Consider the following 72,089-nt stretch of genomic DNA (forward strand, 5'->3'; position numbering starts at 1 on the left):
CCATAAGACCTATCTGTGTCGGTGGGACGTAAAAGACATTGAAATAAAAAGAAGATTTCACAGACATGGCCAGGGGCGTAGCCAGCGGGGGGTGGGTCGCTTGGGGTTATAACACCCCCTTCCACCATGGACATTTTGCAAAAAGAGAATAAACAGAAACTGACAAGAACTAAATAAACATTCTGAGACATCATTGTAGAACCAACAGATCTGTTGATTCTATTTTCTAAGAAGCCTCAAAAAATGGATTTTAGATTGTGAACTGAACATACCATTCACTGTAAAACTATTGACATTGATCGTATTGTTCTTATTCTGTATTTTAATGTAATATTTTGTCGTGTACTGCAATATCAACATGTAGTAAGAATATAAAGGAGAGGCATGTAAGTCTCTGGTAAGACCCCAACTAGAGTATGGTTCCAGTGTATGCGACCCTCACCAGGATTACTTGATTCGAGAACTGGAAAAAATCCAAAGAAAAGCATCTCGATTTGTTCTGGGTGATTTCCGACAAAAGTGTAGCGTTACGAAAGTGTCGCGAAGTTTGGGCTGGCAAAACTTTGTGGAGGAAGGAGACGAGTTGCTCGACTAAATGGTATGTTCCGAGGTGTCAGTGGAGAGATGTTGTGGAATGATATTAGTAGACGAATAAGTTTGAGTTGTGTCTTTACAAGTAGGAAAGATCACAATATGAAGATAAAGTTGGAATTCAAGAGGACAAATTGGTTCAAATATTCCTTTATAGGAAGAGGAATTAGGAATTGGAGTAACTTATCGAGGGAGATGTTCAATAAATTTCTAATTTCTTTGCAATCATTTAAGAAAAGGCTATCTGCCACGTGGACGACTGCCCTAAATGCAGATCAGTAGTGATTGATGTCCGGCTCCTTGGCTAAATGGTTAGCGTGCTGGCCTTTGGTCACAGGGGTCCCGGATTCTATTCTCGGCAGCGTCAGGAATTTCAACCATAATTTGTTAATTACCTTGGCATGGGGACTGGGTGTATGTGCCGTCTTCATCATCATTTCATCTTCTTCACGACGCGCAGGTCGCATACGGTCGTCAAATCTAAAGACCTGCACCAGGCCTCTCTGGAGGTCAAACGCCATTTCCATTAGTAGTGATTGATTAAACACTCATTCTATTAGTTTTCTTAAAATGACAAGTTTTGCATGCAAGCACCACACACGCACAAGCACCTTCATTGTGTTCTGTCAACAAACGATACCCCCCACCCCCTCCCCAATCGGCCGATCCTGGCTACGCTACTGGGCATGGCTGTATCTCGCGTATTATTGTATTAGAGGTAAACGGAAAGTGCAGTGTGACAGGCCTCCTCTCCCGCAACATTTCATCAGTGGTATTGACGAACACGTCCGATACTGATGGACGACCACTCCACGCCTCATCTTTCAAAATCATTCTACCGTTAGCTAATTCACGGCAATATTTTTGCACACTTGTTGGGAAAACATCATCTTTGCTTCATACGTAAAGGCAATTCGGCAACAGATTTTCTGCCTAAAGAAACTGAGCAATATCACTCCTACCTTAACCTTTCATCCCCTGTGGGCGAGGAGAAGATTTCATCAACGGTAGGAGGCTGCTTGAAGGAGTGATCTTCCCAGAAGGTATCAATTTGGAAGCCACGGATAGCTACCAGGCAGCCACTGTTTGAGTCCAGCATTGCTTCTAGTTGCTCTTGGAGCCTGACTTTTATCTCCCCTTTATGACCTCTGTTGGTCAACTCTCGTTCTCTTCCGACACCGACGGTATTAAATTTGTGAGGCCTAGAGATTCTTTATCTTTTCGCCTTTCACAGTCCTTCCTTCGTTTTGCCGATGCCCTCATTCTTCGCAAAGCAAAGCAATCTCCGTATAGAACATGAAGGCCATAAGGGGAGTGGAAGGCGAAGGCTTCCATTATCTGAAACCTCGGGACTTAAAGGAATAGTGCAGTTAGCCCTAAGCCCGACCCGCCTTTGCCTCCGGGAACGAACCTGGTACTTATTTCTTGGTAGAGACTTGCGAGCTTCAGAGCTATGTGAGTGGAAATGTGCTTTCTGGCGTGGAATCGAACACTTGTCCTAATGGATGAACCCAGCACGTTTTTATCGCCTAACTAGGTAACTTCCTTTCATTCTTCGCACCTCTTTATGTTTTCTTCAGTGACTAGTGTTAAGGGGGATGATTATCTCGTATTTGGCAGTCTAGCTTAGGCGAGCGAAGGGAACAAACGTGCTGTGTGGAATGTACCGGATGATTGGAGTAGGAGTGAGGAGTGGGCAGGTCGAACCGAGTGTGACAAGGAAGATGATCAGCGTAGAACAATATAGGGCCATTATAGGTAGAAGGCAGGGAAGTAGGAAGAATAAAACAGCCAAAAAAGTAAGGAAGGTAGATTGGAGATGAGATTGAAAGGTGAGATGCTGATGGTGGCAGCGGTGGTCACTGTCCTGCTGGTTATTAGGGGCGTGGAAGTAAATCCAGGCCCGCAGAGCAGTGGAAACGTGAATTGGGAGGACGTAGAAATAATAAGGAAAGTGGTTAAGGGAGTAGTAGAGGAAATCTGTCTGTTTGAGCAGTTAAAACGGATGATACAAGAGCAAGTTAAGGAGCACGAAATGACGAGACGGTGGATCCAGGAAATCATTAGTGAAGCTAAAGTTAAAATGGAAAGCAGTGAGAGAGGTACAGCTTTTACAAAGGAGAAAATAAAAATATGGAAGAGGAGGTGACGAATTTGAAGAAAGAAGTAGAAGCCTACAGACAAGAAAGCACGAGAAAACCATATTTTATTCATAGCTTACAAGAAGAGAAAGCAGAGACTAAAGTGGACATAATCTACAAGGTGGTAAATGTCATACAAAAAAAATGAAAATCAACTTCAGTGAGGTCGGTATAGATGACGTTAATGTGGCATCGAGTGCGGAGGAAAGAAAGGGAATAGAACAACGCTTCGATGAGTTTTGGTCTGACAGTGAGAAAAGGAAAATGTGGGCCAGGGAATTAGGCAGGGCAAACGTATGGAACGTGAGAGTGAAGCGCGGAGAGAAGTGAATAGTGACTTAAAAGGGGAGACCGGTGTGGAGGGTTGTTCAATCCTCAGTATAAGCGAATTTGTAGTTCAGAGTGAGAATGTTTATAAAAGTAAGGCTCTACATAAAGGAAGAAGTATGAGCTTAAAAGATTTATTGGGGAAGAGAGATAAAAGTGAAGAAGGTATGCTAACCAGGAGTCAAAAGTTGTCAAAATAGTAAGTAATTTAGGGGCAAAGTTGGTTGAGGGTGGTGTGTGTTTGATCTGTGTAATGGAGGTGCTCATGTATTGTTGTTATTGTATCTGGTTTGTTTAGTGATCTTGATGTGGTATATGGGAGAGTGTTCAATAGTATGCAAGCTGTTGGTGGTTTTGATTGAAAATGTTAGCTGGTGGAGTGTGTTTGATACTTGTATTTCAGATAATAGTGTGGAAGTAGCGAATCTGGTGTATTATGAAATGGGCTAATTTATTGATGTTATTGTATTTAGAATTGTTTAGTGGTCTTGGTGGTGTTATTAGAATTGAATTGCGTGATGATGGGTATGGTAATTTAGGTGAATGTGATGATTAGAGAAAGGATGAAGTGATAATTGATTGTGTTGATGGTTGGTATGGTAAGTCGTGATGGCACAAGGCTGGGTAGATGTTAATGATATCTGAAATGTGTATTTGAAATAATTATCAGTAAGTGGAGTGGAATTAAGATAATGTCGGATGGTGGAATCTGTTTGATATTTGTATTTGAGATAAAAGCGTTGAGAGGTTATAATATTTGAAATGTCTAGTGTTTTGTATGTATAGTCTAAAGATGGGTATGGTAATTTAGGTGAATATGAGGATTAAAGAGATGATGAAGTGATAATTGATTGTGTTGATCGATGGTTGAAGAGAGTGATTAAAGTTATTGTGCAGATTGGTGTATGGTGGTCGGTCACTGGGATGATCAAAGTTCGTGAGTTTGGTGATATAATAAGAGAGTGATCAGAGTTATTTTAGTTGAATGATAAGAGAGGTGTGATGGTGTAATTTTTATTGAGAATGGAGTGGGGTAAGTGGGTAATTGTAATATAGTGAGTTGAAAAGTCGGAGGATGATGGGAGTGGTAATATAAAGGTGATATAATAAGAGAATGATTAGAGTTATTTTGGTTGATGATGGCATAGTTATTGTATGTATAATGTGTGAAGTGGTACATGCTGGAACTGATAAGCGAGGAGATTACGGCACACTAACGCAGCAGATTGTGTAATGCTTTGGCTGAATCAGCGAACCGCAGTAGGTCAGCGAGTGTGGAAGGCAGTATCTACGGAATGTGTGAGGTTCGCGAGTTCAGCCAGAAGGGAGGTGGAGGTCATTAAAACTCCATGTACCGTGTTGTCATTCTTATAATTTACCTTTGTATAGGTTATTTGCCAGTTCATGTATTGCCAGGTCTATCGGGCCTCCGTATAGTTGAAGGTGTTTGCCTAAGCTGGGCAATATTATTTTTCTCCATTAAGGATCACTAAGATAGGAAATACTGTAGATCTGGAGGGAAATAATAGTAATAAAGAATAAAGAATAAAGAATAAAGAATAAAGAATAAAGAATAAAGAATAAAGAATAAAGAATAAAGATTATCTCGTATTTCCCTATAAAACAACAATCACTACCACCTGATTCACTTGGCCGATCACTTACTCTCACAGAGACAAGGTGCTGCCGTGCTGACTAACCTGGCTTAGTCGCTTGCCGGTGACAGTACATCCTAGCCGACACACGTGTTGTAACGAGCTGTCTGTCTTTATATCATAGGTATGCAGACTAGCACAAGCAATGAAGGCCTTTCTTAAGAAAATAAATTTGCTCACTTCGAACATTGATCTAGGAATTAGAAAAATGTTTTTGAAGACTTTCTTCTGGAGAGTGTCATTTTATGGAAGTGAAACATGGACGATAACTAGCTCAGAAAAAAAGAGAATAGAAGCTTTTGAAATGTTGTGTTACAGAAGAATGCTGAAGGTGAGGTGGATAGATCGAATCTCGAATGAAGATATACTGAATCGAATTGGTAAGAGGAGATCGATTTGGCTAAATTTGACGAGAATAATAGACAGAATATAGCACACATCTTAAGGCACCCAGGACTTCATCAGTTGGTTTTTGGGGGAAGTACAGACGGTAAGAACGGTAGGGGTGGACCAAGGTATGGATATGACGAGCAGCGTAGAGCACAGATAGTTACGTAGAAATGAAAAGGTGAGCATAGGATAGGGTGGGATGACGGACGAGCTGCATCAAACCAGCCTATGGAATGATTGCTCAAACACACAACACCGTTATAAAATAGGTTAAATATGAAATAGATCAACTTTCTTACTCGTCTACGTATACTATGTCAGTATGGATTATACAAAATGTGTCCTTCAGTGTTGACGTCCATCACGTGATGATTATAAAAAATAGCCGCAAAGTCAGACTTATCTTGTTAATATGCCCTTGGTTATTTATCAAAGAATATGGTGCCGCCGACGGCATCTATGCAGCTCATTTACTTCTGAAACCGTGTCGGAAGAAGAGTACATCAATCCATATGATTTTCCTAGATTTAAAAATAACGTGACAGGGTGCCGCGTGATCTCATCTGACACAATCTACGCTCGCATCACGTCCTTGAGGCCTAAACTGAATGGATCAAAGTACTCTAGTTTAAAGCTATTGCGTTGTCTGATGCTCAGGCAGAATACCACTACACTTCACAAACAACGAATCCGTCCATCTGTGCTCGGCACTTTCACCACAACAGTTCACCGTGTGTACGGAGATGCTAACTGCCGATCTTCAGGTTCCCCACGTCTCCCTTTTATCTGACGATCTTGTGGAACTACAAATCCAGCGATTGAGACTCGTTTTGAAGACGATGACATGAGGTTTAACAGCGAGAAAATGGAGTACATGCAAACGAATAGTTTGTCAGCCTTTATGATGAAGAGATTAATAAAACTGTAAATATTAAGTAGTCTCTTGATTCGTCATTACCGGGCGAATTGGCCGTGCGGTTAGGAGCGCACAGCTGTGAGCTTGCATCCGGGAGATAGTGAGTTCGAATCCCACTGTCGACAGCCCTGAAGATGGTTTTCCGTGGTTTCCCATTTTCACACCAGGCAAATGCTGGGGCTGTACCTTAAGTAAGGCCACGACAGCTTCCTTCCCGTTTCTAGGCCTTTCCTGTCCATAAAACCTATCTGTGTCGGTGCGACGTAAAGCAAAATAGCAAAAAAAAAAAAAAAGAAAAAAAGAAAAGAGGATCCGTCATTAGTAGTATGGTGACATTATTCCCGACGTTCGCAGTAGGGCCAATGCGGTATGGATGAAATCAAGGTACGTAGAATACAAGGTAGGGATCACAAGAGAGGTGCGTAGTAGCAAAGCAGAGCTGTGACGTCACACAGGACCCTCGCGTTGATTCTGCCCTGAATGAGGTAGAGGTCTTCTTCTTCTTATTATTTGTTTTACGTCCCACTAACTACTCTTTTACGGTTTTCGGAGACGCCGAGGTGCCGGAATTTAGTCCCGCAGGAGTTCTTTTACGTGCCAGTAAATCTACCGACACGAGGCTGACGTATTTGAGCACCTTCAAATACCAACGGACTGAGCCAGGATCGAACCTGCCAAGTTGGGGTCAGAAGGCCAGCGCCTTAACCGTCTGAGCCACTCAGCCCGGCGAGGTAGAGGTAGTTCGAATAAGAATCACTGTGCACGCAGAAGCTAGGGGCTAATAATACACGATAGTAACATATCTGTGGTGAATAAGAAACCGTGTGTGTTTATTTTATGTGATAAAACGTAAAAATCAGTAATAGTGTACACTTTTCTGTATGCTTTTTCATGCCATTGCAGGCTGCACAAATTATAGCAGGCACGCAAAGGAACGAGACATACACTTTCATGTACTCCCTAAAGCCACAGACCTAAATAAATGGTGACAGAAGTAATCAAGACATTATCGAAATCTATCCTTATCAGCTCTAACTACCTTGGGATGAAATAATGGCAAGTCGCTGGTGTGCTCTGTGTCCGACGGATGCCAGAATTGCTTAAAGCAAAGATACTCCCAGCTGCTCTGCATCCTATCGCTCATTAAGGAGCGAAATAACCAGTAACAGCAAGGCGTGGACAGACGCTCCAAAGTAACGAAAATACGCATGCTTCACTTAAGCCTTGATCTCACATTATGGGACCATTGTTAACCGTCAGCGACTGGCTACAGTACCAATTCTTAAGGAACAGAACTCTGAGGTGGTATGGTCACATTGCAGTTATCCTATAGTCAATTACAACATAATTATTTGTTTCCTTCCCGGTATTATAGACTTGTCTTCATATAGGCTTTTCTTTTAACTCAAAATAAAATCATCATTGATTTGCATTTAGGACTGAATCACCACCACCACCACCTGACGTCCAAGTGGCAGATTCCCTAGCAAATTTTACCTACAGTTTTCTAAAACGATTTCAGAGAAATTGGAAATTTATAGAACATTTCCCTTGATAAGCGATTCTAATCCCCAATTCCTCTCCTTATAAATTAATATTCGCCCTCATTTGTCCTCTTGAATTCAAAATTTATCTTCATATAATGATCTTTCCTGAGACACTTCCTGATCTTTCGGGAGACACTAGATGTATTCCTCAAATAAAATAATGATACACAATTCTTTTCGTAACTCCGACGTGGAGACTATTCCTTAGAACATGAGTTCACGAAAAGGTTTCTAACTTGCACATAATTCCATTTAACACAAAACTGAAAATAACTGAAGTCCTATTTTAGCAGTTGTATGAATATTTAAAATAAACACACATTCATTAGAGAGGTGAGTTATTCTTTATTTGAATACTACCCTAAATGTCCGACTCGTTGGCTGAACGGTCAGCGTACTGCCCTTCGGTTCAGAGGGTCCCGGGTTCGATTCCCGGCCGGGTCGGGGATTTTAACCTTAATTGGTTAATTCCAATGGCACGGGGGCTGGGTGTATGTGTTGTCTTCATCATCACTTTATCCTCATCACGACGCGCAGGTCGCCTACGGGAGTCAAATAGAAAGGCCTGCACCTGGCGAGCAGAACCTGCCCTGGGATATCCCGGCACTAAAAGCCATACGACGACTACCCTAAATAGGAAGGAATTCTTCTTATTCTTTTTCTTTTTAAAATTTGATCCACTACGGAGCGCAGAATAACAACTTTAACATATTGGATATACATTCATCTTCTTCAATTTGCTTTGACGTTGCGCTCTTATTCCTTCCTTCCGTTGCTTACTTCTTTTCATTCTTCAGAAAAGACCACCTTTGGAGTTATTCTTATTCCTCTCTAAAACCCTTCAAATCGACATTTTTGTGAAACTGTTACAATCCTGAACATTTTCCTCTGTGGTAACCATATACTCCATATCCTTGCGAACTTCTACCGTATAAGGATTCACGTAACAACTTCTTCTCCTTCAGAGTGGGTCAGGATCTTTCGCATAGGCCTTTCTCGCTTCATCTTGAGGTAATGTCCATAAAACTGGGCTTACAACTTATCTTTCAACCGAAAATCATTCACCATCAGTCACCCTGGTCTACATTTAGGACAGTCGCCTAGGTAGTAGATTCCCTATCAATCGTTTACCTTGCCTTTTCAAATGATTCAAAGAACTTAGAAATTTGGTATAACTGAACATGGTAAATTACATAAATCCCTAATTTCTCTTCATTTTTTCCAATTTGTCCTGACGAATTCAAACTTTATCTTCATATTATTATGATCTTTCCTACTTAAAAGTCCACTCAAGTTTATTAGTCAACGAATGTCATTGCATTGTGTCACTCCGCTGAGAGCTCGGAACATACCGCTTAGTCGAACGGCTCGTCTCTTTACTTCCAAGTCTTTCTAGACCGAAATTTGCAATATTTTCCTAACACTACTCTTTTATCGGAAATAACCGAGAACAAATGGTGCTGCTTTCCGTTGGATACTTTTCCAGTGCTCCATTCAAGTAATCCTGTTGATAGGGCCATACAGGGAATCCATACTCTAATTGGAGTCGTACCAGTGACTTGTATGCCTTCTCCTTTACATCCTTACTACAACCTTCATAACCATATAAGGAGATCTGTAACGTTTATTCTTAATCCCATTAATGTGATTACCACAAAACATATATTTTCTTATCAGCGCCTAAGTACTTACAGTGATCCCCATGAGGTACTTTCAATCCATTAACAATATGATTAAAACTCAGAGAAACTTAAAACATACCTTCACCCCGTTTATAACATTTTTGGGGTCATTTTGCCGTCGGTCACAACCCTGTATCTTATTTATTATTAAATACAGTATAATATTATCCGAAAAATGCCTAATCTGTGATTCCAGCTCTTTACTTGTAACGGTCCAATAATTATATCTTGCCGAAACCCCTCTTCCTCATTATAGAATCAGATAAATCTCCGCCTACACTAATTCTCTGAAATCTGTTTCTTATAAATGTAGCCACATATTCAGTCACAATTTTTTTTTCTTTTCAGTCCAATAGGCTTAATTGTTGTCAACAGTCACCCATGATCTACCTTATAAAAAGCCTTGGATAGGTCAATAGCGATATTTGACCTCCTGAATGCAGACTACGGTACATATTATTGTAATAGTGTACAGTGGCGTAACAATGCTATGAAACTGAAACGCGAAATGTGAAACGCTTCCGTTAATATTAGATGCAACAAAAAGCTGCACATGATAAAAGTTGTTCTATATATGTAAGGATCGAGGGAGTTCATACAGAAAGCGAGAGGCACAGAAGTCCAACTGGATATACCCTTTCTAGTTAAGACAATTGTTGTCCAGCCAGATATTCGATATTTTATGTTGTCTCACGTGCTTTTATCGAGAGAGGAATAACACTGGAGATATTCGCAGTTATTACTTTTTCATAAACTTCAGAGTTAACTGGCAGTGGTTCATATACCGCAAAATAGTTTCGAATATTTAGGAATATTACGGATACAATGCAATAATAAGGCTTAGTATATCACAGGGACACACACAACCACACACAAACTCAAATGATTTTCTACCAATATCTAACGTAAATAAATAGTAGCAATGAAAAGGTTACAATTTGTGTGGTGTTTTAGTGAAGTTTGTTCCCTTCTTCACTCTGCCTTATTCCTTAGTATAAATTTTGCAGTTTCCTTTTTAATGACCGACACGCTTTAGAAGCCTAGCTGTACTCTGCTGTTTACATTCCGTGTCCGCAGAGTGCCAGGATTTCACCACCTCGAGACACAGCGTTGTGATCTCTCCGTTTCAACTACTTAGCCTCTGAGGGCGAGCTGCGAGACTGGACAGACCTGCCGAGCAGCTGTGCAACACTGGGGACCTGACAAGCAAGCCGGCTTCAGAACGGCACGGTTTTGAAGTACCCCCACGTGCCAGCATGTTATTGGTCAAGAGCCATCTGCTATTGGTCACAACAGAGGCGACTGTAGACAGTGATTAATATGGTTACTGTCAGGGAGTGGTACTACTTAATGTATGAGTTAACGAAGAAAATTGAGAGAACTCCTCTAGTCTCGTTCAAGTCTCTGATACGCTGTGACATGTTTGTAATCAGTACATTGATGACATCTTGAGGAATAAAGTCCCGTTCTATCTGGGCAACTCTAATGAGGTCTGGAAGTGCCTGTGGAGGTTTTGGACGATCAAAGACAACCACTTTCAATCTGTCACATGCATGGTCAGTGCAGTTCATGTTCGATGAATTACCTGGCCAGTTCATATGGTTGATACCCCCCTCTCTCATGAAGTTCCTCACTGATGAGGGTGAGCATTGCCGCCGACGAAAATGGATTCAGCATCACTCATTCCTAAATGGTTGTACCAAATGGTCGAAGAATTTCATTGGTATACTGTAGGGCAGTTAAAGTCCCTTGAATTGGTATTCGATGGTCATTCATAATGCCAGCCCAAACATTACAACATCACCTTCAAATTCATGAACTGCTTTAACATGAGCAATAATAGGCGCCTAGTTCGAAGTGCCTGCTGGTTACTAACATTCTTATTTAGCTATGTAGTGGCTAACGGAAAAAACATAATTGCCTACGAGGAATTTTCCAATGTTTCTCATTATTGTTATAACAACAGAATTCAAACAAAAATATTTAAAATTAATTTTTTTTGGAGGGAAGGGGGTAATTTACTTACAAAGGAATTACACTCATGTTCATAAAAACCAGAACACCTTGGAAGATGGTGGTGGTGATTATTGTTTTTAGAGGAATTACAACTAGGCAACCATCCTCTATATAACACTAATCAGAGAGAAAAAAATGGAAGGGGTGCGACAGTTCGAGAAATGAATGTAACGGCCAAAGGAAGACAAGGGCCACGAAGGGCATGAAAATGAAAGACTCCCTAGGCCTCCATATCTAATACCGTCGGGGTCTGAAAAGAACAAGTGTTGACCAAGGGAGGTCGTATAGGATAGATAAAAGTGAGGAGCCTGGCACAAGTAAGTGGAAGCAATGCCAGGACTCAGCTGAGGGCCCTGTGGTCTCCAATCCACGTTCCAAAGTTCAGAGCTCCTGGGGACCCCTTTTAGTCGCCTCTTATGACAGGCAGGGGATACTGTGGGTGTTATTCTACCGCCCCCACCCGCAGGGGGAAACACCTTGAAGGACTAGAGGAAGGAAGTTCATATTCACAGGACATGTGCATTACTCGTAATTTGTTCTGAAGAAATGATCAGCATTTGAACTATTCGGCCCTCAAGTTCAAGGTCCACATCGATGTCTCAGCGCACCACCACCGACTTGTAAAATGTGCCTGCGGCTCTCGTTGTCGCTACAAACCGAAGGTAATGGATCAGTGTGGCTTAAGCAGGATGCCTCGCAGACGTATGCGAGAACCGTACCGTCAAATGAGTGAGTTTGAAGGAGGGCGCATTATTGGCATGAGAATACGCGATGCATCCATCCGGAAAAATGTTGCTCGTGTGGGACGAAGTGTGTCGGCAGTGCAACGGGTGTGTACAGAATGGTTCACAGAAGGTCGTAAAATACGACGAGATGGGTCTGGTCGCACCACCCAGACCACCCTCCGAGAAGATCAACACCTCATCCGAAAGGCATTGCAGGACCTATCTGCTTCCTCCTCGGCTCTGGCGCAGCAGTGGAACAGTGTAACACATCGTACACTATCAGGAGTGACAGTCCGTCGCTGTTTATTACGGTCTGGGTTACCGGCGCATCGTCCACTTCGCCTACCTTTGACTAATGTGCATAAAGATGCTAGAATGCAATGGTGTGCGGAACGACGTCACTGGGGAGAGGAATGGCAGCAAATAGTGTTTTCGGACGAATCCAGGTTCTGTTTGTTTGAAAATGATGGCCGAATTTTGGTTCGCCGCAGACAGGGGGAGATACATTACATTGACTGCAGTCGAACGAGACATACAGCGCCAACTCAAGACCTCATGGTGTGGGGTGCTATTGGGTACAACCATAAGTCACAGTTGGTGCTTGTCCAGGGCACTGTGACCAGTTTGACGTTTGTGAATAACATCCTGCGACCCGTAGCCATACCCTTTCTGCACGACACCCCAGACGCTACGAGTATATTTCAGCAGGACAATGCGCGAACACATGTTGCTGCACGAACACATGCCTTCTTGTTGTCACAGGATGTCAGACTGTTGCCCTGGCCCACCCGATCACCGGACTTGTCACCAATCGAAAATGTGTGGGATGTGGTGAAACGACGGGTGCGGCGCAATGACCCTATGCCAACCACCAAAGATGAACTGTGGAACCAGGTGAATGCAGAATGGATGTCCATACTCCGCGCCTTATACGCGTCGATGCCATCACGCATGGAACAAGTTATCAGTGCCCATGGAGGACCCAGTGCCTACTAGGCAACAGAACACATGCTGAACCTAGGTGACTGAAATGCTAATCGTTTCTGCAGAACATACTAATGAATATGTCCTTGAATATGAACTTCCTATCACTAGTCTTTCAAGGTGTTGTGTGTTTTATGAAATCCCCCCACCCGCCGGCTACTGACTGAAATAAACTCTAGTAGTTAAGCCATATGATCCTGCCCCCTCCCCCACCATTTCTTTCTCATTTTGCACCCTGATGACATTTCGCCATTCATCCAACCCCCATTAAGATGTTGGATGGCCCATCTTTTCTCGACATGACGACGATTCTCTAGTGGAAAACGTCGAATCGGTAGAACTGACCTTGATTGGTCACCATGCCGCCGACTGCTTGCAGTTTCTGTAGATACACGAACCCCGGTTGCCATCAAGAAGTCATCTCGTAATTTTTGAGCAGTTGAAGTTGGTCTTATCTGCGCTCTTACGCGGATATACCGACCTTGACGTGGGGTTGTAACCCTCGGTCTGTTATCATATCATTAGTCTCACTGTACCTTTTCCACGTTTTTGACACTACACTTTCGGTAACTCCTACGATGCGTGATACTGCTGCTTGTAAATGCCCACCCTGAATCAGTGTCACAATCCTGGCACGGTCAAACTGGGAAATAAGCATTGCACATGAAACGTAAACACTAGCTGAAGCCTACTACCATTCTTCATCTGAAATGACACAGTTCACCCCAGGCTCAACATAGACCGTAGGCGGTGACATTTGCTGTATTATAAACAAGCAATAATTGAATTACTTGTGTGTATACAGTTTTCTCTTCCACTTACAACAGGACTACACACTCAATATCACACAACGTGCCTAATCCCACAATATTGCAAACTTCTTTTGAGGTGTATAAAAAGTCAACAATAGTATTTCAGTGACTGAATACTGGTTGATTCTTCTGCTAAAACTCATTTCTGAAGAGATAATAAAAAATACGTTTTTCAGCAACCACACAGTAACTAATGTATAGCTGCGCTAAAACGAAATATATTATCTCATTGGTACTTTCTCGTTGACACTATCCTCTTTAAACCCGCAAGTTATATTACATGATGCAAAAATAAATTACAAACTTGATTTCTCAACATGGAAATGGCCTGTATTGGGGTAAAGTACTTTAAATGTGGATACAAATATGTTTCATACATGAAGGAATTGACTTAAAGCTGCTGAGATGTGGATATGGCGAAAAATGACCAGAAAGTGATGGACGGAAAGAAAAACCAACCTGGAAGTTTTAAGGGAAGTTAAAGAAGAGGGAAGATTTTTAAACGAAATGGAAAACAGGAAATTAAAATTTATTGGACATGTCATCAGACACAATACTTTCATCACTAACATACATGAAGGGAAAGTACTGGGAAAGAAAGGGAGAGAAAGACCTAGGTTGTGTCAATTACATGGAACTGAAACGAACAGCCAATGAAAAGAGTGGTTGCATCGACAAGGCATTAGCCTTTAGAATATTGATTGATTGATTGATTGATTGATTGATTGATTGATTGATTGATTGATTGATTGATTGATTGATTGATTGATTGATTGATTGATTGATTGAAGCGATATGTGAAAAAATATGAGTACCTAGGTATCCTTTTCCAGTTCTCTTCTTCCAGAGTAAATAAATTGGATACCATGATAATGTAACCGGATGAGATAGGCCCTAGCTTTCATGATTTGATTTCTATACGATAAATACAGATATATAGGAATATTATATTGAATACAGCGTCAGTTTTGTGTGGACGGAAGAATTTCAACATAGCCAGACGTGGTCACGACAATCCGTCGCCACAGTTAAGCTTGTCATTATGGGGAGAATGTTTCTTGGTCAGAAGCTAAGAGGATTAAATCTAGAGCTCACAACAACAGAAGTAATGACTACAAGGAAGTGAAAGAGTATGTATTTCGGAACAAGGGCGAGCAGGTGCAGCACCAATACCGAGAATATGACGTACCAGTTTTTCCACCGCCTCGAGACATTTTGAGTTGTCAGGTTGCAACGAAGAGATTTTAAACTAACCGATGCGGTGTTGACCAATGGAAAAATTTATCATAGGCCCGCAGATAAACCAACATAAGAAAAACTCAGAGTGAACTCCAGTTAGCTTCTCCGATAAAAATAATTAAATTATTCCAACCACATAATTGAATAGAGGGGATTTTTGTGATATCATTCCCATGTTGATTAATTGTAATCGTAATAAATTAAAGTAATGAATTCGTGGAAATGACCCACGTCTCGCCATTGGTCAAGATGAGCACGCCATCAGGGACGCCGAGTTAGCGCGCGAAAGGTGGAGGACAGGAATTAAGTGATATTTCCATGATCACCGAACGATATGAGTTCAGAATACGACACATGAATGTGTATCGCCAGTTTATTAAGTAGGATAAAGCAAGGGATCAAAATCCACCTGCAAATGCCAATTTAGGATAACCAACCCCACTCCCTAGGAGATGACCGCGGATGACCCCGGCGGGAAACCATGCCGTCCATAAATAACCAGTAGTGGGACCTCACATCAACCAGTTCTTATCAGTCACCAGTTGTTATCGGTCACCAGTCGTGTCAGTCGTATGAAGTAGTTGAGACTCTGACACGTTGACTCTGTAAGTCAGTACCTCGGGACGCATTCGAAGTCAGTTAGAGCTGAAAGTGCGTGAGTTGTTATGAGAATGAAGACGAACAGTGAGATTATCCATAGTACCGAGTGTAAATAATCAGTACAACTGTATGTTGAATTTAATAAATGTCATGTGATTAAATAATAAATAACTAACGGAACGCCGATAGTACCTTTGGAAGGCAGCGTGCGGAGCCTGAAGTAAATAGCTCAAGATAGACGGTGAATAACTATCCGGGTTATTTACGTATCTACCGCTAACAATCTGCCCCGTGAAAACCAAACATCTGGTTCAGACCAGTTCGACACATGACGACTGTCCCTATCATATCCTCCTATGATTATTAAATAATATAATTATCAATCTTTATCTGATCATTATTATATTCTTTGATTGCCATCAATTAATTTATTATTATCGTTAATTTCAATTATAATCCTATATTTGATTATTACATTGTCAGAGCATAGTAATGAATCTTTCCGTCGTATTGACAAGTGTAAATATTGAAATAGGCTTTGAGTTAATGAACTCTACCTGGCGTGTTTGTGAATCTGGAAATAATAGGGTAGAGTTTGTCCGTACTATAAATTCCCGTTTTTCGAGGCGATAACATTTCCACGGTGTGTGTCCGACTCACCAGAATGTACATACCGGAAGTGTCTCATGTCCAAACGGAACGAGGAGATGACAGTAAAAAGTTACTGTCATGCCTTCGTCTCCGAAAGAAGATCTCCAGCGGTGAAACGTCCACTCATACGGATGTGAATTCGATCCCCAGTAACCAATTGGGGCGAATTCACCAGATGTTTACACTACCAGAGTAGTGAGGTAAATCCAAGTAGTATGTCATTTATTTTTCAGGATGGAAGTGTCCCAATGTAATAATTGTCATCATGTGCAGTTTGCAAAATAAGTGAATAAATTGCTCCTCATTGCAATTTCAATAGGAAACAGTTTCCATATCTTTTTATTGTAGTTAGTCCAGTATGACCATGGAATTTAAGTTGTCACTTCCCAGTCCTATTGTGGAGTCAAAAATTTGTATCCATGAATGAGTCGTCCCCCGTAACCTTAATTTGCATGCCCCGTTCATCCCTGTGTTCATTTGATGCGCCGATAAATAATTTGATTTTCTTTATATTAATTTTTTTTATCGTTTTCGAACTGATCACCCCTGAGATAAATGCTAGTCTGGGACTCAGGAAGTGAGCGGGTGCAATAAATCGGACGTAAAAAGCACCTGACAACTTAAATATTCATTTATGTTGCCATACACGTATACAATGATATGGCGATGGTTTAGTTTGTATTATTATTATTATTATTATTATTATTATTATTATTATTATTATTTTTATTATTATTATTATTATTATTATTATTATTATTATTATTATTATTATTATTATTATTATTATAGTAAAAATCAAATCAATGTTCCAGTTACTCCCGAGAAAATTATTCCTCAGTTGTTAGTGTATAATGACTTGAAAATATAAGGAAAATCACAGAAAGAAGGACAACCTTATTCTCACTGTTTTAATTACGATCGTCTTGTAATTTTCTTCTTCATCTTATCCCGCTTCAAGTGGGGTCGATGTTTCTGGCAACTCTTTTCCACGTTATCCTTTCCCACACATCATCGTCCCCTAATTTCTTCTCTTTAAGACCTCGTACACTATCTGTCCACCTCCTTCTTGGTCTCCCCCTTTTTTCTAGTCCCATCCACAGTCATATCTATATTCTCCTGCCTACATATCTTTCATCCCTTCGCATAATGTGTCCATACCATAGCAGTCTTCTCTCCTGTACTTTCTTCGATACTGCTGTCACTTTAAATGTTCCTCTGATTTTCTCATTTTTGATCTGTATGAATTACGATACTTGATTTTAAATAATTACTTTACCGTATGAACTACACTGACTGACAGAGCAAATGCAACACCAAGAAGGAGTGGTCAGAACTTTATGCCAATTGCAGGGTAGACTGACGTCACTCAGGTATGCTCATAATGTGAAATGCGCCGCTGTGCTGCGCACGTAGCGAACGATAAATGGGACACGGCGTTGGCGAATGGCCCACTTCGTACCGTGATTTCTCAGCCGACAGTCATTGTAGAACGTGTTGTCGTGTGCCACAGGACACGTGTATAGCTAAGAATGCCAGGCCGCCGTCAACGGAGGCATTTCCAGCAGACAGACGACTTTACGAGGGGTATGGTGATCGGGCTGAGAAGGGCAGGTTGGTCGCTTCGTCAAATCGCAGCCGATACCCATAGGGATGTGTCCACGGTGCAGCGCCTGTGGCGAAGATGGTTGGCGCAGGGACATGTGGCACGTGCGAGGGGTCCAGGCGCAGCCCGAGTGGCGTCAGCACGCGAGGATCGGCGCATCCGCCGCCAAGCGGTGGCAACCCCGCACGCCACGTCAACCGCCATTCTTCAGCATGTGCAAGACACCCTGGCTGTTCCAATATCGACCAGAACAATTTCCCGTCGATTGGTTGAAGGAGGCCTGCACTCCCGGCGTCCGCTCAGAAGACTACCATTGACTCCACAGCATAGACGTGCACGCCTGGCATGGTGCCGGGCTAGAGCGACTTGGATGAGGGAATGGCGGAACGTCGTGTTCTCCGATGAGTCACGCTTCTGTTCTGTCAGTGATAGTCACCGCAGACGAGTGTGGCGTCGGCGTGGAGAAAGGTCAAATCCGGCAGTAACTGTGGAGCGCCCTACCGCTGGACAACGCGGTATCATGGTTTGGGGCGCTATTGCGTATGATTCCACGTCACCTCTAGTGCGTATTCAAGGCACGTTAAATGCCCACCGCTACGTGCAGCATGTGCTGCGGCCGGTGGCACTCCCGTACCTTCAGGGGCTGCCCAATGCTCTGTTTCAGCAGGATAATGCCCGCCCACACACTGCTCGCATCTCCCAACAGGCTCTACGAGGTGTACAGATGCTTCCGTGGCCAGCGTACTCTCCAGATCTCTCACCAATCGAACACGTGTGGGATCTCATTGGACGCCGTTTGCAAACTCTGCCCCAGCCTCGTACGGACGACCAACTATGGCAAATGGTTGACAGAGAATGGAGAACCATCCCTCAGGACACCATCCGCACTCTTATTGACTCTGTACCTCGACGTGTTTCTGCGTGCATCGCCGCTCGCGGTGGTCCTACATCCTACTGAGTCGATGCCGTGCGCATTGTGTAACCTGCATATCGGTTTGAAATAAACATCAATTATTCATCCGTGCCGTCTCTGTTTTTTCCCCAACTTTCATCCCTTTCGAACCACTCCTCCTTGGTGTTGCATTGTCACTGTCAGTCAGTGTATATGAGTTTTCATTAACCGACCTTATAAAGCGACTCCTTAAGTAATGTTCTTACTCGAGAAAAGTAATGCCTTAAAATATGAAATGAGTCCCTTTACAGTTTGTTTATTACTAATTATTTTTAAACTTATATTAAGCTAAAAATATTCCCACTTCACTATAGTCAAAATTACTCATGTTCAAAAAATCTGAATAACTGACCCGCCAGCAGCTCTGAAGGAGTACATCCAATTTTGTAACACAGCGCTTCAAATTTCGATATACATCTAAAAGAAAGGACTCTTCAATGACGGCTTAACATTAATTATATTATACTGCACAAAATTATGGAACTCCATCCACTGCAAAATGTGGAACTGATCAAAATTCAGACTTCAAGTATTAAGAACTGACTGACTTAGATAAAACATATTGTCATCTTTTCTCTTTATATAAAACACAATATCTGTATATTTGTATGTATGTATTTAATTGCGTCCGGTTATAACTGGATAACCACTGCGCGGAATATTTTGTGCAGTTTTCGCTTTTGCCTAGGGGATCGCCGGGGGTGGGGGGTGGGGGAGGTTTTCGTGTATTAAAATATTGAAATGTAACTGAAGAAAACCGAGCAATAATGATTTCAGCGAAACCTCTCGAAGTGAATGACGTCATCTGACAACTTACGCTGCCTACACCATTAAGATATCCGCAAACTATATGCATAAGAATTGTAGAGAATAAAGTGTACGGTACTACAAAACATTCCGCGACACCTATTTTTAAAATTTCGGCCACAATCATAATTTTTTACATTAAACATGACCATGTTTTAATATAGGCCTTGTCTGTGACTGTGAATTAACTCGTTATGAAAAATTTAATACTGTTGCCAGTCACAATTTGAATTTATTCCACAACGCATTTCAGAGCTTATTCTCTATCGTCAGGTCGTGAAATGATGACATATAACCGTTAACAGTATTCATTATTTCATACAAGTATATATATTTTTCTTTAAATAGAAGACGTGCTCTAGATATGGCAGTAGCATTCTGGAACTCGAGAAGTGCTGGACGGATTTTATACGGTTTTCTTCCTTTCCTAGAGCAGGATTTCTGAACATTAAATAGTGAGCTGTAATTAAAGGAAACTCTATATTAAACATTGAGCTGTAGTTGAAGGAAACCTAGCAGTAAGGTTTTCTGCGAATTAACTCGAAGAAAACAATGCTACCTGATACACTTTCTCGACTTAAACCGTTCAAGATATCCACCATCAATATGCAAGAATTGAGAGCAAAAGAAGTCTACAAAAAAAGTCCTTAGGACCACGTAATTATATTTAGGTTTAGAAGGTCGACCACATTTTTTGTGTTTGTTTTTTACCAGTATTGAAACTGCGATAGGCGTGGAAAGAGTACTCATAGGGTTCTGCTTAACTCTGCGTAAACCATTATAATTCGAGAACTGTTGGACATATTTTTGTGCAGATTTCGCTGTTGCCTAGAGGATCTTCCCGAGGATTTATTTTTATTTTTAACGTATTACATATTGAACTGTGGTAAAATAAAGATGATCAGTGACGATTCCTGCGAAACAACTGGAAGAACACAACGGCAGACGAACACTTTCTCAGCTTACGCTGCCTAAATCGATGAATATATCCTCAAACAATATTTGTAAGAATTATCGAGTATGAAGAGCTCTACGAAGATGTTCGTGAAACCACATGTATATAAAGGAGCCCTCAACTAAATAGGTCAATATTTTCGAACCACATTAGTCTGCGAATATCTCCTTTAAAACAATGGTACGATCAGGGTCATTATTTGCATGCTAGTGGAGAAGAGGTCAGAAGGTAATATTAATAAATTATAATAGTATTATTTCAAATTTAATTTCAGAAATAAAATAATAATTCGTCACTGACAAATAAACTGACACAAATAAAAGAAGATGAGTACGGATATTTACCCTTCAAAGTATTATCTTCCAGAGGTTTCGTCTGACCTTTGACAGTCAAGGTTTACCAAAGGTTCATTCAAATCCTTTCCACTCCAATAGCTAAAACTGGTACACTTTTCTATTCCACATTGTGATGTACTTACGTAGATCAAAGGACACATAGCTTGGATTTGCAAAATCTGGTCGACCCAGACGGAACAACGGGTAAAAGATAGTGCTCTTTTTTTATATAAAAGTCTTGTGATAGTCATATACTATATTGTATGAATCCACCTGTTACTATGCCTTGATGGATGCAGTGGTTTTTTCCATCTACCTCTTGCCATAGGACAAAATGAATTGTAGCTTCCATCTAAGTCCCAATCCCATTTATGGTTTTGACAGGATGAAACAGCTGCTGAGGTGTAAGTGATGCTGATTATGATGTTCGGAGAACGTGTAGTGAGTCTGAGGGTTATGAAACGTACTACTCATAGAACCAGTCGTGCTGCAATAACACCTTCTGGATCAGTGAGGAAAGCAATAGTAAACTACCTCACTCCTCATCCTGCCTAGTACAGCTCATTTTGCGCCCAATCGGTTCTTGTGGTTTTCCTATAACCCCATAATGATAATGTATGTATGTATGTATGTATGTATGTATGTATGTATGTATGTATGTATGTATGTATGTATGTATTTATTTATTTGCGTCCGGTTATAACTGGAGAACCACTGCGCGCAATATTTTATGCGGTTTTCGCTTTTGCCGAGAGGATTGCCGGGGGAAGGTTTTCGTGTATTAAAATACTGAACTGTGGCTAAAGGGAACCGAGCGGTAATATTTTTTGCGAAACTACTCGAAGTGAATGACGTCATTCGACAACTTACGTTGCCTACACCATGACATATCCGCAAACTATATGCGTAAGAATTTGAGGATTCAACCAGCCTTCAGGCTGATGATCTAACAACAGAAATGGTAAAAAATGGGATAGAGAAGACAATTTGTCTGACAGAAGATTAAGAAGGAAAGTGTGCATGTACTCTTAGAAGCAAGAATGTACGTCAAGTCCACCTTTAGACACAATTGATTCTGGTAAAGAAATGGAGAAAATACAGATAGGATACCGTAAGAAACTTCAGGTAGAACTATAGAAATCAAATTTCCAACCAAACGACGATCATTCTTCTCATTATCGACCACTGATGAAGATTTACATATTATCCACTCGTTCTTTTGTCGGACATAATTGATGAGGCTCTACCTGCAAGCAGAAAATAAAACACTAAAATTAACCTGTCAAACAAGCACACTATTACTGACAACTGACATCTCTTCTCTTTGCGATGTAGTAGAATTGTATAATTATTAAATTCAGGCTGAAGTGCTTCATGGTTGCTTCCCTGTAATATCTGGTGCTTTAATCAATGTATTAATACTTTTCTTTTTTCTCGCAGGTTGAAGAGCATTCTCTTTCATAATACCTATCAGGAGAATTCGGTTTTTCGTCGTAGAAAAGTGTCCTACACCCTTTGCTTGCTTTAGATAAGTTTCAATCGCTTAAGAGAAGAAATTCTTCATGCCCGAATAATTTATGTATGACTTGTAGTAAATTATATTGCTTTATATATTCGTTAATATTTTCGTCTGTAGGTAGTTAATTATCGTCCTTTTTCTTCTCCAGTTCTTCAACCACTTAAAGCCATGCATTTTGAAGCGTACTTGCTGACCATGTTGAATCTGAAATTTCTCCTATTAACTTGTGCTTGGTTCATTCCTTTCGTGTCTCTCCCCTCATTCCTTGTCCTCTCCTGAATTTGATGTTGTTGGGTTTAAGTTGTTGGCGACCGTCATTTTCCCGTTCCTCGTGGCCTTTACCTTTCTTTAACTCTACTCTTATCCTAACTCTCCTTTTCTTTAATAATAGGACTGGCGACCATTATTATATCCCTTAAGCTAAAAGAATTGTCAGCATTTGCAATAGATTTTGTAGAATTGGAAAGAACTTTTTCTCAGAAAACTTCATCGTTAGCAACCGCAGAGGTTTAACTGGTTACATAATTCTACTCGTGTCTAATTTTCTGAAAAAGCCTAGGTGTATTGTTATCGGTTCTTGAGGTTACATCTTTTATATTCTCAAACTGAAATAGGATCATTACATTAAGGAAATACAATCGTGAAAGCACCAGTGTTTCGCCCCAGTGCGGCTTGGGCCAAGGTCATGTTAGCCTAGGAGGCCATATGTAGCAAGTGGAGATACATAAAGCCTGTCACAATAAAGTTTGGTGAATAGTCCTGTACTATCAACATAAATATCTGACGGCTGATGATGCTTACCAGTTAGACGAAACATGTCCCGTCATAGTTAATAATGTTGTTTAAATAAATAGACAATAAACTTATGGTATTGTAAAGGTAGAAAATTGACTTAACCTAAAAGTATACGTACGACAATACGGACTTTACGATGAAATTTATTTGATGTAATAGATGAACAATGCACGACAGTGACCTTACTGTCCTTCGAAACAGTCCCCTCAAATAACTACGCACTGCTGAGATCGGCGATATATGTCCTGGAATCTTTGCAAGAAGGCTTCCTTTGGGATGACGTTCAAAAGCCTGGTTACGTTTCGTTGGATGTCAGGAATATCGCCAAATATCTCTCCTTTCAAAGCGAGTTTGATGCGTGATTTTTTGGCTCTGACCTTTTTCCGACGAAGGGATCCTGGAGATCGCCATTCCCTGCTTTGCCGTTTCGTTTCAGAGTCGTACCTGAGACACCGGGTTTCGTGCTCAGTGACAATACAGTTCAAGAAATTTGATGTCGCATCCGCCGTTTCGACAAAATCCTGTGACGCCTCTAAACGTGCCTGCTTCTGATCGTCAGTCAAGTGATGTGGCACAAGACCAGAACACGTTTTCCTCTTCCCTAACTTCTGGGTAACGATTTGTCGCACGCATTCACGGTTAATCTGCAGTTCATCCGCTATCATGTGCACAGTTAATCGCCGATCGTTCTTGATTAATGTCCTCATCTTGTCAATGTTTTCGTCACTGACGGCAGTCGCCGGTCTTCCGCTACGAGGGTTGTCAGAAACACTTTCCCTGCCTCCTCGGAAATGGGCGAACCACTCGTACACACACTTCAAGGGCAGTGGTTGATCTTCATAAACACGTACCAGCATCGCATGCGTTTCTTTCGGTGCCTTGCCAAGCTTAAAACAAAACTGTACGTTGATCTCTTGGTCGTTTATGTTCCTGTTCGCAGTTCAGAACCAACGCACTAAACACGCACTGTGTCAAACAGGTCTTACACGGCACACATACGATGCTCAATTGAACAACGTTGGGAACAGGTGGTCAAAACCTGCTGCTACGCAGGTGCAGCGTTGTGTGTCGCCAGTGTGCCGGATCGAGCATTCTGACTTCACTCACCGAACTTTATTGTCATAGGTTGTATTTCCCCTAATACAGGATGGGCAAAATAAAACTGGAAAATATAAGACTGGCGTGGAATTGACCCTTTTTAATGAACAGGAGAACTGACCATCACAGGAAATGCTGGAAAGCGTGATTTCGATGCACCAATCGTTGCTGTCACATGTCTCCGTGTGCGCATATCCCGGGTACATCGCTTTGTCACTACGTGTGAGTGAGGAGAGCAGCGGACGTGTTTAGTGACCTGTACAATACAACACAAAATGGTGCTCACGACAAAACAGCGCGTGTTCTTGTCAAGCGTTATGCGAAGGACGATTCGTGGAAAATCTGTGCGGAACTGTTTGCGCAAGAGATTAAGACAGGGAGTGTTTTGGCAAAACCTCCAGCAAAGTGTGCAATGCAAAACTTAGTGGCAAAAAGGCGTGAAACGGACTCTGTAGTGAATAAAAACCGTAACTATCCTAAAAGAGTTTGAACACCAGAAAACATTGCTCGAATGAAGGAAAGCCTGGAAAAAGGTCTAATGAAATCTCAACGCCGTTCGTACATGCAAGTGGGAGTTAAGAGATCGCCGTGTCGAAACTTTATCATAAAGGACCTGCGTCTGTATCCTTACAAACTGAAAGCGTCCATATGAACCTTCGCGTGTTGAGTTCTACTGCTGGTTTCTGAATGAAGTGGAGTCAGGACTTTTGGATTCTCAGTTTTTCATTTCTTCAGATAAGGTTATTTCCATCATCTTCTGTGATGTTCATTAACTCGAGGGTCAATCCCGCGTCAGTCCTATTGAAAATATTTTCCGGTTATTTTTATTTTGCCCACCCAGTACATCGCACTGCATTGTGCTTATCACAGGATAGCTTGCAGTGCTAGCCGACTAGTGTCTTGGAAAGGTGCGGTTTCCAACTGATGAACCCAAGCTGCACTGGGGCGAAACACTGGTAATTTTGCGATTGAGTTTCTTTAATTTATTTCAGCACCTCAATAGGAAGCCATATTTTTTTTAATACGATTATATGATGACAAAAGTGCTGCAAGTTCATAATGTATAAGTATGGTTTTCTTATGTTGGCTGACAGTTTCAAAGCGACCACCTCTTTGAAGGCCTAGTTTGATAGAAAATGTTATTGAAGAAGAACTTTCCCTTCAGCTTTCTTTGTTTTGTCTGTCAACAAACTCAGCACAGTCCCCTGTAATCTAATGAAATGTGGCTTTTCCTTCAGATGCTCCTCGTTTTGACATGAAATATCTATTCCAAAGAACATGAAATGCTACTTATGTCATATTGCCTAAAAGCTTATAATTATGCTGCCATGTATTGGTGCTATTCTCGGAATAAACGTACGTCAGAAGAGTTTCGACAAACGAGTATAACAGAAAAAATGTGCCGTCCAAACATATCCAACATATGAGCTCAGAGGATTAAAATGAAGACTAATCTGAAATCAGTTAGAAACAAGAGGGATTTTTTTTTTGCAAGTTTGCCTTAATTAAGGTACAGCCTCAGGAAACCACCAAAAACCATCTTCAGGTCTGGCGACAGTGGGGTTTGAACCCACTATCTCCCGAATACTGGATACTGGCCTCACTTAAGCGACTGTAGCTATCGCCAAAAGAGAGAGAGAGAGAGTTTGAGTTTCGTTACCGCACCTACGTTATGTCCACCTTCGTAGCGTAACGGTTACTGCCATTAACTGCCGTCTTCGAGAGACCCGGGTTCGATTCCTGGTATTGCTAAGTATTTAAAAATGACAGGAGCGCCTGCATGCTGTTAAAATCGTACATGCAGCTCACCACCACTGGTGGTTGTGCGCGTTCTGGGAAAGAGTTGCATCACCTCAGGAAGAGGAAACTAGTATGCTTTACTTACCCATTAGATGAGAACTTCTGTCTCAAATCTATATTTTTCTGAACAAATTGTTAATAAGCTTCTTCCTGTACCATGTCCTCATTGGATTTCGGCTATCATCAGGGCGATCTGGTTCTTGATCTCAGCAACTCGGAAAATAGTGGGAGTACTGACGGCATACCATTCTCATAGATTCCGTAGCCAAGACATTCTCCTTCATCCCCTACTTCTTCTTCCTTCAACTTTACCTTGTAAGATAAGCTGATGAAATATATTTTATCATTTCGAATGATACGGCCAAAGTACACAAGTTTCTTGTTTTTGATGTTGTGCATGACCTATGGCTCTTTTTCAGGCGTTGGAGTACTTCAGTGTTACGTATTCTGTCAACCCATGATATTCTGCGCAGGCGTCCGTAGCACCACATCTCAAAAGATCGAAGTTTTCTGGTGGTGTTCTCTGTTAGGGTCCACCATAAAATAAAACCCAAAACACATAACACCGAAGTAAACGGAGACGGGAACTGATCTTAAAGTCCCTGTTACAGAAAAGTTTGCACCTTCTCCTGAATGCAGTCCTTGTCTTTTCAATCCAGGACCTAATTTCAACAGCATTGTTCCAGCTGTGATCAAGTACTCTGCTGAGATAATTAAAGCGTTGGACTTGCTCCATTATCCCCTTCTTCTTATTCTTCTTCTGAATAGCACTACAATTCCTTAAGTCTCACTGATAGTTAAGCAACTTTGGGCGTGGTCACCTACTGGATGGGTGACCGTATCCTTTGGTCTGCTCACATAGGCTTCGAGCCGTCATGAATAACCAACCCACTCCCACATTGGATAATTATGATGCCTCTGGACTTTGTCATCAGTCATCCAAGGGCACTCTTTCCCACCCTTCGGAGTGCAGGTCATATTCTGACTACTTCGATTTTTTCTCCAAGGTACCACCACACTCTACAACCATTCTGTCCATATCCTAATTGTCGAAAGCAGCACTCAAGACTGTAAGGTCGATGGGCTAAATTCGCTCAAAGGCTCCGCCCACATATCCGTTGAGACGCGTGGTCTGTCTGTCTGTGCCAGCTTCTGTCAAGTTAACACGTTGAATGACAGGTTTGCTTATCACTGGAAAACTGAAAAGATAAGAACGAGAGGTGTTTCGGTTCCACCTGTTTCTACCGTAGCACCAATGTCCGCCGAAGTTGGGAACTTGTCTTCCATACGTTTACATTGTGCTTAAAAACGTGCTGTGTGAATAAATGTATTAACTTGTATTGAATATGATATATCATTTACAAAGGTATAAAAAATTAACACTCGATTTAACGCTATTTGAAATGTCAAGATTCCAGACAATTTTATATTATTTTTTGGTGATGGAACATCTATCACACAAAGCATTAGCTTTATTAGCACAATGCAAAATAGCCACCATAAACTCCGAGCACCAATACTATTGATTCGAAAGGTCAAACGCTGGCATTGATTGATCTATTTGGTTTTGCGCCCCATGTTTCATGGTAGACCTCGTGGGTAGACGTCACTGCTAGTATTGACCCGTCTGGTAGTTCTAGAGCGAGAATGTTCCCAAGTTTGTTCCGCAGTACCTGACTTCCTCCGTACGTTCATGGGGAGCTCAAAACAGAGTCTCTTGCATTACGCCTGTCCTTGCAAAAAGTCAAAGATTCATCAAACTTTTAGAGTGTGGTTTTTAATGAGATACCGTATTATTGCTATAATTTTTTTCTCGTAAATATTGTGCTAATAATACAAAATTATCAAGTTTTTTTAAAAAAATCTTACACTTCTATTTTCAAAGGATATGAAGTTCTTATTTACATTTGTAAACTAGAAGTCACTGTGCTGCAGGCACAGTTTATTGCCTCAAGACTAAGTGAAGTGCAGAGAATCGGAATTCACCCGGTTCCCTGGCTGAATGATCAGCGGAGTAGCTTTTGGCTCAGATGGCTCTGGGTTCGATGTCCAGAGAGGTCGGGAATTTTAACTGCGTATGGTTAATTCCTCTTGCTCGAAGACTGGATGTTTGCGTTCGCCTTAGTACACATCTACACACAAATAACCAACCACCAAAGAAAAAATGCAATAGTGAAAACATCCCTGGACATTGGGTTAAGCCGTAAAACCAGGCTTAATCTACACAAAGTTCCGACCCCAGGAAATTAAGTAAAAGGCCAGGAGAAGGAATGTTTTGATGATGAGGAGGATGATAATGATGATTATGATGATAATGATAATGACGACGTGCTTATACATTTCAGTATTCAACTTGAAAATAACATGAGTTTAACAAATATCATTGCCAGTAGTACGTACAGTGACAGCTACCTTATAAGCCTGCGTCTTAATGCAAAAATAATATATAGTTACCGCTAAATAAGAAAACAAAAACTGAGTTAGCTCCGTGGTACGGACCACGTACCTGTAAGCTTGTATTCTGGAGATGGTGGGCTCGGACCCTACCATCGCCGCCCTGAAGATAGTTTTCCATGGTATGCTATTCTCACACCAGGCAAATGCTGGGGTTCCACTTTAATTAAGATCAAGACTGCCTGCTACAATATTATAGCCCTTTTTCCTCCCATCGTCCGTGAAGACCCGAGTTAATGCGGCGTTAAAATCACTAGCGAAAACAAAACAAAGGAAAAAGAAAATCAGCAAAACGACGAATGTTTGAGTGAAGGGAGAATGGACAGGTACGAGCCAGACGGTGAGTCCGGAGCAGTTGGTAGGAGTCTCAACATGCACTCTCGTTCCCAGCGCCTTGTTTTGTGCAGCGCTGTTCTAGAGCATGATACTGTTTAACAGTCCTTTCTGTTCTGATTATCCTATCGAGGATTTGATTTTCCCATCAACCGAAAGTTTGCGAATTTGGTTACTGTTGCCATAACGCTAGCAGCCGCTTCTGGTCTGCACCTAGTATAGGGTAAAGAAACAAGGGAGTAAAAATAAATGAATGACTAGAACTAAATAATTACCGACCAAATAATTAAATTAACTAGAGTACACATACATAGAACAGTTTTCTCTCACCTCTGAGTCTCCGCGCCCTGTGGGAGGGGGCGGTAGGAATATATCCACGTTATCCCCTGCCTGTCGTAAGAGGGGATTAAAACGGGCCCCAGGGACTCTTAACTTGGGAGCGTGGTCGCCTACACTTCCAGCCGTTCAAAACAAACTTCATCTGACACCTCCTCAGCTCGGCCTGGCTTACACACAACTGGCAAGTGTCTCGAGACAATGGGACCTTTAAATATTTCGTTTCCCTCAAAGCGGGCATTCTTTCGGCTCTCTGGGCCTCTTTATAATACACATGGGGATCATTCCCTTCTGATTCGCATCAAGGCATACGTGCCAGACCTCATATCGGGTCAATTTCATCCAATGGAAACTCTTCCATATATCATATCTCCATCAAAATCCACGGAGTATTATCCGTACATTGTATTGCTTTGTCTCTGAGTTGCCGGTTCATATCGAGTGCACAGTTGTGGGAAAACACCGCCGGCAAAATTTTGATAACCCTCACTGTTTCAACGTTGATGAAACATGCTCCTCTGCTTCACCCCTTCCTGTGAAATTCATGAACACAGTTAAACATGCATACCCTGACTTTAAGTAGCTCAGTACATCATAATGAGTTCCCACTCAACACTATAAGGCTGTATATCATTATGTCTTAAAGATCCTGACACTACAACTAACTACATTATCAAACACAAAGGAATAAAATAAAATATTTACATGTCAACAAACCTAGATTTGACCCATCTCCCTCGTTACCAATAATAAAACAATGCTAAAACACTGGCTATACATGCATTAGTCCTGATATCAACACTTGGTTGCCAAAGGGATCAAATAAAGATTTAATTTGAAAGAAAAATATCTGCGAAAATTGCTGTCCCTAACTCATGCCAAAACACCTGTTCAACTTATCTTAATGCTGAAGAACTTATGGTCCCTCCGTGGTGGACTCGGGAGTTGAATCTAGCCCATCATCAGGCCATCGTCATCCTGGGTTGACAGTCCTGGTCGCAGCTCCTGGAATTGCTTCATCGCGATGCCGTCTTCTTGAATATGAGTGTTGGAAGGTCTCGTGCTCTGGGCAGCTCTTGTCGTAGTTCCCACGGTGCTAACTGCAATCAAACACCCAGTCAATCGTCTGCGATGCACTCCGGACTCTCCTACTCCTTCTTATTTATATTAGGGCAGAAATTTCTGGTGTATTAAGCTTAATGTACTAATTGAATGCCTAATGCTCAACCGCACACGAACTCATGTTATAAATCTGGCTTATACGTCTAGGCAAAGATTGTGGTCTAGCTAGCCGAAATGTACATAGTTAATGCCTTATGCTCAACCGCGCACGAACTCATGTTAGAAGTCTATAATTCTTCCCGTTCTAGTTCAGGCTCTAGCTACACTCCTATCTCGAATTGCACACTGTTTACCTATTCAGCTTCTACGATAAAGTCTTTGTTCTTTTGTAAGTTCACGATGCAGTCACCTGCCGGACTGACACACTCGCGACCGCACTGAAGAAAATGTTAGATTGGAATGGAATCTCCCCACACTTCTTTCTCTATTTATAAGGAACAGTAGGTGACGCCACGCCAGGGATTTCACCCAGATGCACATTTGAGATTGCTATGTGGCGAGTCGTTTCGATCCCACAGTGTTCGTGCGAATGTTGTATTACGAAAAACACTGCTTATTAACGTCTCAAGACATATCATATCATTCAGTAAATTATGAGGAATATAACTGTGGTTTTAATTTCTCTGATATCCTCCCAGGAGAGTATATATGACCTTGTTTTCCAAACGTGTCAAGCCTGATTCGTGCCGCTTTAATTATTAGCAAGGTGGTAGTTGTAGTTCCCCGAATAGCATCCGAGTATCGCCATCCTTTATCTGCTATATTCTTTCTCGCTCACTCCTTGTGCCACGCCCGTCGCTGCGAGCTGCATCTACCTAAAACACTCAGCTCGGCCTGGTGCCTTTTGTGACTTCAATCCTCTGACGCTACATTACCGCTGCGTTAAATATCAAATCTCTTACTATGAACGATACGGTTCAATATGCATAAGGTATTCAGTAAATGACAATACCACGAAGTGTGGTTATTGCCCTTTGTACTGCCTCTTAAAACAATAATCACCACCACCACACTTCTTCCATTTTCCCTCTCATTTGTATTACGGGAGGATGCCCAGTTGTACTTCCTCTTAAAACAGTACTTACTGCCACCTCTGAGTTACGTCAGTAGTTCTCAATACTGGATGAATATGTGATCAACAACGACGAATATGTTTTCATCCCCCAACCAGGAGTGGGGTGATTGACCCATCTAGTAGGGCATGCTCCCTCTTTGGCCAAGATATGTTATGACAACAGAGTTTTCCAATAAATTATTTGTTCTGTAAACTATTCTGCCTGAAGCCTCATCTCTCGAAAGGAAATCGAAGTACAAGGCAGGAGGCGTAGTATTGTTGAAGACATATAGTCAGAAGGCATCGTTCTTCTATTGTAAACTCTGTGTGGGAGTTAGACTGTAATGAGAAGGCCAGTGTAGTCGACCTCGACTATCTGTGAAGTTGCCAGAAATGTCAGCGTGAGTGAGAGGGATGTGGTTCAGGCATGGAAACGTTGCGTTAGGACTACAAGTACAGTCACTGACGGGGCTCTAGCTGAGTCTGGCATTACTCCCATTTACTTGTACCAGACTCCTCACTTAAATCATTCCTATCCAACATTACTTGGTCAACTATCGCTCTCTTCTGATCCCAAAGGTATTAGTTTTGCGAGGCCTGAAGTGAAGGGCGACGAAGGATGATGGTGGCGGTGATTATTGTTTCAAGAGGAGCTCTTAACTTGAGGATGTGGGTAGGCGACCGCGGGGCCCTTAGGTGAGTCGTAACGTTGCTTCCGCTTGCTTGTGCGCGGCTCCCCACTTTCATATATCCTATCCGACCTCACTTTGTCAACCCTTGTTCTTTTCCGACCCCGACGCTATTAGGTTTGCGAATCCCAGGGAGTCTTTCATTTTCATGCCCTTTGTGGCCCTTGTCCTTTTTGGCCGATACCTCCATTTTTCGAAGTGTCGGGCCCCTTCCATTTTTTCTCTCTGATTAGTGTTATATTTAGGATGGTTGCCTAGTTGTACTTCCTCTTAAAACAATAGTCACCACCACAAGAACATGGAAGTAATTTAGCGTTTATACATTTTTGAATGAGCTTTTTATTGTGTTCTGAAGTAAGACAGAAAATAGGAGTTCATTCATCTAAAGGTATAATATTAACGTGAAACTAAAAATCGCAATTGCATAGAGCTAACAGTAAAATAAGCCTGAATAAAGTGTAGTAGGATTGTACATTCATTTGAAATTGATATAGGCTAGAGCATAACATAGGAAAAAATATAATTGACTAGCAAATGTACCCGTGCTTCGGTAAGGTACTTTATAGCGTATACGGATTTCCTACTTCCTTTTAAAACAAAAACCAAATTATCCATACATAGATTTTATGACCATCCATTGATATCAACGTTTACAATTGAAGCTTTTCGCAGCAACTGAACATGCGTCATTTTGTCAGTTCACCACAAGTTTCTTCTCTCTTGTCAGATAGTGGGTAGAACTTTTCCTAAGTCCATCTGTCGCATCTGTAGTACGTGATAAATCCACAAAGAGCAGCAGCAGTAACAACTAGAGTAGAGAATAGCATTGAGGAAACATTTTACACAATACCTTTCAACAGATCTACCTGGAAGCTATCAAAGGAAAGTACTCCGATATCTGTCTTAATTGTGAAGGTGGTCCACGCCCTTACTCGTGGAGAAGATGTAGAGATTCAGAGCTATTTTTTCCCAGAATGTTTTCGAACGCCGATTTGGAAGTTAGGAGGAAGCTGGAAGACACCAGCGGTCTCGCAGCCAAACGAGGTAGGTTATGAGGACATAACCAATCAACCAAGGAGAATTCGTTCAGTCTTGACCTAACTGACTAATGCAGCAAGTTGCAATAGTGGCTACCATTCAGAGAGTGGTTGTAGAGGTGATGGGGGTGCGCTTTGTCTCCTTTCGGGCGCGACCGTACCCAACACTTATTTGCTGATGCCTCTCAGGCTTCAGTCATCCCCGCGACCCGGTCGCAGACTGATCCTCAAAACAGATCAACAGTCCTTGACCTAGTCTTGAGTTACGCTGTTACGCCAAGGACACCACCAAATACGATGAGGATGTCTTGATTCCTTGACCTAACGCAGGATGCTTTCGTAGAGGTGATGGCCCCTCCCCGCCATCACCCGTGGCGACCATCCAGTAAGTCGATGCGCTTTGTCGCTCCCGGAATACTTTCGAACGCGCACCTCATCCCGCGTATTAGCTAATATCCAAAGTTTCGGTCGTTCCCGACACTCGGGACTGAATCCCCAAACAGAAAAACCCTGTTCTGAGGAGCAGTGACCTCGTGTCGAGCTCGGCTAGCAAGTACAGCGGGGGAGTATCAGTTGCGATCGCAGCAGGCTTCCCCGTAGTGATGGCCCCTCCCCGCCATCACCTGTGGCAACCATCCAGGGAGTCAGCACGCTTAATCCCTCCCGGAATCCTTACGGACGCATGCTGGGTGAACGGGGAATAGCGAAAACCTTTTTTACCCTTCTTATATTAACTGAATGCGGACTGCACAGTAAGCAATCTGTTCAACAATAGTATGTTTCTGTCGTGTCTTGGTGTTGATTGTGCACCGAATGTGTGGTGACTATAGTGCAGAATGAAGGCTTCTCCCAATCCCATTATTTCCTACAAGATCTTAAAATCATGCTACACTGAGGAAAAAAGGTCGTAAGAAAAAAAGAACGTTCTCTCGTATATTATATTGTTTCTTACTGGAGAATTGTTGAACTGAGCTGTGAAACTCCTGCTATCGCATTCTATTCTGGACACATATTCCTTTAAGGATATCAAATACTGTAGTAGTGTTACTACCTCAATCCTGTAGATGGTGCATCACGCTCAATGATAAGTGATTTATATGTATCGCAGGTATTACAAGCTGCCATTTCCTCATACATTAATGTTTTTGTGGCAATAATAAGTGTGTACGTTTCCTTAGAAACACGTCCGACATATCAAGCTTCGAGAAACTGAACCGTAATATTATTTCCAGTTATTCAGATCACTTCCTTCGTGATATGCAGGCCGTATCGAGGCTTTCATCGACCAGAGAATCCACATGCATGTCCCATAAAATCTAAATGCTCCCTTACATAGCTACATAAAATGTTCCCCTCTGAGAAGCAATCATAAACAACATGTTTTAACGTAATTTTAACATATTAGGTACAGGCTTGAGTTCTCGCTAATTACGTTTAATTTCAATAAACATTCAGTAGCCGTAAAGTAATCCATTCCTTTCGGTAAGAACCTGTGAATCTTATTGTTATACAAGAAAATGAAAGCCCCAGAGTCTCTTAACTTGGGAGCGTGGGTTGGCGACCACGGGGCCCTTTTGTGTCTTGGCATTTTTTCCACTTATATGTGCCAGGCTCCTCACTTTCATGTATCCTATCCAACCTCAATTGGTCAACTCTTGGTCACTTCCGACCCCGACAGTATTAGGTTCTCAAGGCCTATGGAGTCTTTCATTTTCACACCCTTCGTGGCCCTTGTCTTTCTTTGGCTGATACTTTCATTTTTCAACGTGTCGGATCCCTTCCATTTTTTCTCTCTGATTAGTGTTATATTTAGGATGGTTGCCTAGTTGTACTTCCTCTTAAAACAATAGTCACCACCACAAGAACATGGAAGTAATTTAGCGTTTATACATTTTTGAATGAGCTTTTTATTGTGTTCTGAAGTAAGACAGAAAATAGGAGTTCATTCATCTAAAGGTATAATATTAACGTGAAACTAAAAATCGCAATTGCATAGAGCTAACAGTAAAATAAGCGTGAATAAAGTGTAGTAGGATTGTACATTCATTTGAAATTGATATAGGCTAGAGCATAACATAGGAAAAAAATATAATTGACTAGCAAATGTACCCGTGCTTCGGTAAGGTACTTTATAGCGTATACGGATTTCCACGTCAATTACTGTACACGCAGTGTCCGACTCGTTGGCTGAACGGTCAGCGTACTGGCCTTCGGTTCAGAGGGTCCCGGGTTCGATTCCCGGCCGGGTCGGGGATTTTAACCTTATTTGGTTAATTCCAATGGCACGGGGGCTGGGTGTATGTGTGTCTTCATCATCATTTCATCCTCATCACGACACGCAGGTCGCCTACGGGAGTCAAATAAAAAGACCTGCACCTGGCGAGCCGAACCCGTCCTGGGATATCCCGGCACTAAAAGCCATAGCACATTTAATTTCATTTACTGTACACGCAGTGAGAAAGGTTATTTTGAATTGCATGTCTCTTAGCGTTATCCGAGAAAAACCACGGAGACGACCGCGTACTTTGCTTCCGATGTACGGTGCGCGTTTGGAAGTTTCGATGATAATGGCAGGCCACGTCTCCTACTACTGTTCACAATCGAGTACGGAAATTTCTACTATAAAAGCAGGCTCACTTGCCTAATGCCATTCACAACGGAGATGGGGAGTTTTCATTATAAAGAGAGAAATACGCCGCAGAACGGCAGCTTGGCGTTTCTCTTGCCTTCTACCCAACGAACAACGGGAATGACGACGAAAACGGCATTACATTACTTCCCTGCTGGCGCAGCCAGAGACGTTACCATGGTAACCGGTAGGTTCGTTGTCGGTCACTCAATGCAGGGCATGAAACCCGCAGAAAATAGAAATGTTCTCCGTCATCTGAAGATTAAGCGAAATTGTGGACATAACAGAGGTTGTTTAAAATGAAGGTACGTTTCACATGTAATCTACGGGTTTTACAGAAAATCAATAGTATAAGAGAAAATTGAAAAAAAACTGTTCTGGTCTTCCTATAAAACCCATTCTCTTCTGTGATTTTCAAATCACATGCATATCTATACCTGCTCCTGGATGAGTAGGCCCTATATTCTGAATATGAAATTCGGTCGAGATCTATCCAGCCGTTTCACCGTGATTGTGGAACAGACGGACAAACAGACAGACAGGCGAACAAACAGACCCGAAAGCTAAAAACCTGATACGGTCTTGAGTTGACCTAAAACAAAATATCTGAAAAATCGGCAAAATAAACTAAATTACATCCAGCGAACTCCCTACAACTTTATTTATATAGACATAGAAACCAACTGCAACCGAAATAAGCGATCAACCCTTGAATTTAGGTAACACAGCAAAATAATTCGAAGGTTTTGCCATAGCTGTGGTGTACAGTTTTCTTGCCCTTCTGATTTTGCATTTTTCTAATAATATACAGTGGTATATTGAGACATTTAAAAACTTACAACTAATTTAATACAATTATGTTCATGTTTTAATTGGTGAAATCCCTTCTAAAATACCCGTTACACGCTCGTTCATCTTTAATTTGGCATTTCACGAGTGGATCTGAAACCTATTTCTGTTACCACAGCAACTCTGGTCGGACCCGTAGTATTTATTTTCCTCTCCGATTAGTATTATATAGAGGGTGGTTGCCTACTTGTACCACCACCAGCTTATGTAACAGTACGTTTGAACAGACTTTTCCTCCAGTACTCTATTTAAGTAAGCAAAAATTAGCAATTCGTGGTCACGGTGAACTCAGTGAAACCTCGGAGGAACTGTTGACCTTACTGGTATCAAGGAGTTGTGTAGAAATACAACACGTGTATTCTAAGATGAAATGTGTGTTAAGTGGCGAATCAGAAGGTATACATAAGGAACAATGAACTAACTAATCGAGTGCATTTCAGGCTGTATCATATTCCTACCGTTATTCCCGCACAATGACAGGGTCCACTTTTCAGACAACATGAATGATTTTATAAAAACTGAGTTGGAAACTGCTGATTTTTAATTTATTTTTAGATCGATGATACGATAGATGTCACACAGGTGTCTCATTGTTCTTTAACAGTGAAGTTCGTTAATTCTGGTGGAGTTGTGGTTGATGGGGACAGCACAAACACCAACGAATATTTGAACACCTCATATCACTGTGCTTACTTATTGGAGATGTGGTGTTTCTCTAATGAACGAATGTTTGAACATCTCATATCACTGTGCTTGTTCATTGGAGATGTGATGTTTATCAAATGAACGAATGTTTGAACACCTCATATCACTGTGCTTGCTTATTGGAGATGTGGTGTTTCTCAAATGAACGAATGTTTGAACACCTCATATCACTGTGCTTACTTATTGGAGATGTGGTGTTTCTCAAATGAACGAATGTTTGAACATCTCATATCACTGTGCTTACTTATTGGAGATGTGGTGTTTCTCAAATGAACGAATGTTTGAACACCTCATATCACTGTGCTTGCTTATTGGAGATGTGGTGTTTATCAAATGAACGAATGTTTGAACACCTCATATCACTGTGCTTACTTATTGGAGATGTGGTGTTTCTCAAATGAACGAATGTTTGAACATCTCATATCACTGTGCTTGTTCATTGGAGATGTGGTGTTTCTCAAATGAACGAATGTTTGAACACCTCATATCACTGTGCTTACTTATTGGAGATGTGCTGTTTCTCAAATGAACGAATGTTTGAACATCTCATATCACTGTGCTTGTTCATTGGAGATGTGGTGTTTCTCAAATGAACGAATGTTTGAACACCTCATATCACTGTGCTTGCTTATTGGAGATGTGGTGTTTCTCAAATGAACGAATGTTTGAACATCTCATATCACTGTGCTTACTTATTGGAGATGTGGTGTTTCTCAAATGAACGAATGTTTGAACATCTCATATCACTGTGCTTGTTCATTGGAGATGTGATGTTTCTCAAATGAACGAATGTTTGAACATCTCATATCACTGTGCTTGTTCATTGGAGATGTGGTGTTTCTCAAATGAACGAATGTTTGAACACCTCATATCACTGTGCTTACTTATTGGAGATGTGGTGTTTCTCAAATGAACGAATGTTTGAACACCTCATATCACTGTGCTTACTTATTGGAGATGTGCTGTTTCTCAAATGAACGAATGTTTGAACATCTCATATCACTGTGCTTGTTCATTGGAGATGTGGTGTTTCTCAAATGAACGAATGTTTGAACATCTCATATCACTGTGCTTACTTATTGGAGATGTGCTGTTTCTCAAATGAACGAATGTTTGAACACCTCATATCACTGTGCTTACTTATTGGAATTAACCAATGAAGGTTAAAATCCCCGACCCGGCCGGGAATCGAACCCGGGACTCTCTGAAACGAAGGCCAGTACGCTGACCATTCAGTCAACGAGTCGGACATTCGTGCCCTCACCCTGAGGTGGTGCAGTTCTTTTCAGGCACACCTGCAATGGGAGTGAGCTGCATGTACCCTTTTAACCACATACCAGCCCTCCCACCAATCTTACATTTCCGGTAGTACCGGGAATAGAACCTGGGCCCCCGAGGACGGCGGCTAATAACACTAACCGTTACGTTACGGAAGCGGACATTTTCAAATTCCTCCGTCGAATAAAATAATGTATTTTATGTTAATGTTGGTCTTCGTTTAATTTGTTCAGAGAGGATGATTACCTCTACATTTTCTTCTATCTATCTTTCTTTCTTTAAATTTACTATCTTCGTGCTCCTTTCCTATCTTTTTCGAAACCCTCATTTCTCGAAGGATCGGAACTCTTCCCCCTAACTCTGTTATGTTTCGAACATCGCAAAATGTATATAAAACTATTAAACTTTACAATTAATTTGTAAGATGTTTATATTTAACTTGCGGTAGGGTACTTATTATTATTATGCGTATATATAGGGTTTTTAGTCTTCTACTTCACATTATCATCTCATTTCTTTGTATCACGGCAATAACGAAATCCGAACGAGTTAAGTCTTGAGGAAGGTACTACAGCATCACCCGTATTAATAGCTTGCAGTAAACTCCACTAGCCCAAGGCCAGTCGACCGGATACGCCATGCTAATTTCAGCCCTTTACCACGAAAAGGGCGTCATCGAGATTGCAAATTTACCTAGTCCCTACCATATTCTGAAGAAGCTGTTAGAATTTGTCAACTCCCACTTTTTGAAGCTTGTTACCTGACGCTTACGAAGTCCGAGAATTTTAAATCTATGCGAATGATCGTTAAAAAAAGATGATTGATATACAGCGATGGAAAGAAAAAAGGGATAGAACATCAGATCTTACTGGGCCATGTGATATGGGAGATTGGGGGAGATTTTAGAGTCTATATACTTCAACGACAAGAGCTCGAGAGGTTCTTAGCATCTGAAGGGCTTAGCGTCTGATGGTCTTAGCGTCTGTTGGTCATAATGATAGAGGAAGAAGGTCTTTCTCGTCGTTCTTATTATACGAGAGAAGACAGGACAGATAACAAGAAGATGTTCACCGTTTTTTTTACAAGTTCGCTTCGCATCTGAGTAGAGCACTGCTCAAAGGTACTCTCATTAAGAACTGGCTATCTCAATGACGAGAGATTAACGAGAGATCGGTTTTCATATATCTCGAAAAGTGGTTATTTTTGTTACCGGTATATCTTTACTTACACTACATTTCTGCAATACGGAAGAATACAAGTGTAATCTCTCCATGAACGCAACCCAAGGTGGTTTTGATACTGAAATTAGGGATCGTTACCAGATTATGTAATTATAGGAAGTATTAAGGTCAGAAAAGTCGTCCAATTAGTTGGCCATGAATGAATCGGAAATAGGACTGGTACTTATTACGAGAGATGACAACGGCAGTACGAGAGGAGCAGGAAACAACAGCTCCTACATCGAACGTGTCTAGATACCAGAATCTACAAATGGTGAGCTAATGGCATAAATTACTGCAAGTCTCCGTGTAACAGTTAATTTTATTAAATTTTATTTCATTCATTTTTCCTTTTGTTTCCGTAAGTTCAGTTTTCGTAAATACGCCGTCACGTTTATCGTCCTAATAAATTGTTATTTTAATTGGTACTTTAATAAATTCGTATTAATGATCCTTAGTTTCCTAGCTTGGGTGTAGCTAATGGTTAATGTCCTGTCACCCCACCTTTGGGAGTAGACTCTCATTACTAATTACTATTAATTATCAACTATTGTCTTCAAGCCATAAGTTTGAAGGCTGACGCCCAAGAGATGTTGCTTATGGAGAGAGAAATGAGCGAGTATTTATTTATATTAAAATTAAGGTGACCCGGAACGTCACAACTCTTCTGATTGGAGTTAAGACTTATGATGTGTTTCTAGTTGTATTTCCCTTTAAATCAATAATCACTTTCATCACCTTATTCAACAGCTCCTGAAAGCCATGCGTCCATAAACCAACTAGATTCTTGTGGTGGGAGTGATTATTGTTATATCAATTGAAGAAGCTAGAGGCTAGAGCCAGACTAACAAGACGCCCCCGAGTGGCGCTCCTCACTTTCATCTATCCTATCCGACCTCCCTTAGTAAACTCTTGTTCTTTTCTCTCTGAGACTTTGCAATTATTATCATTCGTGAACTGATCTATGTAGCGTCCGTTAATGAGTAAAATGGAATCATGCAATCCTCTCGTGAATTACGCAGACGATTCCAAAGTAAACCTACACGGGTAAGAATCAGAATTCCCTTACAATTCAACGAAAAATGAGTAATATTAGAGTGGCAGGGAAGTTATTAGAAATGGAGCCTAAGTAGAAACACCGCATACATTGGGTGAAAGCTGTGTAGACTGGAAAATTCCTCAAATTACTCGATGTCACCACATTTCTGAACCCTTCTATCGTGACAATTGGGAGCGTATTCTAAATTTGATCGTAGCGTACGAGGACAGTGATATTTGTGAGTTTGTTGTGGCATTACGAAGGTTGTCCATTGCCCAAGAAATTTCACTCTACTACCACACTGTAGAAAATTCCCGCAGCAGTCAACTAACAGGCCAGAGTAAAGCCCTACATGTATTGTGCGTAGAAATCTTAATTCAAGTATTGATTAACTAACTGGATGTTTTGAAATGATTAAAATTTAAAAAAAGAAGAAACTAGCTCTTCATGACGGGTTTTAGTACTGCCAACAACGGTTTCAAGAAAAAATGTTTATTGTAAGAATTAGAAAAATATTCTTGGGCAAAATTTTGACTGATGACAAACTGAGTTATTACATGTGAGTCAGTATGCGTGCAAGACAAAAGAATTGCAGAAGGAGTAAGTTTTGAACCTCTACCAGGACCCGTGCCACGTAACCTGAACAAGGAAGAAGTATAATTAAAATAATGGATTTTTCCTTACAATTTGCTTTACGTCGCACCGACACAGATAGATCTTATGGAGACAATGGGATAGGAAAGGCCTAGGGGTGGGAAGGAAGCGGCCGTGGCCTTAATTAACATACAATACTCCAATAAGTAAGCACAGTGATATGAGATGTTCAAACATTCGTTCATTTGAGAAACACCACATCTCCAATCAGTAAGCACAGTGATATGAGATTTGCCTGGTGTGAAAATGGGAAACTACGGAAAATCATCTTCAGGGCTGCCAACAGTGGGGTTCGAACCCACTATCTCCCAGATGCAAACTCACAGCTGCGCTCCTCTAACCCTACGGCCAACTCGCCCGGTTAAAATACATGTCTCACAATTAATTTGTAAATAAATAAATAGATAAATAAATGCATTCATGAATAAGTTAAATAAATAAACAAATAAAAATGGGGTGGATGTTGCTGAAATGTCATCTTTTTCCCGTTGCATTAGAACGTTGCTCAGCAGTATAGAAATTCATTCTACGATTTAACGAAGGATAATACTGCGTTTTTATTTTGCATTTCTTTACCGATTTGGGCTGATCAGTCGAAGGTTTTAGTCAATATATAGGATTTTGAAAACATTTTAGATATTATTTTAATTTATGCATGTATTATTGTCAAACTAATAAAAATCCACAAGTGACAGTGGAAATAAATGATATGTTTTTCTCTTACATGTGGTTAAAGTTGCTACATATTTCATGTCCAAGCAAACTGACCAGCAGTTGTTAGTGACTAAAAAGGGTAAGGAAGTGATTTATACTTGTGAGTCTTGTGTTTCCGAGATATGTGCAGGAACATAATACAGAACTCTGATAATATTAAGAGGAAGTAATACCGAACGTGTCTCAAGCACAAGAAACGCACCAACCTTCGCACCCACCCTACAACCAGCCATCCACCCACGCGCATCTCAAGGCAAAGAACGAATAGAAAAGAGAAGTGGTTTTAAACAACAGTGCAAGAAAAATGCCGAAAGTGAAACTATCACAAAATGTATTTTTAAATCAGCTAGTGAATGAATTCGGATAAGATGTGTTTACGACAGATGGGCGTGTTTTATTTTGTAAATTGAATCAGTCATTTGAGGAACGCCTCATCTCCATTCTTTTTTTTTGTCGAAATTGAGTTATATATACCAAATTATTAGTGAAGGCAAGGTACATCCAATACGTATAAAATACCACATCTCCAATAAATAAGCACAGTGATATGAGATGTTCAGACATTCGTTCATTTGATAAACACCACATCTCCAATAAGTAAGCACAGTGATATGAGGTGTTCAAACATTCGTTCATTTGAGAAACAGTACATCTCCAATAAGTAAGCACAGTGATATGAGATGTTCAAACATTCGTTCATTTGAGAAACACCACATCTCCAATGAACAAGCACAGTGATATGAGATGTTCAAACATTCGTTCATTTGAGAAACAGCACATCTCCAATAAGTAAGCACAGTGATATGAGGTGTTCAAACATTCGTTCATTTGAGAAACACCACATCTCCAATGAACAAGCACAGTGATATGAGATGTTCAAACATTCGTTCATTTGAGAAACATCACATCTCCAATGAACAAGCACAGTGATATGAGATGTTCAAACATTCGTTCATTTGAGAAACACCACATCTCCAATAAGTAAGCACAGTGATATGAGATGTTCAAACATTCGTTCATTTGAGAAACACCACATCTCCAATAAGCAAGCACAGTGATATGAGGTGTTCAAACATTCGTTCATTTGAGAAACACCACATCTCCAATGAACAAGCACAGTGATATGAGATGTTCAAACATTCGTTCATTTGAGAAACAGCACATCTCCAATAAGTAAGCACAGTGATATGAGGTGTTCAAACATTCGTTCATTTGAGAAACACCACATCTCCAATGAACAAGCACAGTGATATGAGATGTTCAAACATTCGTTCATTTGAGAAACACCACATCTCCAATAAGTAAGCACAGTGATATGAGGTGTTCAAACATTCGTTCATTTGATAAACACCACATCTCCAATAAGCAAGCACAGTGATATGAGGTGTTCAAACATTCGTTCATTTGAGAAACACCACATCTCCAATAAGTAAGCACAGTGATATGAGATGTTCAAACATTCGTTCATTTGAGAAACACCACATCTCCAATAAGTAAGCACAGTGATATGAGGTGTTCAAACATTCGTTCATTTGATAAACACCACATCTCCAATAAGCAAGCACAGTGATATGAGGTGTTCAAACATTCGTTCATTTGAGAAACATCACATCTCCAATGAACAAGCACAGTGATATGAGATGTTCAAACATTCGTTCATTTGAGAAACACCACATCTCCAATAAGTAAGCACAGTGATATGAGATGTTCAAACATTCGTTCATTTGAGAAACACCACATCTCCAATAAGCAAGCACAGTGATATGAGGTGTTCAAACATTCGTTCATTTGATAAACAGCACATCTCCAATAAGTAAGCACAGTGATATGAGATGTTCAAACATTCGTTCATTAGAGAAACACCACATCTCCAATAAGTAAGCACAGTGATATGAGGTGTTCAAATATTCGTTCATTTGAGAAACACCACATCTCCTGGAGATGTGTTGTTTCTCAATGACTTAATATTTGTTGCTGGTGGCAGCACTGTTGCTCCTTATTCTTTGCCAAACTAAAACAGCTGTAAATGTGTTCAGTTTGTTGTTTGTTGTTATCGGTGTTTGTTTCTGAGTAAAAATGAGTTCAAGTGAAAGTGATATTAGTAATTCTACACGTAAACGTAGAAGAGGGCAGAAGCAAGTTGCAAACAAGTGTGAAATAATAAAAAACAAATTCAACAGTTTTTTTCGTGTGGCTATTTGTAGCCGAGTGCAGCCCTTGTAAGGCAGACCCTCCGATGAGGGTGGGCGGTATCTGCCATGTGTAGGTAACTGCGTGTTAGTGTGGTGGAGGATAGTGTTATGTGTGGTGTGTGAGTTGCAGGAATGTTGGGGACAGCACAAACACCCAGCCACCGGGCCATTGGAATTAACCAATTAAGGTTAAAATCCCCGACCCGGTCGGGAATCGAACCAGGGACCCTCTGAACCGAAGGCCAGTACGCTGACCATTCAGCCAACGAGTCGGACTAATTCACCAGTGAAGAATGACGAATACGAAAATTGAAAAGGAAATGTATTGAAACCAAAAGAACACGATTCAATTGCAGGTAACTTAACCTATACACACAGTATAGCCTAAGTTGTTCACACATGCTTGTAGAGTTGGTGCCATTAAACAGAAACCGTAACTTGTTTAAAATTTTAAAATATTACAAACTCTAGGCCTACTTGATTAACCTGTCTGTTAACAGTAACCTCTTTTTAAACAATGAAACATAGTTTTGAAGAAGGTTTGTTTAACCTAAGCCGAAAAATTCAAAATCATTTTAATATTTTGATGGCTGAAATTTTGATCTGAATTTGTTTGTCTATTTAGGTACAGATGGAAATGTATCCCGAAAAACGTTACAGAGGACAAAACAACTGCAATATATGCCTAGTTTATTGATTTCAATACCAAAACCGAAGAAGGTGTTTATCTTCAGTCCTTGATTGAGTGCAAGTCAGTAGAAAGGAAAAGGCGTAAATCGGACAATGGTGAAACAACAAGTGGTAAATCAAGGTCACATTCCTTTACATATCCTGTGTCTACATCTAGTAGAAAAGTACATGTATGTAAACGTGCATTTCTTTCTGTCCATGGCATAGCTTCTGACCGCGTCAAAAGAGTATGTAAACTACTGTCACAAGGCAAGTCACCAAGAGACTTACGAGGGAAAAATCCTCCGAGGAATGCTATACCGGGACATATTATAAAGGCTATTGACCACCATATAGCCTCTTTTCCCCAGAAAGAAGCCCATTACACTAGTAGGTCTTACAAATACTTAAACTCAAACCTGAACGTAAGAATTATGTGGCAACTTTTCAAAGGAAAACGTCCATATCTGAGTGTTGACTACAAGTTCTACTTGAAACTTTTCCATGAGCATTTTGATTTGACGTTTGGGGGGCCACAAATAGATTCTTGCTGCAAATGTGACGAATTATCTGTGAAAACAAAAAGTCCCTCTTTAAATGAAGCGGCTAAAAGAGTTTATATTACTGAGCTCCTTGTCCATAAAAGTAGAGCAAAGAAGCTTTTTAAGGCAATTGAAAATATCAGAGACAAATGTTTAACAGATAACAAAATAGATGGTATCTGCATGGAATTCACGCAATACTTTCAGCTTCCCGAAAAACCAGTGCAAGAAATATTCCATATGCGGCAGTTGACGGCGAATGTTTTTAACATTCATGATATTAAAAGCAAAAAATCCAAATTTTATGCCTATCATGAGGGTTTGGCCAAGAAAGGGCCCAATGAAATTTGCACATTTTTAGTTGATTATATCAACGAAGTTCTTGATGCTGATGTTAGGCATCTTCATGTTTTTTCTGATGGTGCAGCAGGAAAAAATAAAAACCATGTGGTTGTGAGACTGTTTCTTACCCTAATAGAAACCGACCGATTTGACGGCATTCATCACTACTTTCCCATACGGGGTCATTCGTACCTCCCGTGTGACAGAGACTTCAGTGTTATAAAAAGAAAAATTTAAAAAACTGACAGGATTTTTACAATGAAACAATATGCAGAGCTAGTGTTACATTCAACGGTGGTTCATGACAAGTTCAAAGTAGAAATAATAGAAAGTGAAAAAGTAAAGGATTTTAAATCATCGTTGGCCTCAGTTTTATAAAAAAAATGTAATATCAACTGAAACTCAAGCTAGGAACACTCCTAGAGAAAACAAAACATTTCAGCCTTTGTGGAGTTTCATTACTCTAACGAACATGTGGGTCAAGTTAAAGCAAAAACCTTTATTGATCGTCTTACCGAGCTTACTTTTTACTTGAAAAAAAAACAGGGAGCTGCTTCACCAGAACTTCCAACAACCAGTGCCTACTCACAAAAATGTGTTCCTATAAACATTAACAAAATGAATCTCAAGAAACTCAAGGACTATATTCCTACAGACATTTTTGATGAATTTTATTCAAAAATTTATGACTGGCCTACTATATATCGGGATGAAACTGAACTGATGTAAAAAATCAATGCCTAGAAAATGTATATAGTTTGTTCTTAAAATAAAAAACTGGTTTTCATTCTTAATGTATATATTTTTAACAGTTATTTCATTCCTGAAAACTCCACATTATGTCGGTCATTTGAGTAACAATATATCTCCAACGAAATGAATATTTCTTACACGTCAAAATGTACAAAATATATTTTTTAATAATATAATTAGCTTACCAAACCCCTGTACATACATATAAAAAATCTAATATTGATACAATGTGAAATACCGTCCCAGAGAGATTTTTTTTAGTTCTCCAAAAGTTTACTTTTATGGAGATGTGGTGTTTCTCAAATGACTGATTCAATTGTGCTGTGATAAAGTGAATGCGGAAAGGAAGTTTGTTGCACATTAAAGGAGAAAAACATGTGAAAGCTGTAACGAAGGGAAGAACAGCAAGTGTTCGCAGGTTTTTCTAGGGCAAAGTGCTAACACTACATCCAGCAAATCATTTGCATTTTTCAAGGAACTCTGTGAGGGTGAATATTCTACTGAAGATATTAAATAATATATAAAGTTACGAGATTTTCTGGGCCAACATACTGGCCATAACATTCCAGAGGAATATACCCTCCGCAGGAACTATCTAACTCAATGTTCTGTCTGTTGGGTCATCAGCCCAGAGGCTGGTTGGATCCTCAAATAGCACTACCAAAGGCTATGCTAGTTATAGGGAAACTGCAAAAACCAATGGCAGAGCCCAAATGAGGCATACTAGGCAAGATGAGGAGTGAGGTAGTTTGCCATTGCTTTCCTCACTGGATCAGAAGGTGCTACTGCAGCACGACTGATCCTATGAGCAACACCTTTCATAACACTCCGACACTAGCTGTGCTCCAAATGTCATTACTCAGCACCACCCATACCCCTGCAGCTTCCATAATGTCACAGCCATGGATGAGACTGGGACTTCGGTGGAAGCTACACATTGCTCTGGCCTGTGCCAAGAGACGGATATAAAAATACTGCATCCATCAAGAAATGGCAACAGGCGGTAACTCAATGTTACGAAAACATAATGTCAAAGACCAGGAACAATAACGGGGATAAGCCAGTATTCGTGTCCATTCATAAAACGAGTGATGTCTAGGAACACATGTTGCCAATATTATTGTGGTTGTTCTCGAGCCGGACGGTCCTGGGAAGACGTTCCTTTAACAACAGACTTCTTGGAAAAAAAGGTATCACTCGACAATTCGTAAACTCTTAGGCAAAAGTATGCTTTGATTGAAGCCCCACGGTGTTCACATGAGAACGTTCTCCTAACACAGAAGCGGCATCTTATGTGGTGAAGGCTGCAAAAAAAGCGTCAAGGCATTTTACGCTAAAATAGTGCTTATAACGTGCCCTGCACATGCCTTCCGTAGAGTGTCGGGGGAAGTCAGAATTAATATTCCTGAAGTGGATTAACTTGTGTCCAACACAAAGAAATATTTTCCTTAAAGCTCCATCAAGAGTTCAGCGTTTTCGCGAAGAAGTTATTTATCTGCCCTTGCCGCCACAACCTGTAGTAACACGATGGGGAACATGGATAAATGAAGCTGTCTACTGCTTTGACAACTTCGATGTAGTTTAGTCTTTTTCAAGGGAAAGATGCAGCTGTGATCAGAATTTTCCATGATCTATTGGAAAATCCTGACTTAGCACACCTGGCACAGCTCAAATTCAGTTTAGCTACACTTCCCCATACGATAAGCTATCTGGATGAACAAGGATAATCGGTTATATCTAATCATCGAAAAAGTTCATAAATTGGGGAAAGATCTAAAAAACTGTCAAGGACAAACTAGCAAAGCTGTGAACAAAAACCTGAAATCTGTCCTGGATACAAATGAATGATTCTATACTATGTGCAAGTTTTTCAAATTTTACTACGTGAAGAACGTGATACTAGTAGAGCTTTTGAACCTTACATTTGTACCTCTGACAGCTTTGGATGTAGAGACAAGGTTCTCTACCTACCTAGGTATAAACATGTTCTGGCGCATAATTAACTGCAGATCATTCACGATGGATAATCTACGAATGACCATAGTTGTGGACTACAATGTAGAGCAAGTTTACCCACTGTTAACAAGTCATCCACGGACGTTCGTGAAGATTCTGGTGAATAATATTTAATAAGTAAAACAGTACTACACAATTTCAGTTCTTATTTTATTAACAATTAAATTAATTAAAATGCACTCTTATATTTAATTTCTTAGGTTTCGATCCTTATATTTTGTGGCAGGAAAAATTTCCTCCTGTAACAATGTATAAATGTGGTTTGGTATAAAATTTAAGAACTAGCTAATAATTTTAAGTATGTCCATGTATGTCCAAACAAATTATTTATCTGGAGTGAATCGAACAGGGATAAATTTCTTGTTAAACCATTGCTACACATTCACCAAAGTTTAGTTTGGCCAAATATTTTAAAGTCATTACTTACTTTATAATATTTTTCCATAAATTTAATTACATTTTACTGATCGTTTTCTGTGATATTTCAGGTAATTAACGTCTATCACTAATAATAATAATAATAATAATAATAATAATAATAATAATAATAATAATAATAATAATAATAATAATAATGGACATGATGAGTGGCTTAAACGGTAGAAACACATCGGCGAACTCCGGCTCAACTAAAGCACTTCCATAGGCAGCCTAGTCAGAACTGAAGAGGCATACTAGAGAAATGAAGAGTTACGTAGATTTTCTGTTGCTTTTCTCACGAAGCTAGAAGGTATTACAGTATTTTATATATCATCTACCAATCCCACTGAAATGCATATACCGCAGCACGCCACCCCACGAACACCATCACGAGGTCTGGGTGCATGACAGAAATGGCGACACTACTGTTACTCATACGTCTGTTCTTCATATTGCCGAAGTCAACAATGAAACAGCGAGATATCAGTGAAAATAACAAACATGTCTTAATCTATAACAGCAGATATCTATGTGCCTATGCAATTTGATTACGACGCGCAGGTCTCCTACGGGCGTCAAATAGAAAGACCTGCATCTGGCGAGCCGAACCCGTCCTGGGATATCCCGGCATTAAAAGCCATACGACATTTTTTTAATGCAATTTGGTTTCCTTTAATGGAAGTATTGAGAAAACGGCTGAACAGATTTAATGAGCTATCTCTCATTTTAAACGTAGTATCGGGAGATCCTCGGAAAAATAGTAATTCCTTTAGGATTGCTGATTTTCCTACATAATCTACTTTCCTTTCCTCAACTAGTTCCAAGGTCTTCCCATAGGAACCGTGGTGCACGGTTAAGTACCGTTCCGAAGTCCTCCGCTACCGCTACGTATCCTGCGGCAGCTGGTAATATCGTTAGTGCCACTGTAGCAGGAATATCGCCAGTTTCAATCAGTAGTGTGTTAGCGTACTGTTAAGATGGTTGTGTGAAGTTACCACGATCTATTTTCATGGTTGCCGTGTTGTACTTCATCTTAAAACAATGACTCTTTGTTGTTACGTACTTAAGTTACCTAAATATACATTTAACATTTCAGTCAGTATATTGCCAGGTCCAGGGGAAGAATAAAACACACGGTATTCCCTGCCTGTCGTAAGAGGCGATTAATAGAGGCCCCAGGGGCTCTGAACTTTGGAGCGTCGGTTGGCGACTACGGGGCCCTTGCTGGGTCGTGGCATTGCTTCCACTTACTTGTGCCAGGCTCCTCACTTTCATCTATCTTATCCGACCTACCTTGGTCAATTTTTATTCTTTTCCTACCCCGACGGTATTAGGTATCGAGACCTAGGGAGTCTTTCATTTTCACGCCCTTCATAGCCCTTGTCCTACTTTGGCTGATACCTTCATTTGTCGAAGTGTGGGATCCCTTCCATTTCTACTCTCTGATTAGTGTTATGTAGAGGATGGTTGTTTAGTTATACTTCCTCTTAAAAATAATCATCATCACCACCACCACGTCCAGGGGAAGTCCTCACAGAAACAGTCGCGACTAGAGAGCTTCATCTCAATGAAATATATATACTAGAAAGTTTCAAGGGCAACAAAAACTGTACGTTGAAAACATGATTTATTCGCAGCATTACAGCACAAGCCAGTAACAGTGACGAAACGTATAACTTCTCCTTGAGTATAAACACTAGAGGTAAAATGCAAATTGCCCCTGTGAGAGAGGACATAGAATAAGTCCACGGTTTCCCACGCCTAATCATAAAAGACGACAACAAATTTAGCGGTAGGCTGCCACTATTTTTTTTTACAATTGGCTTTACGTCGCACCGACACAGATAGATCTTATGGCGACGATGGGATAGGAAAGGCCTAGGAGTGGGAAGGAAGCGGCCACGGCCTTAATTAAGGTACAACCCCAGCATTTGCTTGTGTGAAAATGAGAAACCACGGAAAACCACTATCTACCTGATACAAGCTCACAGCCGCACGACCAACTCGCCCGGTACCACAAATACGCAGTTCAAAACAATTAGAGGAACATGTTTTGGTAACGTCTGGTATATGAACTTTAATTTGGTAGATGGGGTTCCATTGGTCGTACAGCATACCTTGAGACCTTAGCTAGTCAGGGTATGTCAAATCGAAGTTATACTCCATCTGTAGGCGTAGCCATCCATTAAAATGTCAGGTGACCCCTCAAAACGAAGTGAATAGCGGGGCGTCCATGTGTCGTTGTGAGGTACACAGACGGCAGCGGTCATTTGAGCACGTTGCACATAAACCAGTACATCCCATGAGACATCTTAACGAGGTTCAAGTCGCAAGGGCCGTCACTTTCATCCAGGATGGATGGACTTTTCGTCGTGTTGCTGTGGATCTCACTCCGTCAGTTATTCACCGTTTGTGGAATCGCTACAGTGAGACATTCCAGTTCACAAGGAGGGTTGGACAAGGTCGTGGACGCATGACAACCCCACAGGATGACCGATATCTGACCATCTGTGCGCTGAGGCGTCGTTCAGCAACTGCCAGAGAACTGCAACAAGACCTCAGGAGGGTCACTGGAGTCACGGTGTTTGACCAGACAGTAAGGAACAGGTTAAGAGACGTGTCCTTACGACCCAGACGTCCTGTTCGAGTGCCCCGTTTAACGCAACATCGCACAGCTCGCCTTCTGTTTGCCCGTACCCGCGTCAACTGGCAACATCGCCAAAGGAGACCTGTGTTGTTCAAAGACGAGACAAGATATCCCCTGTGTCAGCGTGATAGACGTCAAAGTGTACGGAGACGCCGTGGTGAGCAGTACATGCCAAATGTTGTCCAGGAAGACGACTGATTCGGACAATGTTCTGTGATGGTGTGGGGTGACATCAGTATTGATGGCCGTACGGATCTTATCGTCGTCCGTGGTAATCTTACCGCTGCGGGGTACATCGAGCACATACTGCTACAGCACGTGTTGGTTGCTGCATACGGTGTTGGCCCTGATTCGTACTCATGCACGACAATGACAGGGCTTATGTAGCGCTCATCACCAGAGCTGTCTTGCGAGAACTGGACATTCAAGAGATGGAATAGCCAGCAGTGAGTCTCGACCTTAATCCCATCCAGCATGTGTGGGATAGGCTTGACAGAAATGTTCGTGGGCGTCCTGTTCCACCACAGACTCTGCAAGACCTCGAACAGGCTCTCATTGAAGAATTGGACCTGATACCGCAACGTGACCTCCGTCGACGTATACGGAGCATGCCACGTAGGTAATAATAATAATAATAATAATAATAATAATAATAATAATAATAATAATAATAATAATAATAATAATAATAATAATCGTATGGACCCAGCTACCGTGTGCAGACATTTCAATTTGACGCCATCTGGCTGTCCGCTCGTCAATTCCGCTAGATGGCAGACAGAGTACACCGGATCTCTCTTGGGCGTCTATGGCTGAGATTTAATTAATTTTGTCGGGTAAATACCAAATGTATCACCAGAGATCTTTTACATGCCGACATCGTACGACATGGAGTGTCGAGTGGACTTTTTTCCGCTCTTCAAAAATCCGACTACCTCTGCCGGGTTTGAACCCGCTATCTTGGGATCCGGAGGCCGACACTCTACCACGGATCCACAGAGGCAGCTGTCACGTAGGTGCCAAGCTATGATAAATGCTCGTGGAGGACATACACCATACTGAAGCTCTCCAGCTGTGATAAAAATCCACCCTGGAGGACTGTTAACACTTTGTTTTCGTCCCTATTTGGACATTTCCGTTTGTGTTCTGAAAATGAATGCGAATCCATCGATGTTCTTCCGTATACTTCAACGGCAAAGGATAAAGGTTTAGTTGGTAATATACCTGGGTGTGAGGTATTGTTTTGTGGAGCATGGCATACGTTCAAAGACATGTTCCCCTACTTTTTTTGAGCTGTGTATTAGGTGGACAATAAATTTTATTCAGTAGAACGTGGTGCACTTGGGATGTGGGTAATAACTCTGTGTAGTGTGGGTCTGTGATACGAGAAATAAGAGACATCATTTAAGAGTTCGAGAGTAATATTACGAGTAAAAGTAAGATCAATAAATCAATTGCGCGATGTACTGGAATAGCTGCACGGCACAACATTCAATTTACAGTGATGCTTTTCCATTACTAAATTTATTATTCTATACAACTGACTACAATGTATTCACAACGACAGCTAACCTCCAACTGAGCACGAGAGTCAACACAGCGCCATCTTATAACAGAGTATGCGTGTGACGTCACACATTTAGTACAAATGTTGTTTTACTTTGAAGCGCTATTTCATGAAAAATACGTTTCAGATTTTCAGTTTTGTTTTGCAACAGGTAACCTCCGCTTTTATCTGTCAATTGAGACATTAAGTTATAAGTTAAATATTCTCGGCGATATACACGTTCTACCCAAACACTAAAATCGTCTTAAAATTTGATACCCGTTGTCGAGGAGCACACGTTAAAAATGTGTCTCCATAGGGACTTTCAATATTGAACCTGCCGAGGGAACTATTACTCCTGATACTCCTGGAAGTATGTTACGTCCACCATCGACGCCACCACCTTCGGACCGTAATATCCTGTATAGCTGCGTCGTTCGCGGTGTGGAACCAAGTATACCAGCTGACGTCATCGCCCAGGAACTCCGCCAGTCAGGACTGCCCGTGCGAAGAGCGTTTCGCATCCACAACGTCGATGGTCCGACCTTCTTAGTCAGACTCCATCTTCCAACTTCCGAAGACGCTCAACGCCTCATCGACAACGGGATAAACCTCTATGGCTGCCACCATCGAGTTGAACCATCTCGCTCGCCTCCCCAAACCTCGCCCCGACATTACCACACCTCGTCGCCGTCCCCGGCCTGCCCCTTCTCCTCAACGACCTAGTCCACATCTCCGAAATTATCCATCCCCACCCCGTTACTTTTCGCCACCTCTCACCTCCTTAGCCTCCTACTCACTTCTCTTCCTTCTATCATATCCTTGCACCTCATCTTGTCCCTTGCAACCTTGGTTAAACCTTCCCTCCTTGGCTTCTCTCATATACAAGTACTAGCAAGGTACCCGTGCTTCGCTACGGTATTATACTGAAATTTATAATTGAATGCTTATTGTTTTAGATATATAATCCGCCGAAATTCGCGATCTGACACGTTTTCAGCGAGAATCCACCAAAATTCCCGATCTGACTCGTTTTCTATTAGATTACGGCACGTTTCCTCCCATTTTTCAATCTTCCTTTCCAGCAATCGATTTCGTACTTCCCGGGCTAGGCTCAGGTATTCTTCCCGGTCAGTTGGGTCCGTAAATCTTTGCCATACCGTATTTTCCTATAATCATTTTTAATCTGGATAAAATCCTTCACGAGATCCGGCATGGTGTCATATTGGGTGCCTTGGCGGCACTGAACCCGCGGCCGGACTGCATTCTTAGTCATTACCCGTCCAGGAGCCGTTTCCAGCGCGGTCCGCATATTTGACGACGGTCCGGAACATTATTATTATTATTATTATTATTATTATTATTATTATTATTATTATTATTATTATTATTATTATTAATGTTATTCTTATTCTTCTTCTTATTATTACTATTATGTGTTGCTGGGATGAATGATGACAGGGAAAACCGGAGTATCCGGAGAAAAACCTGTCCCGCCTTCGTTTTGTCCAGCACGAATGTCACATGGAATGACCGGGATTTGAACCACGGACCCCAGCTGTGAGAGGCCGGCGCGCTGCCGCCTGAGCAACGGAGGATCCTTATAAGTACATTAAGAACAGTAAAATCAATTGGTCTCACCTCCTTTTCCACCCCACCGCCGTTAATTTTTACTGCCAACCCCCCCCCCCAAAAAAAATTAAAAGAAGGCGTGTTTCTTTATGTTTAAGGGAGATTCCAAACACCAATGTTCACGTCTATTACCTTCAGTTTTGAGATATAAGTATCCCCATAAATATAATTTACTTTTGTCACTTCATTTCAAACTACTCCCCCCCCCCTAAGTGAATTTTCCCGCAAAAAATACTTGTTTCTTTAATAGTGAAGGATCTTCTAAATACCAATTATCACGACTCTAACTTCTTCACTTTTAGATTAATGTGTCCTCATGAAAGGAATTCAACTCCTTTACATTCCCGCCCACCAAGATGGTTCCCCCCCCAAAAAACGCGTTTTTCTTTGTTTTTAAAGGAGATCCAAATACGAATTTTCACGTCTGTAACAACTTTAGTTTTTATTAGATGTATATATTCTCATACAAATAAAGTCAATTAATTTTTCAATTCTTTCACCCCCCTCCCCCCGCTTCATTGGATTTTCCGAGAATACGTGTTTCTTTACTTTTAAAGCAGATTGCGAATATCAAATTTCACGTCTGTAACATCTTCATTTTTAAGATATCAGTAGCCTAATTAAAAGAATTCAACACCATTTTCAGTCACTTTCACCCCCTCCCTCCACCCAAGTGGTACTTCCGAAAATTAAAAATACACGTTTCTTTATGTTTAATAGAGATAAAAATACAATTTTTCACTTCTGTAACATGTTAAGTTTTTTTAGATATACTGTAAAAATTCTCATTTTAAAATTTCACCCCTTTTGGGTTCCCCTTAAGTGGAGTTTCCAAAAGCAAATCACCTATGTTTCTTTACATTTACAGGAGATTCCAAACACCCACTTTTTACGTCTGTACCATTTTACGTTTCCAAGATAATCTTTCAAAAATTTCACCCCAATTTGTCACTTCTGTTTAACCGCCATTAATAGGATTTTCCAAAAACTAAAAAAATACGTGTTTCTTTATTTTTAAAGGAGATCCCATATACAAATTTTCAGTTCTGTAATATCTTCCGTTTCTGAGATATATGTATCCTCATTAAAGGCATTCAACCCATTTTTTTTACCCTTTACACCCCTCCTATTGGGATTTACAGGAAACAAAAAAATACGTGTTCCTTTATTTTTAAAGGAGATTCTAACTACCAATTTTTATATCTGTAAATTTTAAAGTTTTAAGATGTAGACACACTCATTTTAAAAAATTCACCCCCCTTTTCACCCCTCAATATTTGGATTTTCCAAAAAACGAAAAAATACGTGTTTTTTACATTTAAAGTAGATCCCAAATACCAATTTTCAGGTCTGTAATATCTTCAGGTTCTGAAATATAAGTAGCCTCATTAAAGGCATTCAACCCATTATTCACCCTTTTACACCCTTCCTATTGGGATTTTCCAAAAACAAAAAAATACGTGCTTCTTTATTTTTAAAGGAGATCCCAAACACTAATTTTCAGGTCTGTAATATCTTCAGTTTCTGAAATATATGTAGCCGCATGAAAGGCATTCAACCCCTTTTTCACCCCTTTTCACCCCTTCTATTGCAATTTTCCGGAAACAAAAAAATACGTGTTTCTTTATGTTTAATGTAGATTCTAAATACCAAATTTTACATCTGCAAACTTTAAAAGTTTGGAGATATAGATTCACTCATTTTAAAAATTCACCCCCTTTTCACCCTCCCATTAATTGGATTTTCCAAAAACAAAAAAATACGTGTTTCTTTATTTTTAAAAGAGATCAAAAGTACCAATTTTCAGGTCTGTAATATCTTCAGTTTCTGAGATATAAGTACTGGTATACTGATTAAGGGCATTCAACCCATTTTCCCAATTTTCACCCCTTTTCACCCCTCCTATTGGGATTTTCTGAAAACAAAAAAAATACGTGTTTCCTTATTTTTAAAGAAGATTCTAAATACCAAGTTTTACATCTGTAAACTTTTAAACTTTCGAGATATAGACACACTCATTTTAAAATTTCACCCCTCTTTTCACCCCCTTAGCGAAGGAATATCCAAAAATCCTCTCTTAGCGAGCACCTACATCTTAATATGAATATATCCCCAAAATTTTATTTCGTTACGTCCAGTAGTTTTGGCTCTGCGATGATGAATCAGTCAGTCAGTCAGTCAGTCAGTCAGTCAGTCAGGACAAGTTATTTTATATATATAGATTTGTAAATCTGTCCACAAAGCACTAAATTACCTATACATCCGTTATTCTCATCTCCTTAACTTCTTCATACCGCATTACCCACCTTCCTCATTTCTCACACCTCCCGGTTCTCTTCGCATCTCCCGGCCCGAGCGAGAGCGTCACTCTCTGAGGGGCCCGCCCCACCCACTTCAGGGTGGGGAATGAAAACGTGATAACGTAACGTATCAATGTGGAAGAATGGATTGATGACTACAGACCCCTTAGCTAACATACAGTAGCTTCCACTTACTTATGCCAGCCTCCTCAATCTCCCCAATCCGACCTCCTTGTTCTATTCTGACCCTGAGAGTATTAGATTTGCGAGGCCTTGGGTGAGGGTAGTAGAATACATCCCACCGAGCGAGTGGGCTGCACGGTTGGAGCCAAGTACCTGTTAGCTATCATTTAGTAGATGGTGAATTCGAACCCCACTGTCAACAGCTCTGAAGATGGTTTCCATGGGTTCGGTACAGCCAAACGCCTTAAAAAATGTGATGTTTCAAAGTATCTTTTAATTTATAACCCCACTCCTCTAGTTCATTATGGTTTACGAGTTATAATTTATAGGCTATTTAAAGAGCTCTGCAGCACACTTGTCTCATTTTCTCAAAATTGTATTTTTCAAATCTGTTCCCCTTTGCAACTCCTAAATTTTGCATTATATTACAATGATTCTTTTCCCTCATGTTCTTAGAGATATAGACTACAAAACTTACCAAAGTCATGTGCATAGAGTTGATAATTGTTTGGAGAAAAATTATCCATATGCAAAAATTGACCAAAATATGCAATATTTAAGTAACACAAAATTAAAAATACTAATTTTACAAATATAAATCTGAAAGTGGTCAGTTTTGTAGCTGTAACGTTAAAATGTGGCCGCGTGACCCCATTGTCGGCAGGTCTTAAGATGGCTTTCCCTGGTTTCCCATTTCCCGTTTTTACACCAGGCTGTACCTTAATAAAGGCTACGGTCGCTTCCTTCCCACTCCTAGCCCTTTCCTATACCATCGTCGCCATGAGACCTAACTGAATCGTTACGTCGTAAAACCAGTAGCAAGCTCATATATTTCCTATTTTTTGTAAAAGTTGACTAAAAGGGCTCTAAACTTGGGACAGTGGGTTGACAACCACGAGGCCCTTAATTGAGTCTGGCGAGACCTTGTTTTTGCAGTGCGCTATGTCTTCTGGTATTTTCTAGAGCAATTTTGTTACTTTCATTGATCTATCCCAGTCTTTGTCAATATGAAAGTGGCAGGTTTGAGCGATGCTAGTAAAGCCATTCCCTTATGCAACCAGTCCCTGCTATGAAAGGTGTGAAAATGTTGCTCATAGGATCGGTTGGTGCATGCATTTCAGTGGGCTTGGCAAGACTGATATGTAATAGCATCTTCTGGATCAGTGAGGAAAGCAACGGGGAACTACCTCACTCCTCACTTCCCTAGTACTCTTCTTCAGTGATGCTTAGGCCAGCTATGCCAGCTAATGGTGGAGCTGTTGAAGATTCAGCCAGCCTTCGGGCAGAGGACTGAACATACATTGCATACTTGTGCCAAGGTATTCATGTTCATCTTTTCTATGCAAGCTCCCTTAGCCAAAGCTTGTTCTCTTCTGATTGGATCTGCAAAACCTAGTATGTCTTTCATATTTTATGCACTTCGTGGCCCATTCGTTTCTTTTGCCATTACATTCATTTTTCAAATGGTCGGACCTCTTCCTTTCTCCCTTCCGGAAAGGATAGTTGCGCAGTTGTACTTCCTCTTAACCCTACACGGGCTAAGGTTTGGTTGTTACACGGAGGATGACGCAAGTGTAATAGACTAATATAACTTTGAAACAATATTCTTTAACCCATAGGTAAATAATGCAAATATGGAGCTCTAATTATCATTACTACTACTACTACTACTACTACTACTTGTGAAGTATGGCTATGAAGTTGTTTACATCTATTATTATTATTATTATTATTATTATTATTATTATTATTATTATTATTATTATTATTATTATCATTATTATTCATGTAGTTGTGTACGAAATTTATTTGGTATAATCATGATCGTATTATTTTTGAGGTTATGTCATGAAACATCTGCTGTATATATATTAATATGAGTTTATTTAGTGTAAGAACACGTAACTAATAGTATATAATTTATTATTACCTGTATATATGATGTATAATTCAATGCAATATTGTGTAATACACGGTAATACTCCAGCACAACGCATCTTGTCACTAGAATTGTATAGAAAATTCTTTTCATTGTAAATAGGCTATTGGAGACTCTCGAAATTACGAGAAAATATGTTGTGTCATATTCTTCTAGAAGCCTGGCCAGACAACGTATATAAATAGGCACTCCTGGGAGCAGAGTTGAGTTGTTTTAATGAGACTTGTGTGAAAGTCGTGAATTCGTGTTGTGGTTCTGTTGACATGCTACTGTAGCAGTCAAATGTCTGTCAAGATGGCGGTTAATTAGTGTATGTGTATAGAATATGTGTAAATAAAACAGTGTACACAACTGACACCATTTTGTGTGCGTCTTTGTGGTAACATAAAGGACCACGGGGGGGGGGTGGCTTCTGATGCACATTTTAAATAATATAATTTGTAAGGAAAACTTCAGTATAAAATATTAAATTGAAAGTCAATTAGCCCAGATATTGGTCACAAACACAAATCAATCACGAATATCTTTCTTGTCGGTCAGCGTTATTTCCGCGCTCATATTTTAATCAGATTACAGTTTTATTGTTTCTATCACAGAGTTATCTGTCAAGGAATTCAGACACGAATTACGTCATCTGATGACTTAAAAATATTTTGCTCCACATCGTCCTCCTCTTCCAACATTCTCTTTATTTCTTTAACATTAAATTTATTTCGACTCACATTGACTCGCAGCATATATATCATGTAAGGAACAAAACGTAAACAGACTATTTTATCTGTAACATTAAAAGCACACACTAACTGCTAATCTAATAATAACCAGTCTTGTTGTCATTCTTGATTTTTTTTTTACCATTGTAATTTTTGTGCATTACTGGGACCTACATGGGCAAGGCTGATGTGAAAATCGATGGTATTTATAAGTAGACAAACTAGTCTTCAATTGGACCAAGGGAGGGGCTCACAGGCCCATAGCAGTTATGATTACCATTTTAAGGTTTTAAAAAAGCTTCAAAATGATTTTGTTTACTATGGTAGTTATAGCCCAAATAATAATTTCTTTACAACCATAGCAAAGAGTATATCTCATTACAAGAAGCAATTTATTGTGAATCTGGGCCTCGGATCCCACTCCCACTCCCCCACCCCCGGTCCTTGTAATGTTAAAATATTAATCATCACCATTGGTCCTTTATTTTTCCACCCTTGGGACCTACCCCTTTTTTCATTTATCGAAGTGTCGGACCTATTCAATTTTCTGTTCTGATCAGAGTTAAAAGGGGATGGTTATCTAGTTCCTCTTCCCCTTTAAAATAATCACCGCCACCACGTAAAATGAGAAAAAGGAAATTTCCGGGCAATGTCTATAGAGAGTTGGAATCTCAAATTACCCGCCTCGCCTCGGTGAACGAGTAGGATTTCGTAGTCTAATCAACGTTCACTCTCTCATTATCTCTCTGTACGTTCTTTAAAATTGAGTTTCACAATCCTTTTTCATCAGCTCGTCCAATTAGTTTTAAGACTGACTAGAGAACATAAGGAGGAAGAAAACTTCATCAAGAAAAGGAAGAGAAAGAGGGTACAATTCCTACGGAAGTCACCGAGAAGAATGTTTTATACTTAACGGGTAAGGAGCAGGAAAAATAATAACTGAGTGGGAGAAAGAGAGGAAGACTTATAAGAGATGGAGACATACAAATAACGAAGAAAAAGAGGAAAGCAGGAGCAGTTTGTAATATCAGTGAGGCAATGGATATTTATTGACTTTATTAAAGCCTGGAAAGAATAAAAAGTATAAATGCGTAAAATTCGTAGTTCTATGCTATTTATTTCCGTGAATCCTTCGGAATCCATCCGTCCCTCCATCCGCCCGTCCCTCCTTCCACCCGTCTATCGTATTATTATTATTATTATTATTATTATTATTATTATTATTATTATTATTATTATTATTTAATAACAATAATAATCATAGTAATAACAACTGCGTAACGTCCTTTCAATTTCAGATTTTAAGTGACGCCATGATGTCGGAATATTGACTCTCCAAAATTCATTAATTTGTCGGAAGGCAACAACGCTGAATGGACGCATTTAAATAAACAAATCATTTGAAACAGAACATTGATTATTATTGGAAACCCACAGCCGGCTTCCAGTTTCAGCCGGGTCAGGAATGGAATGGATTCAATGAAGCTCCCATCTAGCGGCGAGGATAGGAAATGTGCCGGCTGCTGAAGCATGTCGCATTCCTCTGGGGCAATGATTAGTGCAAAAATAACAATATTATTTTCTCTACGTCCCACTAACTACTTTGGCGGTTTTCGGAGACGCTGAGGTGCCGGAATTCAGTCCTGCACGATTTCTTTTACGTGCCAGTAAAATCTATCGATACGAGACTAACGTATTTGAGTACCTTCAAATACCACCGGACTGAGCCAGGATCGAACCTGCCAAGGTGGGGTCAGAAGGCCAGCGCCTCAACTGTCTGAGCCACTTGACCGGCAGTGATTAATGACAATCAATCAATCAATCAATCAATCAATCAATCAATCAATCAATCAATCAATCAATCAATCAATCAATCAATCAATCAATCAATCAATCAATCAATCAATCAATCAATCAATCAATCAATCAATCAATCAATCAATCAATCAATCAATCAATCAATCAATCAATCAATCAATCAATCAATCAATCAATCAATCAATCAATCAATCCATACTGATCTGCATTTAGGACAGTCGCCCAGGTGGCAGATTCCCTATCTGTTGCTTTCCTAGCCTTTTCTTAAATGATTCCAAAGAAATTGGAAATATATTGAACATCTCCCTTGGTAAGTTATTTCAATCCCGAACTCCCCTTCCTATAAACGAATATTTTCCCGATTTGCCCTCTTGAATTTCAACTTCATCTTTATAACTTTTAAAGACATCACTCAAACTTATTCGTCTACTAAGGTCATTCCACGCCATCTCTCCACTGACAGCTTGGAACATGCCATTTAGTCGAGCATCTTGTCTCCTTTCTTCCAAGTCTTCTACCCCAAACCTTTCAACCTTTTTTGTAACACTACTATTTTGTCGGAAATCGCCCAGAACAAATCGAGCTGCTTTTCTTTGGATTTTTTCCAGTTCTTGAATCAAGTCGAGTAGGGTCCCCTACTCTGTAACCATACTCTAGTTGGTGTCTTACCAGAGTTTGTTATGCCCTGTCCTTTAAATCCTTACTACAACCCCGAAATACTCTCATAACCATGTGCAGAGATCTGTACCCTTTATTTACAATTACCCCAATGAAGATCTTTCCTTATATTAACTGTTACCGTGGTTTGGTGGATCAGCAGAGGTGAAAGAAGGTGCCGGGGTGAATGGGTCTAACTACCAAATCAAAGTTACATTAAAACTTTAACAAAGGTTATATTTTTTGAGTTTTAACAAGCAAGAATAACAAAATTTAACAAGTTTTCACTAGGTGGTTTAACAACGATATATCAATTAAAAAAATTAAAAGATTTAGAAAAATCCAAGATTTCAAATCCTAGACACTCTTGGGCTACAAGCCCCTAGCTTTGCAACTTTTGAGCTCCTAGTTCAACTTTAACCAAGCAACAATTTGTTCAAAAGGGCAGAAAACCCCTGATACATGGAGCACTTGCTCCCAATTACAAAATCAGGCCTCCCAGAGACACTTTTACAACACAAGAAAAGAGCTGACACGTTCTCAGTTTTTCAAGGCTCTTCAAGGCAATAGAAGATTTTACAATTACTTGCCATTAAGGAACCACTTACAAAATGAAACGGGGGTATCTTGTACCCAACCTACTGGGCCTTAGCAGAAAAAGAACAGGTTAAGTAAATGGCCCGAAATACCAAAAGGAATGGAGGCATGTATATGCGCTCCTACACATGCCCTTAAAACCTAAAAAGGCACTAGGCCGATGGCACAGGGGTTATTGCCAAACTATGGAGGTGACCCGTATAAGAAAGAGATTTAAAACATTAAGGAAGAGAACCAGTTACCAAAACGTAGTCACCTCAAACCAAAATGAAGGGGAGCGAGGGTAAATCACTCTCTATCCCCGAATTACACTTACAGATTTTATGAAGTTTTTACATCAAACGGCAGAAAATTACATGTTGGAAAGATAAGGTTACATTGTAAAGGTTTCGGACCTTTCCCGCGGGTTAAACTGCTGAGCTAGCAAGAAATAAAGATGTTAAACGGCCATTACCTTACTGAAGACCTGCTTCCTGATGAAAGAGCCACCTCCCGCCTCCTGCCACACGTCCACACACTAGGTTAGATGTTGATCAAGTGGATAAGAGACGCGAAAATCGGCAATTTATAAACCCACGGGGAATGATCGAGACCTTTCATAAAACAGCCACACCCTCTCACGTTTATTGGGTCGCTTAAAGTTGCACATCAAATCGAAGAAGAAACCTGTGATTGGTAGGAAATTAATTACAGAAATTCTTGATTGGTTAAAATCGAAACAGGCGGAAAGACAGGATAAGTATTGCCAACCCAAAAATGAATGAACGAAATTTAGTAAAGGAAAAACTTATGAAAACAAATTTTCTTCTGAAAGATTCTTTCACTTCGTACCAGGGTGCATGACCATAGTTTTTGTAGTGACCTCTATCAGAGACTGTCCAAACTTCTTGCTGAATGGAAAACCAAACAAGTAGAATTTCACACAGTTCAGGAAACTTCACCAAAAAAAATTACGGTAGTGACATCATCTGATAAAATGTATAAGTTGGTCCAGTTTTGGGAGTTTCTCCTGTAGAGGAGGTTTTATTGGCGCAAGATTTAAAAGTGCGGCGTAGAGGTGTACCTCCCGGTACAGACCTCCCCCCCCCCCCACAAATGTCCTTCCAAGGGGTGACACAGAAGAATTTACAAAAAAAAATATTTTCCAAGAAAATTTCCAAGTTTGTTTTATGTTGATAATTAGAAAGTAGTTGAACTCCAGCTTTAGAGTGTCTTTGTTGCTGTTTACTTTGAAATACATGCTGCTAATTTTGACGGCAAGACTTGCCGCCGCTGCCGATATCCAGTTGAGGTCGCCCGGACCCGTCAAGTACCCTCAGATACACCTCTCCCGCTATTAAGAGAGGGGTAGTCATGGTGAAGGACGCCGCAGATCAAAGACATATGTACAGTCCCCAGATGAGTTAGCGGTTGGTGCGCCACGCTTCAGCCTTTGCCGGGAGATAGACTCCGGCGCGCCGTACACAGGAAGACATCACGGGAGTGGAGTGGGCCCGTACCCCACCTCAGTGGCGGTACGGCGACGAACGGCTGCGGGGCGCAAAGGCTAATGTGCGGCGCACCAACCGCCAGCTTATCTGGGGACTGTAAATAAACTTCGCATCTGCGGCGTCCTTCACCACGACCACCCCTCTCATAGTGCGGGAGAGAGGTATCTCAGGGTACTTGAGGGGTCCGGAGGACCTCGACTGGACATCGGCAGCGGCGGCTGGTCTTGCCGTCAAAATTGTCATCGTGTGGTTGGCATTCTACGGCAACAAAGACACTCTCAAGCCGGAGTTCAACAAACTCCTAACTATCTACTTCAAAACAAAGGAGACTTTTAAAATTTTTTGATGCTTTAAATGTTCTTCAAAATGGTTCTACAAAACTTTGGAAATTCTTAATGTCTCCTCCATATTCTCCCACTATCTATTTGCAAGAAAGCAGAAATTTTCTTCTATTGATGATTACATTTTGTTAAAAAACCTTCTTCTGTGTCACCCCATGGAGGGACATTTGGGGGGGGGGGGAGGCCTGTACCGGGTGGTACACCTCTACGCCGCACATTTGAAATTTCCGCCTTAAAGTACTCCTCTACAGGAGAAACTCTGAACTTTAAAAACTGGATCAACTCATTAGTGTCTCAGAAGATGTCACTACAGTAAATTTTGTGATTACGAAGTTGTTAATACTGTGTGGAGTTCCACTTGTTTTGTTTTCCATTGATCAAGAAATGTGGACATTCTCTTATAGATGTCTCTATTAAAAACTATGATCATGCGCCCTGGTGCGAAGTGAAGGAACTTTTCTTGAAGATATTTTGTACTCATAAGTTTTCCTATAACTAAATTTCGTTCTTTCATTTGTGGGTTGGCAATATTAATCTTTCCTTTCCGCCAGTTTTAAAGTTAGCCAATCAATTATTTCTGTAATTCAATTTTGACCAATCGTGTCTTTCTTCTTCAATTTTGATGTGTAACTTTTAGCCAGCCAATAAAAGCCTGTGGGTGTGGCTGTTTTATTCATGAAAGTTCTCGAATTTTCCTTGAGGGTATAAAAACTGCTGATTTTCTTGTCTCTCGGCCACATCATCAACAGTTAACTTAGTGTCTGGACGTGTAGCAGGAGGCGGGAAGCGCCTCTTTCTTCCGGCAGCAGTCTTCAGTAAGGTAATGGCCGCTTAACATCTTTATTTCTTGCTAGCTCATCAGTTTAACCCGCGGGGAAGGTCCGAAACCTTTACCATGTAACCTATCTCTTAAACATGTAGAATTCTGTAAAAACTTCATATCTTTAACTGTAAATCGGGGATAGAGAGTGCTTTACCCTCTCGAGCTCCCCTTCATTTTGTATTTGAGGTGACTACGTTTTCGTAACTGTTTTTCTAATCTTCCTTAATGTGTTAAATTTATTCTGTATACGTGTCACCTCCATTGTTTGGGAATAACCCCTGTTTCATCGGCCTAGTGCCTCGTAGGTTTTAAGAAGTTTCAAGTAGGGGGGCAAATTCTCGCCTCCATTCTCGCCCAGTAGGTTGGGTACAAGATACACCTGTTTCTTTGTAAGTGTGCCTTGAAGGCAGTTAATGGTAAAGTCTGTTGTGGCCTTTGATAGGCTCAGGACATTGAGAGCGGCTCAGCTCTTTTATTTGTGGTAAAAGTGCCTCAGAAGCTTGATATTCAAAGGTTCGAGCAAGTGCTCCATGTTATTAGGGGTTTTCTGCCCTTTGGTAAATATGTGGTTGTGAGCTGAGAACTCACCTCCTGAATCCAAGATATCTGCTATATCTTGCTGAAATCCTACAAGTTGAGCTTCAGTGGAATAACCTCTCCTAAACCTGAACTGCCTTCTATCGAGCCAGTTATTAATTTCGCAAACATGCCTAATCATGTTCACATTTTTCCTTGTCGATATGGACCAGTGAACACACGGTTTTACACCTTAAGACAATCATGACAACAAAAGTCAAAATTCATGAATTCTATTGCCATAGTCCATTCGGTAAAACTGTATAAGATATAAATCATTCGAACTTGTATTCTCCATAACTTTTGTTACGGTGAGTAGTACTTTTTGTAGGACCCTTAACACAGATAATTAAAAAATTAAATTTTAGGCGCCTTCCCCTAAACTACCATTTCATCCAGCGTGAATAAAAACTATTCATAACCTAGACTGTAGCACCTTTTTTCCACACTTTAAATACCGATTTTCATTAAATTCTGTTTACCTTCTCGTGGTTCGGCGTTAATATGGACTTAGCAACGAAAATCCAAATTCATGAATGTCTCTGTTCTCATAGCCGATACGGTAAAAATGTATAAGGCATACTGTAAATGATGGAAAATTTGATTCTATATAACTTTAGTTATGCAGTATTTATCGATAGGACTATTAATATCATAAATATTTGAGAATTAAACTTTAGACCTTCCCTTAAAGTACTATTTCATTGAGCGTGAATAATTTATAGCCTGGAATGTAGTGCCTCATTTCCTGGCTTTACATACAAATTTTCATTAAATTTTCTTCGGCCATTAACTCGTGATACCCATACATACATACATACATACATACATACATACATACATACATACATACATACATACATACATACATAGAGACAGACTTGATGGAAAATTAAAAAGCGCATTTCCTTGTTTCTGAAGACACGACCAATACAGAAAAACCATTCTTATTTAGATTCTGATCAATGTACAGACAAAACTCTTATTTTATATACAGTATATTGGTTATGAAGGGACTGCCTAGCCTAGACAATAAAGGCGTGCTCGGATCACCCGTAAGGACGTGGGTTCGATTCCCCGTCAGGGAGTTGAAATATTTCAGAAACGAGATTTCCACGTCCGGAGGTGTACTTGGCCCTGAGGTTCACTCAGCCTACACCAACAAACAAGTACCAGGTTAATTCCTGGTTGCAAAGGCGGCCGGGCGTAAAATCAACCGGTCTACCCCAACAAGTGTCGAGGTTACGGTTATTGGAAGCCTTTACCTTCCAACCCTCCAAGGGCCTTCGTGGTCTGTACGGATATGACTTTGCTTTTGTTATATAGGTTATGAGCCTAGCTCAAATTTGACAATTTTTCTATCATATTCGGGTTGTTTCCGGAGATAGTAGGTTCGAACCCTACTGTCAACAACCTTCATGGTGGTATTCTGTGTTTTCCCATTTTCATATTACGGTTGCTACCTTCTCAGCCTTGATCCTTTCCTACCCCATCATCACCTACCCCGTGATTACCTAGTTTTACTTTTTCCCTCTCCGAAAACCGTAAAAGTAGTTATTGGGACGCAAAAACAATAAAATTCATCGTACTTGGGCGTAAAGCAATAATCACCAGCAGTGCAACACAGCAAAGAAAAAACAATGCAATACTCTTATAACAGATTTTGAGGATTTTGTCAGTTCTGTGAAAGTACTCACTGACTGTAAACTTGATAATTGTTGTCTTTCATTTGTAAAGAACCTTTAAATTGTCTCTTGCATCTTGTGAGTATTTACAGCGATATTAAATGTTGTTGTGTTGTACGCGTTGGCTGTTGTAGCGACGCGGAGAAGCCTTGTGCTCGACTCCCCAGACCGGAGAACCAGGAAGGCGCTCTCTTTGTCGACCGACGACTCTTCAGACAGTGAACATGACGAATCAACCATTCTGACACTGCCTTCACTATCGTCGCGCCCTACCGCTCGTCCACGAGGACGTCGAGGTTCTGAGATCGTTGAACGTAAACTACTAACATCTCCAACTTCCATAAGAGGTCGGCGCAAGGTTCTCGCTGCTGCTCACAGGATCAAGGCAGATCGAGGTGACGGTGGTGGCGGCGGCGACGATAAACCTACTGAGGAGGTGATCATTGTCCCAAGAAACGATGCGGGCCCAAACGAGAAGCGGACCCAGGTAAGTTCCTGCACCTTCACAATCGAAAGTAGGAAATTAGACGCTTTCTTGATTCACATTAGAAGACTTCGACTTGTATATACCAGGGATGTTTTCTCTCGCCTTCTTTAAATAGCATCAAACTGGAAATTAATATCTGTATGGACGTGAACGAAATAGTTTCCTAAGACGATTACAAATAAGTACGACGATATGTTACTAAAGAAATGAAACTGCCTTAATATGTGGTAGATGGTGTTGAAATAATTCAAGAAATGTTGGTGTATTTATTGACTAATTATGAACTGTTGTCCAATTCATTAATCATCTCGATAATTTCTTGACTGTTAGTGCCTATATTTTGCATATTTTCAGTTTCTTTCGCTACATATCAACTCAAGTCTACTCTCATATAAAGAATTATACTTATGTATTGAAGGCGTTGATATTTTACCCCTTTCTGTACTTATCCTCAATAATACAGATCACAATTATTACTACCATTACAAATTGTTATTATTATCGTTATTATTATTATTTCGCTTCTTCTTTCTTTCTTAATCTGTTTACCCTCCAGAGTTGTTTTTTCCCTCGGACTCAGCGAGGGATCCCACCTCTACCGCCTCAAGGGCAGTGTCCCGGAGCTTCAGACTCTGGGTAGGGGGATACAACTGAGGAGAATGACGAGTAACTCGCCCAGGCGGACTCACCTGCTATGCTGAACAGGGGCCTTGTGGGGAGATTGAAATATTGGAAGGGATAGAGGAGAAGGAGGGAAGGAAGCGGCCGTGACTTTAAGTTAGGTACCATCCCGGCATTTGACTGGGGGAGAAGTGGGAAATTACGGAAAACCACTTTGAGAATGGCTGAGGTGGGAATCGAACCCCGTCTATTCAGTTGTCCTCCCGAGGCTGACTGAACTCCGTTACAGCCCTCGTACCACTTTTCAAATTTCATGATAGAGTCGGGAATTGAAACCGGGCCTCCGGGGCTGGCAGCTGATCACACTAATCACTACACCACAGACGCGGATTATTATTATTATTATTATTATTATTATTATTATTATTATAATAGCCAACCTACGAAAATTGGTTTCTGAACCTGTATTGCCGTAGTACAACTATACCGTTGAATTCATGTTCGAGAACATACAGTAGAAGAAATCATTAGCGCAAATTGCTTTGAAAACAACACAGCTCCGAATAACACTACCTTACGTTTGGACAGGACGTGTCTGTTAGGGCTACGAACAGATTCCATACGTGTCAATCAGATGCCACGGCTCCCCATAGGTAAGGTGTCTAAATGAGCAATCGCTGCTGTTGCGGAGCCAAGCTGCCAGGACCCAGGTTCAATTGCCGGAGTAGTACACTGTTTGTATTGCTCTATACCAGAGATGGCGAACCTTTTCCAACAAGTGTGCCATTTTAAGTCTGGTTTATTATTCTCAACTGTTGACTGTGCCACTTGTTATTTTCCTTTAAGGAATGGCTACAACCTATAACACCCCCCGCCCTCCCCCCCCCCACCGCGACTTCCTTCCCATATTCCCAACTATGTTTCATAACATGATATTTATTTAATTAATTTACTGGTTTATGTATTTATTTATTAGATATATATCCTCTACATACATTTGATTGCATGTTCCGTGATCGTATTTTGCAAATACTGCAAATAAATTATAAATTAATAATAAGCTCCCATTTTAACACACTTCGTCATTAAATATTATTACAGGGCGAATTAGCTGAGCAGTTTGGGGCGCGCAGCAGTGAGCTTGCATCCGAGAGATAGTGGGTTCGAGCCCCACTGTCGGCAGCCCCGAAGGTGGTTTCCAGTAGTTTCCCATTTTCAGACCAGGCAAATGCTGGGGCTGTATCTCAATTAAGGCCACGGCGGTTTCCTTCCCACTCGTAAGCCTTTCCTATCCCATCGTCGCCATAAGACCTATACCTGTGTCGGTGCGACGCAAAACAAATTGAAAAAAGAAAAATATTATTACATATAAAAATCAAAAATACTAATATTGACAAAGGTATTTACTTCCTCCATTAGCTTCATTAGCTTTCCATGTTGTCATAGTTCGTATGCTCAACAATTTAACTAATTTCTGCGTCATCACATTTCCACAAGGAAATCAGAGAAAACAGCTACCCTTGGTTGTAAGGTCACATCCGTGCTTTCATCGAAATATACTGCTCCGAAACTTCTTCACCCATTCGTATTATTCTATCCTTGACAGCAGTTCAGCTCGTAGGCGTTCCTTTCATTCTGTTAATTATTTGTTGTTTGTTACGGAAGTTTTCGAATAATGTGTCGAACATTAATAAGGAAGTTTATTTCAAGAACTCACCGTCAGAAAGTGGTTTCCCATGCATGCTGTACTATGCAGTGAGACAGATGGAAATAGCTGCACTGATGTTCTTTGGGATACAGATTGAAATATTTCCTTGGCCGGAAAGATGGTACGAAAGAACTAGGTTGTTTTGTGTAATGTTCAATATTCTGTGACACGAACTCTCTTCTTTCTTCATTTGGCATGCAACAAACATTTGAATAATTAGTCTCAAAATTGCGCTTTACATTAAATGTGAGGGATACAATTGTTTTCGAACACAGGCAACACATCTTTCTATCAGTCCGAATTACCTTGTCCACTGTTCTTGAAAAATCGGGTCACTACCTTTGTAATGTTTCTGTTCTTTTCGGCACCGGAAACATGTTCGCGAGGTTCGTATACAAAACCACCAGAAAACGACACTGTTATCTCCCTTGAGTTTCGAACCTATCAGTGTAGCAGTGTTGCCATATTGCACGTCCGGATGGAAGTAGTATTTACATTTTCGATATGTATTTTTTACACGTGAAACACTGTAAGATATGTATTGTCTGTGGTACAAGACATATATTTAAACATTATTATGTTCATGTGGCGTGTCACCGAAATCGTGTTCAGGTGTCACCTAGTGACACGCGTGGCATAGGTTCGCCATCCCTGCTCTATACTGTTTACAACGTATGTGGCCACAAGTGCAGTTTTATTTGGTCCTGACGAGGACAGATTTTTCCCGGATGTTACGTGGCCGCGTTGGACTATGACGATGTCTGTAGGTAGGAAGCTGGGTACCCTGCATATTCAGCGCAGCAAGTGCTTGGAATTTTTATCACTTTGATTTATACAGATTTTAAGACGACGTTGTAAAGACTTTCTTGCTCGTTGTGACATGTGAGGTGTAACAGCTTGGCATGCCTTGGTGATAAGTTGCCAAAGATGACCATAATTTTCAGTCTCCTGTGCATACACTACCTGCTTTAAGTGACCCCACAGGAAGAAATCAAGTGGCGTAAGAGCGTGTGATGTGGCGGGTCGGGAAACAGGTCCTCCCATTCCTATCCACTTATTACGATATAAAACATGAAGATGGATCCAGATGACTACTGATTCGTGAGATAAACCTCATTTGTGATCGGTAGAGCAGT

The sequence above is a fragment of the Anabrus simplex genome, chromosome 6 (genome assembly GCF_040414725.1).
Source record: "Anabrus simplex isolate iqAnaSimp1 chromosome 6, ASM4041472v1, whole genome shotgun sequence".
Classification (NCBI taxonomy): Eukaryota; Metazoa; Arthropoda; class Insecta; order Orthoptera; family Tettigoniidae; genus Anabrus; species Anabrus simplex.